The 72,089-nt window shown below is 42.4% G+C and overlaps 2 protein-coding genes across 2 annotated transcripts; both read left to right on the top strand.

Moving 5' to 3' along the window:
• The first annotated feature begins 36,779 nt into the window (after positions 1 to 36,779).
• LOC123733061 (NACHT, LRR and PYD domains-containing protein 1 homolog) lies at positions 36,780 to 42,810 on the top strand. Its single transcript, XM_045712342.1, has 5 exons — positions 36,780 to 37,042; positions 37,200 to 37,328; positions 37,432 to 37,564; positions 37,650 to 37,670; positions 40,547 to 42,810. Exons 1-5 carry the CDS (start codon positions 36,812 to 36,814, stop codon positions 40,927 to 40,929), a joined length of 897 nt encoding a protein of 298 aa, XP_045568298.1. The 5' UTR covers positions 36,780 to 36,811; the 3' UTR covers positions 40,930 to 42,810.
• A 6,010-nt stretch (positions 42,811 to 48,820) lies between these two features.
• On the top strand, positions 48,821 to 71,757 carry LOC123733060 (uncharacterized). The gene is made up of 18 exons (XM_045712340.1): positions 48,821 to 48,881; positions 56,609 to 56,839; positions 57,098 to 57,264; positions 57,366 to 59,292; positions 60,278 to 60,451; positions 60,531 to 60,704; positions 61,158 to 61,331; positions 61,971 to 62,017; positions 62,152 to 62,707; positions 63,719 to 63,762; positions 64,385 to 64,422; positions 64,982 to 65,046; positions 65,179 to 65,393; positions 65,582 to 65,841; positions 65,999 to 66,127; positions 70,681 to 70,807; positions 70,888 to 70,917; positions 71,297 to 71,757. Exons 2-18 carry the CDS (start codon positions 56,679 to 56,681, stop codon positions 71,629 to 71,631), a joined length of 4,623 nt encoding a protein of 1,540 aa, XP_045568296.1. The 5' UTR covers positions 48,821 to 48,881; positions 56,609 to 56,678; the 3' UTR covers positions 71,632 to 71,757.
• The last annotated feature ends 332 nt before the right edge of the window (positions 71,758 to 72,089 follow it).

Raw genomic sequence — 72,089 nt, 5'->3', positions numbered from 1 at the left:
TTCCGACCGGGAATCTGCAAATAGGTAAACAGACGAAAAATAATAAAGCATGGGGTCGACTCGGGCACGCGCCTAAGCCCATTGTCCTCTGATCGGCCACTTGTCAAAGGCGATAATGTGTTTCAGCCTGGGGCTGCCTCGACATCGTTCAGCTTTTTCCCGGGCTCTGAGAGCCTACGGGAGCCGTAGGAAGTGTCACGTTACAGCAAAGATCCTCAGTCTTCAATAAACAGAGGCAAGAAGAACAACAACTTGTCAGACAGGCCACTTCCTGCATGGAATCTTCTCAGGTTTTTGCCTGCCATATGAGTTCTGTTATACTCACAGACACCATTCAAACAGTTTTAGAAACTTTAGGGTGTTTTCTATCCAAAGCCAATAATTATATGCATATTCTAGTTACTGGGCAGGAGTAGTAACCAGATTAAATCGGGTACGTTTTTTTATCCGGCCGTGTAAATACTGCCCCCTAGCCCTAACAGGTTAATAATATGCATAACCTAGCTTCTGAGTTGGTGTCGGAGGCAGTTAAAAAGGGGCACAGATTTTTTTCAAAATTCGCAATACTGCCCCCTAGCCCCAAAATGTGGAAAAAGTAAAGTGGTATGAATACTTTCCAAATGCACTGTATGTATGTTAGGGCAGTCACAGTGGCCTGTGCCTGCTAATCTGAAGCAGCTACAGTGTTTCCTGGGGTTTGCCCATTTTTACAGACGTTTCATCCGTGACTACTGTCATTTGGCAGCTCCTCTCACCACTCTCACCACCACCTCCACTCCTTTCCACTGGTCCCATGAGGCAGTGTTCCGGAAAGTCAAGCACCGCTTCACTTCCTCTCCAATCTTTACCCAGCCAGAACCAGAACTCAAGTTCATCCTCGAAATGGACGCTGCCGACACCGGGGTAGGTGCTTTTCTGTCTCAACGTTCACCCTCTGCTCAGAAGCTCCATCATGTGCCTTCTTTTCCTGCAAGCTCTCACCTGCAGAGAGACATTTTGACATTGGTAACCTGGGAACTTCTGGCTGTGAAGCTGGTTCTTGAGGAGTGGCGTCACTGGTTAGAGGGTTCGGTTCTCCCTTCATTGTGTAGACGGATCACAAAATCCTATCCTACATCCAGACCGCCAAACGTCTGAACCCTTGGCAGGCCAGCTGGGAATTGTTTTTCGGAAGATTCAACATCACACTCATCGCCCCGGATCTAAGAATACCAATCCTGACACCCTATTCCGTCAGTTCACAACTGACGGGATACCCTACCTCCTGGAGTGCTCAGCTACCCTGGGTGGAATATGCCCACAACATGCTCATCAACACCTCGTCCGGTATGTCACCCTTTGAGTGTGCTTTGGGTTACCAACCCCCTTTGTTCCCTGCCCAAGAGATCGAGGTAGCAGTGCCCTCAGTCCAGGACCACAGGCAAAGTTGTCATCGCACCTGGAGGAGGGCCCGGGCTGCTCTTCACCGTGCCTCCACCAGGACCCAATCCCAAGCTAACCATTGCTGTGCTTCAACTCCAGTCTACACTCCAGGCCAAAAGGTATGGTTCTCGTCTAAGGACTTGCCCTTGAAAGTGGCTTCCAAAAAACTAGCCCCCCGATTCATTGGTCCATTTGAGATTGATAGTGTCATTAACCCATCTGCTGTGCATCTGAAACTTCCAGACTCTCTCAAAATCCACCCCACCTTCCATGTGTCTTTGATTAAACCAGTCTGCTCCAGACCTCTGTCCCCCCCTGCAGCTGCTTTTCCACCCCTCGGCTCATCGATGACCATCCTGCCTATACCGTCCGGCGGCTTTTTGATGTGTGCCGTCAGGGTCCCAGTTGGCAGTATCTGGTGGACTGGGAGGGATACAGGCCTGAGAAGCGTTGCTGGGTGCCCCATCACATTCTGAACCCTCATACAGGATTTTCATACCTCACACCCTGACTAGCCGGGTCGTATGCCTGCTCCTGCCACACCCCCCTAGTGGACATCCGGTGTCTCCTTGACCTGCAGCCATTCCCCAGTACACTCTCACTCTCCCCCTCCTTCTCCCTCTGTGTGTGTGTGTGTGTGTGTGTGGTTGGAGACAGGTGTGCTGGAGTCAGAGCAGATCCCCACCAGCTGCAACCCATTCCATAATCAAGACCTCTACAAATACTCAGTCCTGCCACTTCCAATCTGACAGATTGTAATCTCTGTTCAGTCAGTCATGCTTCTAGCTATTTGTTGTTATTTAAGATCCTGTATCCTGCTGTGCCCGTTTCCCTGCCTGACGCTGTTTATCCTCTCACTGCAGTTTTGCCGCTCTGACTCTGGTTCCTGTCTCCTGTTCCACATCTCACCACCCTGCTACCCTGTTCTGGATTCAACACACCACCACTCCCTTGGATTCCCCTCTGGACCTGTTTACCCTGTCCCAACCAAGCTTACTCCAACCTCAGCCTACACATCTGGTTTCCTACAACTCATCCGAGCTTCCCCAGATCTGCACTCCATCTCTCCCCTGTTGTAATAAATACCTTGGTTCATTCATCCCAGTTTCCTTGTCTAAGTCTCATCTTGGGTTCCCCTGTGCTGCTCCGCCTAACAATATGATTGAATTGTTTACAACACAGTGCCCCAACACTGTTTTCCAGCATCCCAAAACATAATATAAACTGCACTTCGTCATATATTATCTCAAAATGTAGTCTGAACATGTTGGAAACATGGTGGAAGGACCTGGATTAATTGAAATGTAAGAAAACCAACACCATCTGAAAATGTATTCATTTCATACACACATGTGCAATTAACATAATTTATACACATTTGACATCAGTCCAAATTCATTTTGAACAATACTTAACTACATTCAGAAAAAAAGGCCATTAGAAGCAGACCTAAAGTGATTTTGTAATATTGTTGAGATTTGGATAAATGCTATGCAAATTGCCATTCCATAACGGCATCGTTGGTATGACCCCCTTGACTTCTCAACTTTCTGGTAGAGTTTGGTTATTTCCAAAATAAACATCAAGTTGAAAAAAATAAACTATTGGAAATTCAATTTCAAGAAGAGACAGTTAAACGTGTAAAGAACCATGATCGTAAGGTTCTAATTGAAACCTTCATGGTGCCATAAAGAACTCTTTCCTAAGGTTCTATAAAGGTTCTGTGGACTGGTGACAGGTTGTCACTTATCAAACCAATCAACTATTTTGCATAGATGGAGCTTCAAACAGAGGGTGTGTTTCTGAAATATGTTCAGCAACAAGCAAGCTGTCATAAGATACAAAACTAACGGTGAGCGTTAGAAGCCAGCCCCTGCCATTGAAATGCAAAATGTGAAACTGAAGTTCTTTAGAGTTCCAATATTCAAGACAACAAAAGGAGATTTGGAAGGATGGCGTTGCGAAACTACAGGACACATCATGACATGTGTCATTTGGTCAGTGCATAAGAAAATAACAGTCAAGCAGTTGATAAGACGCTACATCTTTATGGTGTATGTTCTAATTGCATTTCATAGGAACATTCCATAGACTTGTAAAAATGTCCACCTGAACTGAAGTATGAAACAATGATTCAAGTTGAGGGAGACAGTTACATCATTGGGACACATAATATTTACCAGTCATCACCCTGCAGTATTCTGACCCAATATTTTTATTTATTTAAGGTGTCAAACAAGAACACACACACACACACACACACACACACACACACACACACACACACACACACACACACACACACACACACACACACACACACACACACACACACACACACACACACACACACACACACACACACACAAGCAAGCAAGCAAACGTCTGTGGCTGATGTCACTGGGACTATATTGTCTCTACTGTGGAACTCTTTAATGATGTTAGTTTGGCATTTTTAAGTTTCTGACACCAGAGGGTCCTGTTATCACCTGTATGCAAGGCTCTGGAACAATGAGGTCCAAAACTCTAAGGAATTCTACCAATTAAAGGTGTTGGAGACACACAAATGCTTTACTCCAGGGCCCTAATAACGCATAAACATTCAACGTGAACCTAAGTAAAGCTCTATTGTCATATGTGTGAGTGTAACAATGTTTCTTCTGTACCTCTCCTCGCCCCTACCTGGGCTCGAACCAGGGACCCTCTGCACACATCGACAAAAGTCAGCCTCGAAGCATCGTTACCTATCGCTCCACAAAAGCCGCGACCATTGCAGAGCAAGCAACAACTACTTTAAGGTCTCAAATAGAGTGACGTCACCGATTCCATTAGGCCTCAGCCTCAGTACAACCCTCACCCCTAAACAGGTCTCATTACGAGACCATGAGTCTGACTCACCTCTGCAACACATTTTACATTTTAGTCATTTAGCACATGGGGGGGGGGGGGGGGTGTGGCATTGGTAAAGATACTCATTAAGAGGTAGGTTTTCAGACTAAACCTCCCCCTAACCTCACTCTCAATCCTACACCCTCTCTGTAGTGTTTTTGACAAATAACAAGACATTTTCACAAGTACAGAACTGATATTTCCTTTTTTTACCTGGCCTTTCTGAGTTGGCACATCCTGATTTCATGGGCCATGATCCAGGATCAACACATATATAATATGATCCAGGGTCAATATAGACATATCTAACATGCCAAAAGACTCTGGTGTGACCCCTGACCTGGCAGCAGTGACGTACTGAGAGTAGTAGTAGTGAGAGTAGTGGTAGTGAGAGTAGTGGTAGTGACTGTAGTGGTAGTGAGAGTAGTGGTAGTGAGAATAGTAGTAGTGAGAGTAGTAGTAGTGAGAGTAGTGGTAGTGAGAGTAGGGGTAGTGAGTGTAGTGGTAGTGAGAGTAGTAGTAGTAGTGAGAGTAGTAGTAGTAGTGAGAGTAGTAGTAGTGAGAGTAGTGGTAGTGAGAGTAGTGGTAGTGAGAGTAGTGGTAGTGAGAGTAGTGGTAGTGAGAATAGTAGTAGTGAGAGTAGTAGTAGTGTTCATAACCAGTATGTTGAGGTTGAAGTGTCTGCTGTGGTCTCCTGCTCTGTTGTGTTTCCATCGTTCAGCCAGGTGATAGCAGGAAGAGGGATGTCACAGGTTAGAGACGCAGGGTTGTTCATCACCACACTCACATGTCCTGGACCTGGTTCTGACCACAGATAATGGGGGAGACTGGAGGGACAAAACACACACACACACACACACACACACACACACACACACACTGTACACCTACATTTGTAGCATTTTGGGGTTGTTGTTTACGTACCATATACCTCCAGGCTGTACTCCTTGGCTGCGTTGCTGACGGCAGTGCGAGTTTTGCAGCAATGTGTCAAATCGATTAGAGCCCGGGTGGCCGTGTGGCGCTCCATCGCTGACCTTGGGTTGTGGCTAATAGTGTGGAGTTGCCAAGAGGTTAGCAATTATGCCCTTAAAGGGAAATTACACTCAAAAACCATCTTAAGTTATTTTTTTTACTGGTCCACTGTTGATACAGTCCCAAAATGTTTTATATGTCTGATGTCAACTTTTGTGTCACCGGCCACATCATCATACAGTATGACAATGACTTTTGCATCATACGATACTTCGCATCATCTTGATGTTGTGGCCGTCGACACTTTGATTCTTGTTTTTGAGTGACGTTTCCCTTTAAAGATGGAATTCGTATCGGTGAAACTGCCATGTCTGTTTGCGATATTACACATGCGATTTTGTCACACCCTGATCTGTTTCACCTGTCATTGTGCTTGTCTCCACCCCCCTCCAGGTGTCGCCCATATTCCCGTTATCCCCTGCATATTTATACCTGTATTCTCTGTTTTTCTGTTGCCAGTTCGTCTTGTCAGGTCTTAGCAGCATTCTTTTCCACCTTCCTGTTTCTCTAGTTCTGTTTCCTAGTTTTTCCAGAAATTTCTTAGACACTAAATTGCCAAAAGTATGTGGACAGCTGCTCATTGAACATCTCATTCCAAAATCATGGGCATTAATATGGAGTTGGTCAGCCCTTTTCCACTATAATAGACCCCACTCTTCTGGGAAGGCTTTCCACTAGTGAAGTTGGTCATTGATGTTGGGTGATTAGGCCTGGCTCGCAGTCGGCGTTCCAATTCATCCCAAAAGGTGTTCAATGGGCTCGAGGTCAGGGCCCTGTGCAGGCCAGACAGGTTCTTCCACACAGATCCCAACATACCTATTTCTGAATGGACCACACTTTCTGCATGGAAGCATTTTCATGCTGGAACAGGAAAGGGCTTTCCCCAAACTGTTGTCACAAAGTCTAGAAAGTCATTGTATGCTGTAGTGTTAAGATTTCCCTTCACTGGAACTAAGGGGTCTAGCTCAAACTATGAAAAAGAGCCCCAGACCATTATTCCTCACCACCAAAATTTACAGTTGGCACTATGCATTGGGGCAGGTAGCGTTCTCATGGCATCCGCCAAATCCAGATTTGTCACTCCAGAGAAGGCGTTTTTCACTGTTTCAGAGTCCAACGGTGGTGTGCTTTACACCACTCGAGCCAACAGTTGGCATTGCACATTGTGATTGTAGGCCTGTGTGCGGCTACACGGCCATGGAAACCCGTTTCAGGAAGCTCCTGACAAACAGTTCTTGTGCTGACGTTGCTTCCAGAGGCAGTTTGGAACTTGGTAGTGAGTGTTGAAATCGAGGACAGAGGATTCTGCCTTCCTGTTGTGTGAGCTTGTGTGGCCTACCACTTCGCGGCTGAGACATTGTTGCTCCTAGATGTTTCCATTGAACAATAACAGCACTTACAATTGACCGGGGCAGCTCTAGCAGGGCAGAAATTTGACAAATTGACTTGTTTGAAAAGTGGCATCCTGTGACGGTGCCACATTAAAAGTCACTGAGCTCTTCAGTAAGCCCATTCTACTGCCAATGTTTGTCTATGGAGATTGCATGAGCATGAGTTTGGCCATCTGGGCTGTTAGCTCAGAAACAAGATGGCGTCGAGGCCTCAATGCTTTTTAAGTTAAGGCCCATTTTGTGAGATTAAATGTCAAAAACGTTCATAGAGCGCTCATTTGACCGCTTCACGTCAAAGTACATGAAGCTACGGTGTCAGGAAAAAAAGAACCAGACATTTATCTATCGTAATTTATGAGAATTAGTACAATGTACAATTGCTGATGGTTAAAGTATTTTTTTCTTCAAAAGTTAAAGATCCAGTTGTGACGTGTTCAGACGAATCCGTTAAGGTGGGTTTTGGAGCTCTATGTGATTTCTGTGATATTCTGTGATTTTCTGAAATCACACACACACAGTCAATGGGCAGTGACACAGTGTGGGGCTGAGAGACACACAGAGACTGCAATAGTTACCTGCGTTTGAACTATCAAAGAACCATCAGACCTAGAGCTCTGAAACTTTAGAAACCTGTTCTAGAGCTTAAGTCGGTCGTGCATGGTGAGTTATGTGGCTCTGGAAGGTTCTCAGGCCGAGAAACAGCCAAGTACATTTGCAATGATCTCAATTCATTTTGACCATCGCGAAAATGACAACATTTAAGTCCCAGAGTCACAAGACTAGAGGTGCATTGAAACCGCCTCGGCCCATAGAGATGGACCCCAATGTTTCTGTCCGATAGCTCATTCAAGGACCCCGTAGCAATGCCCGGAAAAGGTGGATTTTCAGCATCAATTAAGGTCGTTGCTCGGGCACCGAATGACCTATCAAGCCGAAACTTGGGATTCGGGGTCGCCTCACATAGGCCTACACATAAAGTCAGAGCTGGACCCACAGCTAAAACGTAACTACATGTTTTACGTTTTTATTTTGTTTGATCTGGTGGCGCTGGGAATAATGGGCCTGCTCTGAAATATGTGATAGTTGGCTTCTAAACGAGTTGGAAAAAGTGGGATTGGTGTCAGATGGTGTCAGAATGACATCTAATTCACTGATGGACGCTGACTTGCTGGTTGACTTTTGTACATTTGCAATATGTTTAAAATGACAGACTGAAATCAACACTAATAATGGCATCACCATAGTCTCTAGGCCATGCCGAGTTCAAAGAGATGCCCCCCTTGACTGTAGCTCACTCGGTCTGAGCGCAGCGACCGTTCAAAAAGTAGGCCCAAAATGAAGCCTGGCCCTAAAATTCAGGTGCTTTTGGGGGACAGTGGCGGAACCGTTAGGGTTAGAAGGACAATTCAACCACAGGAATGTTCCTAAGGTCCTCCCAATCTGTGCAAGCCTAACCTTGACCGTGTGGCATTAACCCTTAACAGTGAAAATAAGTTGTTTACATCAAACAGTTTGCATTGACTTCTCTCCCCATAGGAATCCATTGCCTATTTCCCTTAACACAGTGTCCAAAGAGCGGCCAGAAGTATACAGAATGGTGTCGTCTGCGTAGAGGTGGATCAGAGAATCACCAGCAGCAAGAGCGACATCATTGATGTATACAGAGAAGAGAGTCGGCCCGAGAATTGAACCCTGTGGCACCCCCATAGAGACTGCCAGAGGTCCAGACAACAGGCCCTCCGATTTGACACACTGAACTCTATCAGAGAAGTAGTTGGTAAACCAGGTGAGGCAATCATTTGAGAAACCAAGGCTGTCGAGTCTGCCAATAAGAATGTGGTGATTGACAGTCAAAAACCTTGGCCAGGTCAATGAATACGGCTGCACAGTAATGTCTCTTATTGATGACAGTTATGATATCGTGTAGGACCTTGAGCGTGGCTGAGGTGCACCCATGACTAGCGGAGAAGGTACGGTGGGATTCGAAATGGTCTGTAATCTGTTTGTTAACTTGGCTTTCGAAGACCTTAGAAAGACAGGGTAGGGTAGATATAGATCTGTAGCAGTTTGGGTCTAGAGTGTCACTCCCTTTGAAGAGGGGGATGATTGTGACAGCTTTCAATCTTTGGGAATGTCAGACGTTACGAAAGAAAGGTTGAACAGGCTAGTAATAGGGGTTGGAACAATTTCGGCAGATAATTTTAGAAAGAGAGGGTCCAGATTGTCTAGCCCGGCTGATTTGTAGGGGTCCAGCTTTTGCAGCTCTTTCAGAACATCAGCTATCTGGATTTGGGTGAAGGAGAAATGGTGGGGGATTTGGCGGGTTGCTGTGGAGGGTGCAGGGCAGTTGACCAGGGCCAGCCGTAGAGAAATGCTTCTTGAAATTCTCAAATATAGTGGATGTATCGGTGGTAACAGTGTTTCCTAGCCTCAGAGCAGTGGGCAGCTGGGAGGAGGTGCTCTTATTCTCCATGGACTTTACGGTGTCCCAGAACTTTTTTCAGTTTGTACTACAGGATGCAAATTTCTGTTTGAAAAAGCTAGCCTTAGCTTTCCTAACTGCCTGTGTATATTTGTTCCTAACTTCCCTGAAAAGTTGCATATCTCGGGGGCTATTCGATGCTAATGCAGAATGCCACAGGTTGTTTTTGTGCTGGTCAAGGGCAGACAGGTCTGGAGTGAACCAAGGACTATATCTATTCCTAGTTCCAATTTTTTTGAATGGGTCATGCTTATTTAAGATGGTGAGGAAGGCACTTTTAACCTCTTGGGGCTAGGTGGGACGCTAGCGTGCCACCCGTGGTGCACTCCATCAACAGCAGGTGCATTTCAAGAGCGGCAAATTTGAATCCAAATAAATGTCAAAATTCAAATTTTTCAAAAATACAACTATGTTACACCATTTGAAAGATAAACATCTCCTTAATCTAACCACGTTTTACGATTTCAAAAAGGTTTTACGGCGAAAGCATAAATTTAGAGTATGTTAGGACAGTACATTTACAAGAGTTGTGTGTAATGTTTTGTCAAGTCAAAGACAGGGTCACCAAAACCATAAAACCAGCTAAAATGATGCACTAACCTTTTACAATCTCCATCAGATGACACTCCTAGGACATTATGTTAGACAATGCATGCATTTTTAGTTCTATCAAGTTCATATTTATATACAAAAACAGCGTTTTACTATGGCATTGATGTTGAGGAAATCGTTTCCCTCCAATAACCGGCAGTCAAGTCAGCGTCAGAAATTAAATAATTAAAATTAGAAAACATTGGTAAAATATTATATTGTCATTTAAAGAATTATAGATTTACATCTCTTGAACGCAATCAACTTGCCAGATTTAAAAATAACCTTACTGGGAAATCACACTTTGCAATAATCTGAGCACTGCGCCCAGAAAAATACGCGTTGCGATACAGACTAGACGTCATGTTGGGGAGATCTAAAATCGAAAATACTATGTAAATAATCCATTACCTTTGATTCTCTTCATCAGATGTCACTTCCAGGTATCACAGGTCCATAACGAATGTAGTTTTGTTCAAAAAAGCTCATCATTTATGTCCAAAAATCTCCGTCTCGTTAGCACATGATGTAAGCCAGCCGGACTTCTCGTCATGAACGAGGGGAAAAATATATTTCCGTTCGTTCAAACATGTCAAACGTTGTATAGCATAAATCATTAGGGCCTTTTTAACCAGAACATGAATAATATTCAAGGTGGACGAATGCATACTCTTTTATAACGTATTGGAACGAGGGTACCCAACATGAACTAGCGCCCAGGTGTCTAATGGGACATCACCGTTCCATGGCTCTTGTTCGGTCAGATCTCCCTCCAGAAGACTCAAAACACTTTGTAAAGGCTGGTGACATCTAGTGGAAGCAATAGGAAGTGCCAAAATATTCCTAAACCCCTGTGTTTTTCAATGGGATAGGTTTAAAGTCAATACAACACATCAGGTATCCACTTCCTGTCAGAAAATGTCTCAGGGTTTTGCCTGCCAAATGAGTTCTGTTATACTCACAGACACCATTCAAACAGTTTTGGAAACTTTAGAGTGTTTTCTATCCATATATAATAAGTATATGCATATTCTAGTTACTGGGTAGGATTAGTAACCAGATTAAATCGGGTACATTTTTTTTATCCAGACGTGCAAATGCTGCCCCCTAGACCCAACAGGTTAAAGAATAACCAGGCATCATCTACTGACGGGATGAGGTCAATGTCATTCCAGGATACCCCGGCCAGGTCGATTAGAATGGCCTGCTCACAGAAGTGTTATAGGGAGCGTTTGACAGTGATGAGGGGTGGTCGTTTGGTCGCAGACCCATTACGGATGCAGGCAATGAGGCAGTGACCGCTGAGATCTTGATTGAAAACAGCAGAGGTGTATTTGGAGGGCGAGTTAGTTAGGATGATATCTATGAGGGTGCCCGTGTTTACGGATTTGGGGTTGTACCTGGTAGGTTCATTGATAATTTGTGTGAGATTGAGGGCATCAAGCTTAGATTGTAGGATGGCCGGGGTGTTGGTAGTTTAGGTCACCTAGTAGCACTAGCTCAGAAGATAGATGGGGGGCAATCAATTCACATATGGTGTCGATGGGCACAGCTGAGGGCAGAGGGTGGTCTATAGCAAGCGGCAACAGTGAGAGACTTGTTTCTGGAAAGGTTAATTTTTAGAAGTAGAAGCTCAAATTGTTTGGGTACAGACTTGGATAGTAATACAGAACTCTGCAGGCTATCTTTGTAGTAGATTGCAACACCGCCCCCTTTGGCAGTTCTATCTTGGCGGGAAATGTTATAGTTAGGGATGTAGATTTCAGGGTTTTTGGTGGTTTTCCTAAGCCAGGATTCAGACACGGCTAAGGCATCCGGGTTGGCAGAGTGTTCTAAAGCAGTGAGTAAAACAAACTTAGGGAGTAGGCTTCTAATGTTAACATGCAGGAAACCAAGGCTTTTACTATTACAGAAGTCAACAAATGAGAACATCTGGGGAGTGGGAGTGGAGCTAGGCACTGCAGGACCTGGATTAACCTCTACATCACCTGAGGAACAGAGGAGAAGTAGGATAAGGGTACGGCTAAAGGCTATACGAACTGGCCGTCTAGAACGTTCGGAACAGAGAGTAAAGGGAGCAGGTTTCTGGGCATGATAGCATAGATTCAAGGCATAGTGTACAGACAAAGGTAAGGTAGGATGTGAGTACATTGTAGGTAAACCTAGGTAAACCTAGAATGATTCTTAGCATATTGAGCATATTACATCAGCAAAAGTCGACCTGTGCTCTGTGACTGATGTCACTGGGACTATATTGTCTCTACCGGGTAAGTGGACAACTCTTTAATGATGTTAGTTTGACTTAAGTTTCTGACACCAGAGGGTCCTGTTATTACCTGTATGCAAGGCTCTGGAACAATGATGTCCAAAACTCTAAGGAATTCTACCAATTAAAGGTGTTGGAGACACAAACGCTTTACTCCAGGGCCCTAATAAGGCCCCAATACAGCATAAACATTCAAAGTGAACCTAAGTACAGCTCTATTGTCATTTGTGTGAGTACAACTTCCATTAGGCCTCATTACAACCCTCACCCCTAAACTAGTCTTCCCTGCACAGGTCAACAATCCCACTTCTGAGTCATGACTCTGTCACAGTTGGGATCTGAACCGTGGTATCCTGAGTGGAAAACCAACATCTTAACCAAAAGTCCAAGAGGAAAGACCCTCTTGGACCGAGGGTGACACTGATTTTGAAGTACCATGCAGGGCTACCTCATCACAAGAGCATGAGTCTTACTCACCTCTGCTACACATTACACTGAAAAACTATCCTTAGTTATTTTTTTTACTAGTCCAATGTTGATACAGTCCCACAATGATTTGTATGTCTGATGTCAACTTTTTAATAAATTGGACTTTCAAGAATCAAAGAGTCACCGGCCACATCATCATAGAGTATGACGATGCCATTTGCATCATGCAATATTTTGCATCATCATGATGATGTGGCTGTCGACACTTTGATTCTTGTTTTTGAGTGACATTTCCTTTTAAAGCTGTAATTCGTATCGGTGAAACTGCCATGTCCGTTTGCGATATTACACCTGTCGTTGTGCTTGTCTCCACCCCCCTCCAGGTGTCGTCCATCTTCCCATTATCCCCTGTGTATTTATACCTATATTCTCTGTTTGTCTGTTGCCAGTTCGTCTTGTCTTGTCAGGTCTTACCAGCGTTCTTTCCCGCCTTCCTGTTTCTCTAGTTCTGTTAATATGGAGTTAATCCGGCCTTAGCCGCTATCATAGCCCCCACTCTGCTGTGAAGGCTTTCCACTAGATGTTGGATAATTGCTGTTGGAACTTCCATTGCTTTACACCTCTTGAGACAACACTAGGCACTGCGCATGGTAATTTTAGGCCTGTGTGCGGCTGCTCGGCCATGGAAACCCATTTCATGAAGCTCCTGACGAACAGTTCTTGTGCTGACGTTGCTTCCAGAGGCAGTTTGGAACTCGGTTGTGAGTGTTGCAACCGAGTACAAAAGATTCACACCTTCCCGTTCTGTGAGCTTGTGTGGCCTACCACTTTGTGACTGAGACATTATTGCTCCTAGATGTTTCCATTGAACAGTAACAGCACTTACAGTAGAACGGGCAGCTCTAGCAGGGCTGCAATTTGCCGAACTGACTTGTTGAAAAGGTAGCATCCTATGACGGTGCCACGTTGAAAGTCACTAAGCTCTTCAGTAAGCCCATTCTACTGCCAGTGTTTGTCTATGGAGATTGCATGGCTGTGTGATCAAGTTCATACAACTCTTAGCAACGGGTGTGGCTGAAATAGCCAGATCCACTCATTTGAAGGGGTGTCCCCATACTTTTGTATGTCTTTGACCAACATATATATATATTTGTATTCCAAATCACGTGAAATCCATAGGCCTAATGAATTCATTTCAATTGACTGATTTCCATATGACTGTAACTCTTGCGTTTATTTTTTTGTTCAGTATAGAATAAGTCAAGTTATCCCTCTGTCACAGATTGTGATCTATACTGTTTTACTCTGGCCAATGTACGTACTGAAAGTAATCCCTGTCCTCTGTTTCACTCTGCAAGAAAACGTTTAAAAAAATCTAGCTCTTTACTCCAGGACTTTGGATATGAGATCAAATGTTTAATATCAGGCGACAATTGTCCGTAGAGATCTGATTGTGTTGAGGCACAGATCTGGGGAAAAATGTCAGCACCATTGAAGGTCCCAAGACCTCAGTGTCCTCCATCATTCTTAAATGGAAGAAGTTTTAAACCACCAAGACTCATCCTAGAGCTGGCCGCCCGGCTAAACTGAGCACTCGGGAGAGAAGGGCCTTGGTCAGGGGGGTGACCAAGAACCTGATGGTCACTCTGAGAGAGCTACAAAGTTCCTCTTTGGAGATGGGAGGACAACCATTTCTGCAGCACTCCAACAATCAGCTCTTTATTGTAGAGTGGCAAGACAGAAGCCACACCTCAATAAAAGGCACATGACAGCCTTGGAGTTTGCCAAATGGCAACTTAAGTACTCTCAGACCATGAGAAACAAGATTCTCGGGTCTGATGAAACCATGATTGAACTCTTTGGCCTGAATGCCAGGTGTCACGTTAGGAGGAAAACCTGACAGAGCTCGCGAGTATCTGCAGAGAAAAATGGGACAAGCTCCCCTAACACAGATGTGCCAAGCTTGTAGCGTCATATCCTGTGATCGCTGCCAAATGTGCTTCAACAAGCTACTGAGTAAAGGGTCTGAATACTTATGTACATTTCAGTTTGAAATGTGTTATACATTTGCCAAAAAAATAAAACCAGTTTTTTTTTCATCAGGTTAGCACTTGATGTTACTCTTCAATAACACAGACCCCAAAACAGATCAAGGGAGAATAATCGGTTTATTCAAAGAGGACATATCATAGATTTTATGCTGAGAGGTAGATGTTCATTCTCCCCTCTCCTCAGTGATTCTCTCCACAGAACAAATAGACATGATGTAGTTTTATAACCCAACCCTAGCCTGTGGTTGACCAATTAGAATTCCTTGCAAAAAAACTGGGCCAATGGCCAAATAAGTATCCTGTTTCAGGCTCAATGCCTAGACAAATTCCTTACATGTCTCTGACCCATTCATCATTACTTCCCTATTACAGAAAAACACTATTTCCATTGATCGTTAATTCCCTCTTGACCGTTAGTCCTCTGCGTTGTGTATTATCTTAAAATATTCTTATGGTGTATTGTGAGTAGATTGATTAGGGGTAAAAAAAGATATATTCAACATTTTTTAGAATAGGGCTTTAACGTAAGTATCTGTTTTACAGTTTAGAAACACCTTATGTATCTATTCCCCCCAAGTAAAGAATTTATAAGTATTTGGACAACTTCGGCAATCAAACAGGCAAAAGGTCAGTAGAGAGAAAAACTGGAGTCGCAATTCAAAGGTTTAGACACAAGATTTATGTGCCAGGGTCTATAGACCACCAGGGATTACAAAGGAAAAACCAGCCACGTCACGGATACCGACGTCTTGCTCCTGCACTTTGTTTTCCAAGATGGCGCAGCAGTAAGAGGTGTTTGTTTTCGTCCCATGTAAATATGATCTTTTTCGTTTTTTTGGTATATATTTCATTATATTTCAATATCTTTTTTCCATTTTCAAATTAAATATACCTTCTTGCAACCCGCCTCACCCAATGTGGTATGGATCTGCTATTTTTTTAACCTTATATCTGGAACTTATATCTGGCACGATATCAGCCCTGAGCATATCGGTCTGCTTTTTCCCCCCACTACATCACCGGATTCCTGTCGCAAGCTCTGGACCATTACACCGGATCTTCGCAGTTAGCTAGTTGCTATTGTGGCTAATGCCCTTGTCCAGAAGCATGCACCAGTTAGCCTCGAGCTTGCCTCGAGCTAGGCCCCTCTCCTGATAGCAAACGAAGTACACCAGCTACAATACCTCTCTTGCCAATTGGCCTGGACCCTTTGTCGACACGGAGCCCCACCGATCCATCACTACTGGTCTGACGTAATTCGACCGATGTGCTCTCAACCGGTCTCTGCGTCGTGGATGTTAGTGATGATCTTTCTGCTGCCCTGGCCTGCTAGCTTCCTGAACGCCGTGTCTCCCGCTCGCCTAGTGGAATAATCGACTACTGAACGGCTCCCAGTTTCATCTATTGCTGGTCATTGGACCCTATGATCACTCGACTACACAGCTGATGCCTGCTGGACTGTTCATTTACACGGTACTTCATTTTGTTTAGCTGTCGGCCCCAGCCTCGAACTCAGGCCCTGTGTATAGCTAACTGACCCTCTCTGCCCATTCATAGCCATTTACCCATTGTTGTTGTCCTAGCTGTTGTTGTCTCAACTGTTGTTGTCTTAACTCTCCCAATCAACACCTGTGATTACTTTATGCCTTTCTCTAATATCAATATGCCTTGTGTACTGTTGTTTAGGGCAGCTCTCATTGTTTTATTTTACTGCAGCTCTCATTGTTTTATTTTACTGCAGAGCCCCTAGTGCTGCTCAATATGCCTCAGATAGCCCCCTTGTCCAACCCCCCACAAATGCGGAGACTGCACCTAGCTTAACTGGCGCCTCCAGAGATGCAACCTCTCTCATCGTCACTCAATGCCTAGGTTTACCCCCACTGTACTCGCACCCTACCATACCCTTGTCTGTACACTATGCCTCGAATCTATCCTACCACGCCCAGAAAACTGCTCCTTTTATTCTCTGTTCCCAAAACACTAGACAATCAAATCAAATCAAATGTATTTATACAGCCCTTTTTACATCAGCTGATATCTCAAAGTGCTGTACAGAAACCCAGCCTAAAACCCCAAACAGCTAGCAATGCAGGTGTAGAAGCACGGTGGCTAGGAAAAACTCCCTAGAAAGGCCAAAACCTAGGAAGAAACCTAGAGAGGAACCAGGCTATGAGGGGTGGCCAGTCCTCTTCTGGCTGGGCCGGGTGGAGATTATAACAGCACATGGCCTAGATGTTGAAATGTTCATAAATGACCAGCATGGTCAAATAATAATAATCATAGTAGTTGTCGAGGGTGCAACAAGTCAGTAACACAAGAGTAAGTGTCAGTTGGCTTTTTCATAGCCGATCTTTGAGAGTAACTCTACCGCTCCTGCTGTCTCTAGAGAGTTGAAAACAGCAGGTCTGGGACAGGTAGCACGTCCGGTGAATAGGTCAGGGTTCCAGCAGGTCTGGGACAGCAGGTCTGGGACAGGTAGCACGTCCGGTGAACAAGTCAGGGTTCCATAGCTGCAGGCAGAACAGTTGGAACTGGAGCAGCAGCACGACCAGGTGAACTGGGGACAGCAAGGAGTCATCAAGCAAGGTAGTCCTGAGGCATGGTCCTAGGGCTCAGGTCCTCCGAGAGAGGGAAAGAGAGAAAGAGAGAATTAGAGAGAGCATATTTAAATTCACACAGGACACCGGAAAAGACAAGAGAAATACTCCAGATGTGACAGACTGACCCTAGCCCCCCGACATAAACTACTGGAGCATAAATACTGGAGGCTGAGACAGGAGGGGTCAGGAGACAACCAGTTCTTATAGCCTTTGGCCGTACCCTCATCCTACTCCTCCTCTGTTCCTCTGGTGATGTCGAGGTTAACCCAGGCCCTGTGTGTCCCCAGGCACTCTCATGACTTCTGCAACTGTAAAAGTCTTGGTTCATCAGAAGCCTCCTCACTAAGTTTGCTTTATTCACTGCTTTAGCACACTCCGCCAACCCTGATGTCCTAAACATGTCTGAATCCTGGCTTAGGAAGTCCACCAAAATGTCTTACATTTCCATCCCCAATTGCAACATTTTCTGTCAAGACAGAACTGCTAAAGGGGGCGGAATTGCAATCTATCTTCTACTTTTAAAGATCCATCTCTCCAGAAATAAGTCCCTCACTGTTGCCGCTTGTTATAGACCCTCCTCAGCTCACAGCTGTGCCCTGGACACCATATGTGAAATGATTGCCCCCCATCTATCGTCAGAGTTTGTACTGCTAGGTGACCTACAATCTAAACTAGATGCCCTTAATCTCACACAAATTATCAAGGAAGCTACCAGGTACAACCCCAAATCCGTAAACATGGGCACCCTCATAGATATCATCCTGACCAACTTGCCCTCTAAATACACCTCTGCTGTTTTCAACCAGGATCTCAGCAATCACTGCCTCATTGCATGAGTCCGTTATGGGTCCGCTGTCAAACGACCACCCCTCATCACTGTCAAACTATCCCTAAAACAATTCTGCAAGCAGGCCTTTCTAATCGACCTGGCCCCGGTATCCTGGAAGGATATTGACCTCATCCCGTCGGTAGAGGATGCCTGGTTGTTCTTTAAAAGTGCTTTCTTCACAATCTTAAATAAGCATGCCCCTTTCAAAAACTGTAGAGCTAATAACAGATATAGTTCTTGGTTCACTCCAGACTTTGACTGCCCTTGACCAGCACAAAAAACATCCTGTGGCGTACTGCACTAGCTCCGAATAGTCCCCGTGTTATGCAACTTTTCAGGGAAGTCAGGAACCAATACACATAGTCAGTTAGGAAAGCAAAGGCTAGCTTTTTCAAACAGAAATTTGCATCCTGCAGCAGTAATTCCAAAAAGTTTTGGGACACAGTAAAGTCCATGGAGAATAAGAGCACCTCCTCCCAGCTGCCCACTGCACTGAGACTAGGAAACACTGTCACCACTGATAAATCCATGATAATCAAGATTTTCAATGAGCATTGCTCTACAGCTGGCCATTCTTTCCACCTGGCTACCTCTACTCCGGTCAACAGCTCTGCACCCCCGCCAGCAACTGCACCCCCCCGCTTCTTCTTCACCAAAATCCAGACAGCTGATGTCCTGAAAGAGCTGCAAACTCAGGATCCCAAAAAATAAGCTGGGATAGACAATCTGGACCCCCTCTTCCTAAAATTAGCCGCCGCCATTGTTGCAACCCCTATTACTAGTCTGTTCAACCTCTCTTTCGTATCGTCTGAGATTCCTAAAGATTGAAAAGCGGCCACGGTCATCCCCCTCTTCAAAGGGGGAGACACTTTTGACCAAAACTTTTACAGACTTAAATCCATCCTGCCCTGACTTTCTAAAGTCTTCGAAAGCCAAGTGAACAAACAGATCACCGACCATTTCGAATCCCACTTTACCTTCTCCGCTATTAAGTTGTATTAATATACAACTGAGCAAGAGGACAAGTACATTAGAGTGTCTAGTTTGAGAAACAGACGCCTCACAAGTCATCAATTGTCAGCTTCATTAAATAGTACCCGCAAAACACAAGTCTCAACGTCAACAGTGAAGAGGCAACTCCGAGATGCTGGGCTTCTAGGCAGAGTTGCAAAGAAAAAGTCATATCTCAGACTGGCCAATTAAAATAAAAGATTAAGATGGGCAAAGAACACAGAAACTGGACAGAGGAACTTTCCAGCTACAATAGTCATTTACAACATTAACAATGTCTACAATGTATTTCTGATCAATATTATGTTATTTTAATGGACAAGAAATATGTTTTTCTTTCAAAAACAAGTACATTTCTAAGTATCCCCAAACTTTTGAACGGTAGTATATATATATATATATATATAGGACAAAACACACATCACGGCAAGACAGACAACACAACACCAAATAAAGAGAGACCTAAGATGACAACACAGCATGGTAGCAACACAAAATGACAACAACATGGTAGAAACACAACATGGCAGCAGCACAACACTGTAGCAGCGCAAAACATGGTACAAACATTATTGGGCACAGACAACAGCACAAAGGGCAAGAAGGTAGAGACAACAATATATCACGCAAAGCAGCCACAACTGTCAGTAAGAGTGTCCATGATTGAGTCTTTGAATGAAGAGATTAAGATAAAACTGTTCAGTTTGAATGTTTCTTGCAGCTCGACCCAGGGATGTGTGTGCTTTGGGGACAACTGGAGGCATCCTGTCCGGCTGTGTCACCACCTGGTACAGCAACTGCACCGCCCACAACCACAGGGCTCTCCAGAGGGTGGTACGGTCTGCCCAATGCATCACCGGGGGCAGACTGCCTGCACTCCAGGACACCTACAGTACCCGATGTCACAGGAAGGCCAAAAAGATCGTCAAGGATATCAACCACCCGAGCTACGGCCTTTTCACCCCGCTATCATCCAGAAGGGAAGGTCAGTACAGGTGCATCAATGCAGACATTGCTTTTCCTATTATTTATATATTTCTTTATTCCCTTCATTTACTTTTGATTTGTGTGTATTGTTGTGAATTGCTAGATACTACTGCGCTGTTGGAGCTAGGAACAAAGAATTTCACTAAACCCGCAAAAACATCTGCTAAATATGTGTATGTGACCAATAACATTTGATTTTGATTTGATTTTGTAGTGTATAATTCAGATCAGATGGACATTTTTAAAGTCTATGTTCCTATGGAATGAGACAATTTTGATTGCATTTGCTATAAGCGTACACCATGAACTTATGCTATCTCATCAACTTCCCTACTGTCAACTTTCCTAAACAGTTGCCAGCTGACATGTGTCGTGCCATCATGTGTCCTGAGGTTGTGGATTATGTTCCAAACTAAGCACTGACATCACCCAAACCAGTTAGTCTGCACAGTTATCCTATTTCCCATGTAAAATAGCCTTTGATGGACCAAAACATCACCCATGCTATATTTTCCCCATTAAAATGCTTAGTTGATTAAATGTACCATATCTGTCATCTCTAACTATCAGTAAGGCTGAAGGACAGGCTAGGTGGGCACAGCACCATCCAATCCTGTCATTCATTATATCATCCTTTCACCAATGATTTGTTTAACCAACCGTTTGTTCATTTCTGTGCTCACTTGTGTATGTTTTGTTGGTGGTGTGTGTGTGTGTGTGTGCGTGTGTGTGTGTGTGCAGAGAGACGCTGGGGAGGAGAGTATCTGTTTGCCACTTAGGGATAAATAGAGAGGCAGAGCTCAGAGTTTGTCAGAAGGCGGACCTGACAGGGTCACACACAGGACCAAGCAGGAGAAGGACCTCAGCATTTTTACCTTTTATTACAAATGGAGGAAAACAAAGATGTTCAATACTGTTTTCAAGACAGAAACTCTTCTTGCAGAAAGGCTTTGCTATCGACATCTATCTACATTACACTGTACATCTTCTTGTCATTGATTTCAGCAGTTACAGTATTTTTGAACATACTGGTGATCATCTCCATCTCTCACTTCAAGCAGCTCCACACTCCAACCAACCTGCTCATCCTCTCTCTGGCTGTGTCAGATCTGCTGGTGGGACTGATTGTGATACCAGTAACGACTGTAGCAAAAATGGAACGTTGCTGGGGGTTTGGGAAATATTTCTGTGTGTTTCAATTCTACATCTCTTTTTATGTACTTCTTTATCTCTGGGTAATTTGGTCTTGATATCTATTGACCGCTATGTTGCTGTGTCTGATCCCTTATTGTACCACTCTAAAATAACAACAACAAGAATGATGTGTTGCATATCCATTACCTGGTGTTGTTGTATCATATACCGTGCTGCTATTATAAAACACTTTCTATATTTACAGGTACCTGGTAGGTGTTTGAAAGAATGTTTCATTGTTGAAGGAATAACCTGGGGTAATATCATTGACCTTGTAATTACAATGGCTGTCCCATGCTCTATTATTATAACACTTTATATGAAAATCTTTGTGGTGGCCAGATCACAGGCCAGAAAGGTATTTTCAAAAGAGGCTGCCAGTGTGTCTGGTGTTAAAACTCTACAGGCTAAAAAGTCTGAAAAAAAAGCTGCAAAAACTCTTTCAATTGTTGTTATCAACTATTTCATTTGTTGGATTCCATTTCTATTTATTTTCTTCACGTTTTCTATTTTAGTTGACAATTTCGTATCATTTTTCATCAGTTTTCTGCCACTTGTTAATTCCTTAATAAATCCAATAATTTATGCTTTCTTTTATCCATGGTTCAAAGTGACAGCTAAACTTATTTTAACTTTGAAGATAAGACGTTTATAGATCCTATAATTTTATTCCCTAGGTTGGCAAACATAGGTTTGATATCATTTTGTTCTACAATTCTTATAATTATTTATTTCATGTAACAATACACTGACATTGCTTATCTCAGTGTTGTCATCATAGATACATGTGGTGTTGATTCAGAATGATTTTGTCTGGGTTGGATTGGAATAACTTAGAGAAGGCATAAGATTGTTTTATAAAGGACATTGTAGTCATTGTGGATTGTGTACTCCAAATACCTAAGGCTGTGGTTGTTCTGTGTTACTTAATGATAAATTGTAAGTATTATAATAGTACATTCTGAGGACGTCATGAGTCGTTCTATATGTGGTTTAACATCTCCCTCTAGTGGCAAAATGTTTACCCAACGTCTTCATCAAGTGTAGTAAAGCTGAAATGTACAATACTGCATGATATCAGATAACATCCAAGTCTATCTCAATGGTGTATTGTGTAAGTAGATGAAGGTAAATGTAAGAATATGCAATTATGGGTAACACTTTATAATAACATTCAGTAATAAACCATTTGTAAGGCATTTACAGTTTGCTCACCATTTCATATTAAGGCCACATTTGTGAAATGTTATTCAGCTAGGTATTCTGACATTTATAAATAACTGCTACAGTATATACATTAATTATTCAACACAACAGAGCAGGAGACCACAGTAGACACTTCAACCTCAACATACTGGGTATGAACACTACCACTACTCTCACTACATCAATGCTGCCAGGTCAGGGGTCACGCCAGAGCAGCCCTCTCAGACGCTGTTTAGTGTGAATTAATATAGAGATTGGGTAACACACTAAATAGTTTATCATGGATTAGTAAATAGTTCATCCATAATTTGTCATTACTCCCATATTTATTTTAGTAAGCTAGTTATTCATACATTTACAAACAACTGGTATAGTCTGCAATAATGATTCAGAAGATTACTCATGAGATGTTTAATAAATATTCTTATAAACCATTTACTGATCATTAGTAAAGTAGTTTTGCAGTCCCTAATATAAAGTGAGGACTATTCATACTTTCTTAATACTTCATAAATGTTTCGAACAGTGACCAGTGTAATTTATCACAAAAAGATGGACATTCTATTGGTAGATATTCCAGCAGTACCTGATGCTCCTTAAGGTCTCAAAATGACCTAGAACATATCAATGGTTAAACAATAAGCACACAACACAGAGGATGTTAAAGGAAATATATTGAACATTTTATTCCAAAACAGTCACACTTGTAGTAGTGTGCTGAAGGAAGTAACGTGTTTTGTCTGTAAATGATAACATTCTTGTTTCCAGGCACTGACTGATTGCAGTCACTCGTTAGAAATCAAATCAAATTGTATTTATCAAAAACGTGTTTAGCAGATGTTATTGCGAGTATAGCGAAATATTTATGCATCTAGTTCCGACAGTGCAGCAATATCTAACAAGTAATATCTAACAATTCCACAACAAATACCTAATACACACAAATCTAAGTAAAGGAATGAACATAATAATATATGGATGAGCAATGTCAAAGCGGCATAGACTAAGAGCAGTTCATTGACTGCTTACTGGGTAAGGGAACCAATATCTAAATACATAACTTAATTGAGCATTACATTTAAAGGGTTGCTACCTTTAATACACTACAAAATCAAATCAAAATCACATTTTATATGTCACATACACATGTTTAGCAGATGTTATTGCAGGTGTAGTGAAATGCTTTTCTTCCTAGCTCCAACAGTGCAGTAGTATCTAACAATTCACAATAATACACACAAATCTAAAAGTAAAAGAATGGAATTAAAAATATATACATATTTTAGGACAAGCAATGTCTGAGTGGTATTGACAGAAAATACAGCAGAATACAGTATATACATATGACATGGGTAAAATAGCATATAAACAGTATTAAAGTGACTAGTGTTCCATTTAAAGTGACAGACCAGGGATTTGGGCGGCAGCTAGCCTAGTGGTTAGAGCGTTGGACTAGTAACCGAAAGGTTGCAAGATCAAGTCCCCAAGCTGACAAGGTAAAAACCTTTCGTTCTCTCCCTGAACAAGGCAGTTAACCCACTGTTCCTTGGCTGTCATTGAAAATAAGAATTTGTTGTTAACTGACTTGCCTAGTTAAATAAAGGTAGAAAAAAGTTTAATGTCTATGTACATAGGGCAGCATCCTCTAAGGTGCAGGGTAGAGTAACCGGGTGGTAGTCGGCCAGTGATGGCTATTTCACAGTCTGATGGATTTGAGATGTATTTCAGTCTCTCGCTCCCAGCATTGATGCACCTGTACTGACCTCGCCTTCTGGATCATAGCGGGGTGAACAGTCCGTGGACCCTGGTGGTTGATGGTCTTGATGATCTTTTTGGCCTTCCTGTGACATCGGGTACAGTAGATGTCCTGGAGGGCAGGCAGTGTGCCCCCAGTGATACGTTGGGAAGACTACGCCACCCTCTGGAGAGCCCTAAGTATTCAGACCCTTGACTCAGTAACTTGCTGAAGCACCTTTGCCAGTGATTACAGGGTATGACGATACAAGCTCAGCACACCTGTATTTGGGGAGTTTCTCCCTCAGATCCATTTGCTTGGCTAGTTATAGACTAATGCTAGCTGACTAACATTGAACCTGGTTAATTAGCTACCTGCAGATTCATGCAGGATAGTAATGTCATGATTTTGGATTATGGTTCATTGTTAGCTGTTTTAATAAAAGACTCCACTATGCAAGTAACCATTTCAGGTGAGTTTGTAAATTCAGTCTGGCCATCTACTCCGATTTCAGAGCACTCTTGTCTGAGTGTGCCAGTGCGCAGAATAACTAATGAATTCAACAACCGTTGAATATGGCCGGTGTCAGTAAACGTCCGCAAAAAAAGCATAATTGAATTGTTGCCAGCAGCACAGTTACAGTCACCAACGCTCTGGATAACATGTAAACAGCTGTCAGAGTTTGGGTGGGGGCTAAAGATTAGAGGGTGTGAACAATGCTGAATGGGAGTCGACAAAGAACAGCTCTCCAGTAGGTCCCAAATATTCTTCTCAAAAGTGAGATTACAAGTATATCAAATTTCAAAGCAGAATTTCTTTCTCATTGTTCCTCAAATGCAATGCATGATATACCATTTTGTAGCTTTGTGTCTCTGCTTTTATCCAATGTAAAAAACTAAATTTCAAATTTTGCTACGTAAGACCGAATCAAGGCGGTTCGTCACATATGTCGGTCCAGAATCAACACTGATATATGATGACCCTGGATCGACACAGATATATGAAGATCCAGGATCAAAACAGATATGATATGATCCAGTGTCAATACAACTAAATAATGATCAAGGATCGACACAGATATAATATGATCCAGGATCCATATAGACACATCTTACATGCTAAATGCTTGTTTCACAAACGCAGCACTAATTTCACGACTTGAATCAGACAGATTTGACTGTTATCGCCAAGTTCTCTGCAGAGAAGGCTTATCTGGATCTCGTTATTACTGGGAGATGGACTGGGATGGTGGTTGGCCTGCCATTGGTGTGGTGTACAAAGGAATGATGGGAAAGGCATGTATTGGACTCACCAGCAATTCCTGGTGTATGTATGGCTCTGAGAGCGTTTATGACTTTTACAATGCTGGAGTCCATAGTAGGTCCATCCTTGGCCCTGTATCTAACAGAGTTGGAGTGTATCTGGACTGGCCAGCTGGTACTTTGTCCTTCTATAGTGTGTCCTCCTCTGGTACGCTGACATACCTTTACACATTCTACACCACATTCACTGAACCCCTCCATCCTGGATTTGGGTTTCTTTTGTTGAAAACCTCATCAGTGACCCTGTATCAGATCAATGACCAATACATTCAAAGGTGAGTCATAGTTGACAAAGGGTAAATCCTTGAAGTCGGAAGTTAACCTTAGCCAAATACATTTCAACTCAGTTTTTCACAATTCCTGACATTTAATCCTAGTAAAAATTCCCTGTCATATGTCAGCTAGGATCATCACTTTATTTTAAGAATGTGAAATGTCAGAATAATAGTAGAGAGAATGATTTATTTCAGCTTTTAATTCTTTCATCACATTCCCAGTGGGTCTGAAGTTTACATACACTCAATTAGTATTTGGTAGCATTGCCTTTGAATTATTTAACTTGGGTCAAATGTTTTGGGTAGCCTTCCACAAGCTTCCCACAATAAGTTGGGTGAATTTTGGTCCATTCCTTCTGACAGAACTGGTGTAACTGAGTCAAGTTTGTAGGCCTCCTTGCTCGCACACACTTTTTCAGTTCTGCCCACAAATTTTCTATGGGATTGAGGTCAGGGCTTTGTGACGGCCACTCCAATACCATGACTTTGTTGTCCTTAAGCCATTTTGCCACAACTTTGGAAGTATGCTTGGGGTCATTTTCCATTTAGAAGACTCATTTGGAACCAAGCTTTAACTTCCTGACTGATGTCTTGAGATGTTGTTTCAATATATCCACATAATTTTCCATCCTCATGACGCCATCTATTTTGTGAAGTGCACCAGTCCCTCCTGCAGCAAAGGTCCCCCACAACATGATCCTGCCACCCCTGTGCTTCATGGTTGGGATGGTGTTCTTCGGCTTGCAAGCCTCCCCCTTTTTCCTCCAAACATAACGATGGTCATTATGGCCAAACAGTTCTATTTTTATTTCATCAGACCAGAGGACATTTCTCCAAAAAGTACGATCTTTGTCCCCATGTGAAGTTGCAAACCATAGTCTGGCTTTTTTATGGCTGAGCAGCCTTTCAGGTTATGTCAATATAGGACTGTGGATATAGATGCTTTTGTACCTGTTTCCTAAAACATCTTCACAAGGTCCTTTGCTGTTGTTCTGGGATGATTTGCATTTTTCTCACCAAAGTACATTGATCTCTAGGAGACAGAACGCGTCTCCTTCCTGAGCGGTATTATGGCTGCGTGGTCCCATGGTTTTTAGACTTGCGTACTATTGTTTGTACAGCTGAACGTGGTACCTTCAGGAGTTTGGAAATTGCTCCCAAGGATGAACTAGACTTGTGGAGGTCTACAATTTTTCTGAGGTCTTGGCTGATTTTCTTTTGATTTTCCCATGATGTCAAGCAAAGAGGCACAGTTTGAAGGTAGACCTTGAAATACATCCACAGGTACACCTCCAATTGACTCAAATGATGTCAATTCGCCTATCAGAAGCTTCTAAAGCCATGACATCATTTCTTGGAATTTTCCTTAGCTGTTTATAGGCAGTCAATTTTGTGTATGTAAACTTCTGGCCCACTGGAATTGTGATACAGTGAAATAATCTATCTGTTAACTGTTGTTGGAAAAATTACTTGTGTCATGCACAAAGTAGATGTCCTAACTGACTTGCCAAAACTATAGTTTGTTAACAAGAAACTTGTGGAGTGGTTGAAAAATGAGTTTTAATGACTCCAACCTAACTGTATGTAAACTTCCGACTTCAACTGTAAGTGTGTGTGTGAAGCAACAATCTATCTTCAATATTAAAGCTGATCCACCCCTGATTATTATCAATGACTTATCAACAGCTGTAACAAGTTGTCCACTGCAGGAAACCCTCACTGGTACCCTAATTTATAGAAAGATCCATGTATGCTATACAGTATAAAGTTGTAGTTGTTTAATCACGGTCAATCTGTCTGCTATCCCAACACCAGAGACCATGGTGGAGAGAGTTGGATCAAGCCTGGACCTGAGAAAAGTGAGTGTTAAATGATTTACTTGTTTTCCAATCAAAATATGATTACAGCTTATACTTGAGTCCCAGGCAAGGAACACAATAATTATGTATTTGTGACCCGTTTCAGGAAACTAGGCATATGTCGCAAGTCACGACTTCACAGGAGAGCCTTCTATCAAAATGCATTTTTGGGGCAGAAATGCCATATGGAACATGTGAACTTTCATGTGCCTTAATAACTTGTATGCCATCTGTAAATATGAATAAGACTGTTAAATTACGAGCCTTGTTGGTTAAGCTACAGAAAAAGTCAGAAACCTTCCCACTAGCCATAATTGGCTGAGATAATGAGTGGGCTGGACATGCAAAGAGAGGAGTTCGGATTGGTTTGCCATAGAAGGCTTCTGTCTATTTGACCTGGTCAGTCTGTTGGTAATCCTGTTGAATGCTGCTTTTTTAAAAATGTATTGTTTAGTAGAGTTGCTCTCCACTTTCTGGAGGATCGAGTTTTGAAATCTGTGGAATTAGAGTATGATAGCTAAAGAGATGGAAGAAACACCTGTCTCCGGATTACATCTTCAAACTAAGGGCAACCGTGGCATGGCATCTGTGAAAGGGAGACGCGTCCATCATGCATGATGATGTATACGGGTAGGATAGTCTAGCTAACTACATTTTCAGATATTTCTAATTTTGACAAAGGGGTTTCATTTCAAGCTAAAGTGTACTGTTAGCTAGCTAGTTAACGTTAGCTGGCTGGCTCCCTAGCTAAAGTTACGTGTATGACGTTATTATTCGTATCCCAGAACCGTTTGCTTTGCTAGTTAGAGCCTAATGTTAGCTAGCTAACATTGAACCTGGTTGCTTAGCTCCCAGCAGATTCATGCAGGGTAGTAACGACATGATTTGGCACTATGTTCATTGTTGTTAAAAATATATATATTTCATGGAACAGCAGTTTTTACTGCTATTAGCCAATAGTCAGTTTTACGAGGGTATGTTTGGCGGCCTGAGTGAAGGAGGCTTTGTTGCGAAATAGGAAGCCGATTCTAGATTTCATTTTGGATTGGAGATGTTTAATATGAGTCTAGAAGGAGAGTTTACAGTCTAGCCAGACACCTAGGTATTTGTAGTTGTCCACATATTCTAAGTTAGAACGGTCCAGAGTAGTGATGCTGGACGGGCGGGCAGGTGTGGGCAGCGAACGTTTGAAAAGCATGCATTTAGTTTTACTTGCGTTTAAGAGTAGTTGGAGACCACGGACGGAGTGTTGTATGGCATTGAAGCTCGTTTGGAGGTTAGTTAACAGTGTCCAAGGAAGGGCTAGATGTATACAGAATGGTGTCGTCTGCGTAGAGGTGGATCAGGGAATCCAGAGCGACATTGTTGATATATGCAGAGAAAAGAGTCGGTCCGAGAATTGAACCCGGTGGTACCCCCATAGACTGCCAGAGGTCCGGACAACAGGCCCTCCGATTTGACACACTGAACTATGTCTGAGAAGTAGTTGGTGAACCAGGCGAGGCAGTCATTTGAGAAACCAAGGCTATTGAGTCTGCCGATAAGAATACAGTGATTGACAGAGTCGAAAGCCTTGGCCAGGTCGATGAAGACGGCTGCACAGTACTGTCTTTTATTGATGGCGGTTATGATATCGTTTAGTACCTTGAGCGTGGCCGAGGTGCACCCTTGACCATTTCGGAAACCGGATTGCACAGCGGAGAAGGTACGGGTATGGTGGGATTCGAAATGATCAGTGATCTGTTTATTGACTTGGCTTTCGAAGACTTTAGAAAGGCAGAGCAGGATGGATATCGATCTATAACAGTTTGGGTCTAGAGTGTCACCCCCTTTGAAGAGGGGGATGACCGCGGCAGCTTTCCCAATCTTTAGGGATCTCGGACGATACGAGAGGTTGAACAGACTGGTAATAGGGGTTGCAACAATGGCGGCGGATAATTTTAGAAAGAGGGTCCAGATTGTGTAGCCTAGCTGATTTGTACCGGTCCAGGTTTTGCAGGTCTTTCATAACATCTGCTATCTGGATTTGGGTGAAGGAGAAGCTGTGGAGGCTTGGGCAAGTAGCTGTGGGGGGTGCGGAGCTGTTGGCCGGGGTTAGGGTAGCCAGGAGGAAAGCATGGCCAGCCGTAGAGAAATGCTTATTGAAATTCTCGATTATCGTGGATTTATCGGTGGTGACAGTGTTACCTAGCCTCAGTGCAATGGGCAGCTGGGAGGAGGTGCTCTTATTCTCCATGGACTTTACAGTGTCCCAGAACTTTTTGGAGTTAGAGCTACAGGATGCAAATTTCTGTTTGAAAAAGGTAGTCTTTGCTTTCCTGACTGTGTATTGGTTCCTGACTTCCCTGAAAAGTTGCATATCGCGGGGACTATTCGATGCTAGTGCAGTCCGCCACAGGATGTTTTTGTGCTGGTCGAGGGCAGTCAGGTCTGGAGTGAACCAATGGCTATATCTGTTCTTAGTTCTACATTTTTTGAAAGGGGCATGCTTATTTAAGATGGTGAGGAAATTACTTTTAAAGAACAACCAGGCATCCTCGACTGACAGGATGAGGTCAATATCCTTCCAGGATACCCGGGCCAGGTTGATTAGAAAGGCCTGCTCGCTGAAGTGTTTTAGGGAGCGTTTGACAGTGATGAGGGGTGGTCGTTTGACCGCGGACCCATAGCGGATGCAGGCAATGAGGCAGTGATCGTTGAGATCCTGGTTGAAAACAGCAGAGGTGTATTTGGAGGGCAAGTTGGTCAGGATAATATCTATGAGGGTGCCCATGTTTACGGATTTAGGGTTGTACCTGGTGGGTAACTAGTTAACGAGCCAGCCAGATAATGTTAGCTAACGTTAACTAACGTTATGTGACGTGGTTGATCTTACACGTTGTTTACCTAGCTATCTAGCTACATGTCTTAAGCTAAAGTGTACAACACCCATTGAATATGGCCAGTGTCAGTAAATGTCGACAAAAAGTCAGCAGAGCTGGTAAGGCTGTTTTCATGAGATAAACAACAGAGGTAAACAAATCGGCCAGAGTGTCAGGTGTGCTCTGAACACTCCAAGAGCGAAACGAGATGGGTGGGGCTAAAGCTTAAGTGGGTGTGAACGATGCTATTCACTAAATACCAAAACATTCAAAGGCAATTTTCTCAAAAGTGAGTTTACAAGTTGATCAACTTTCAAAGCAGAATTATGTTCCCATTGTTCCTCAAAATGCAGTGTATGATATACCATTTTGTAGCTCTGAGTCTCTACTTTTATCCAGTGTAAAAACACAATTTAAAATTGAGAATGAATAACACCAAATCTAGGTGGTGAGTCACATTTGGTCAAAACAAGCTTAAGCTTTCATTTTAGAAACTAGGGAACCAGAAATCAGGCCCCTAACGTCTACAAAACATGGACCAGAGCGATGTTGTTTCCTGCTTCCACAAACATGAATTAATAGAACAATGTAATTGTATCCTTAATACTTTTCACGTCAGATTATGGTAATGAGTGTATAAATCATGTATGACTTCAATATCCACACAACATTCTAAGCCTGTTGCTCACTTATATTCCTTTTTATTACAAGTCTAAGTCAAACGATTAAAACAATTCATCGAGTTAATGGCATTAGTTCAATTTTAGAATTTGTTCAAATTTGTCCCTAAATAAAACATTGTCCATTTTTAAAAAGCAGTGCATTGAGTTATAAGCATGCAATGCTTTGATTGTAAGGGAAAAAACACAAAATAATCTGTATCAGAATGTTTTTTCACCATAAACAACACCAAGTCTCTGTAACATACAGTTCTTTAAGTAGCCCTGCTTATCAATGTTCTTGAAGTTTGACACTTGCGCGTACACACACACACACTTCAGGAGTTTTATGAGTGTTCTCCCAATTTCTGATTGGAGGGTTGAAAATGGAACGGAGTCAAACGTGGTTTCCATATGCTTGAAGTGTTTAATATCGTTCCATTTATTTCATTCCAGCCATTACAATGAGCCCGTCCTCCTATATCTCCTCCCACCAGCCTCCACTGATATCTAAAAAAAAACCAGCATGACATTACATTTCACAACACATTAACTGTGTGCCATCAGGCTACTACTCCACTACCACATATCTACAACACAAAATCCATGTATGTGAGTGTATGGTCTGTATGTTATCATGTTTGTGTGTACAGTGCATTCGGAAAGTATTCAGACCTCTTTACTACTTCCACATTTTGTTACATTACAGCCTTATTCTAAAATGGATTAAATTACTTTTTTCAATCTACACACAATACTCTATAACGACAAACTGAAAACAGGTTTTTAGAAATGTTAGCAAAATTAGAAAATGAATACCTTATTTACGTAAGTATTCAGACCTTTTGCTATGAGACTCGTAATTGAGCTCATGTACATCCTGTTTTCGTTGATCATCTTTGAGATGTTTCTACAACTTAATTGGAGTCCACCTGTGATAAACTCAATTGATTGGACATGATTTTGAAAAGGCACACACCTGTCTATATAAGGTCCCACAGTTGACAGTACATGTCAGAGCAAAAACCAAGCTATGAGGTTCGAAGTAATTGTCCATAGAGCTCCGAAACAGGATTGTGACTCTTCCTAGAGCTGGCCGCCCGGCCAAACTGAGCAATCGGGGGAGAAGTGCCTCGGTCAGGAAGTTGACCAAGAACCCAATGGTCACTATGACAGAGCTTGAGAGGCCCTCTGTGGGCATGGAATAACCTTCAAGAAGGACAACCTTCTCTGCAGCACTCCACTAATCAGCCACTCCTCAGTAAAAGGCACCTGACAGCCCGCTTGGAGTTTGCCAAAAGGCACCTAAAGGACTCTCAGACCATGAGAAACAAGATTCTCTGGTCTGATGAAACCAAGCTTGAACTCTTTGGTCTGGAGGAAACCAGGCACAGCTCATTACCTGGTCAATACCATCCCTACGGTGAAGCATGGTGGTGGCATGCTGCGGGGATGTTTTTCAGCAGCAGAGACTGGGAGACTAGTCAGGATCGAGGGGAAAGATGAACGGAGCAAAGTACAGAGATCCTTGATGAAAACCTGCTCCAGAGTGCTCAGGACCTCAGACTGGGGTGAAGGATCACCTTCCAATAGAACAACGACCCTAAACTATGAATCAACACATATGGAATCATGTAGGAAGCAAAAAAAGTGTTAAACAAATCAAAATATATTTCATATTTGAGATTCTTCAAATAGCCACCCTTTGCCATGATTACAGCTTTGCACACTCTTGGCATTCTCTCAACCAGCCCAACCAATGCCAAGAGTGTTCAAAGCTGTCATCAAGGCAAAGGGTGGCTATTTGAAGAATCTCAAACATAAAATACATTTGGATTTGTTTAACACTTTTTGGTTACTACATGATTCCATGTGTTATGTCATGGTTTTGATGTCTTCACTACTTTTCTACAATGTAGAAAATAGTAAAAAATAAAGAAAAAAGCCTTGAATGAGTAGGTGTTCAAACACTTTTGACCGGTAGTGTGTGTGTGTAACGGTCGTCGTGAGGAATGGACCAAGGTGCAGCGGAGATGTGTATACTCATCTTCTTTATTGAGTAAAAGGTGAAAACAAAAAGAACACGTATACAAACGTAAACGACCGACAAACAGTCTTGCAGGCTAAACATAGCAGTACAAAGAACAACCTCCGACAATTGCCCTAACCAACACATACCTATTTATAGGACCATCAATCAGAGGCAACGAGAACACCTGCCTCCAATTGAAGGTCCAACCCCCAATTAACTAAACATAGAAATAGACTAAACTAGGCAGAACATAGAAATACACTAACAATGTCAGTTCCCAAAAAAACCCCGGAATACATAAATCAAACACCCCTCTACATAGACACACACCCCGAACCACATAAAACAAACACCCCCCTGCCACGTCCTGACCAAACTACAATAACAAATAACCCCCTACTGGTCAGAACGTGACAGTGTGTGTGTATATATATATATATATATATTACTGCTCAAAAAAAATAAAGGGAACACTTAAACAACACATCCTAGATCTGAATGAAATAAATAATCTTATTAAATACTTTTTTCTTTACATAGTTGAATGTGCTGACAACAAAATCACACAAAAATAATCAATGGAAATCCAATTTATCAACCCATGAAGGTCTGGATTTGGAGTCACACAAAATTAAAGTGGAAAACCACACTACAGGCTGATCCAACTTTGATGTAATGTCCTTAAAACAAGTCAAAATGAGGCTCAGTAGTGTGTGTGTGGCCTCCACGTGCCTGTATGACCTCCCTACAATGCCTGGGCATGCTCCTGATGAGGTGGCGGATGGTCTCCTGAGGGATCTCCTCCCAGACCTGGACTAAAGCATCCGCCAACTCCTGGACAGTCTGTGATGTCCCAGATGTGCTCAATTGGATTCAGGTCTGGGGAACGGGCGGGCCAGTCCATAGCATCAATGCCTTCCTCTTGCAGGAACTGCTGACACACTCCAGCCACATGAGGTCTAGCATTGTCTTGCATTAGGAGAAACCCAGGGCCAACCGCACCAGCATATGGTCTCACAAGGGGTCTGAGGATCTCATCTCGGTACCTAATGGCAGTCAGGCTATCTAGGGCGAGCACATGGAGGGCTGTGCGGCCCCCCAAAGAAATGCCACCCCACACCATGACTGACCCACCGCCAAACCGGTCATGCTGGAGGATGTTGCAGGCAGCAGAACGTTCTCCACGGCGTCTACAGACTCTGTCACGTCTGTCACGTGCTCAGTGTGAACCTGCTTTCATCTGTGAAGAGCACAGGACGCCAGTGGCGAATTTGCCAATCTTGGTGTTCTCTGGCAAATGCCAAACGTCCTGCACGGTGTTGGGCTGTAAGCACAACCCCCACCTGTGGATGTTGGGCCCTCATAGCACCCTCATGGAGTCTGTTTCTGACCGTTTGAGCAGACACATGCACATTTGTGGCCTGCTGGAGGTCATTTTGCAGGGCTCTGGCAGTGCTTCTCCTGCTCCTCCTTGCACAAAGGTGGAGGTAGCTGTCCTGCTGCTGGGTTGTTGCCCTCCTACGGCCTCCTCCACGTCTCCTGATGTACTGGCCTGTCTCCTGGTAGCGCCTCCATGCTCTGGACACTACGCTGACAGACACAGCAAACCGTTCTTGCCACAGCTCGCATTGATGTGCCATCCTGGATGAGCTGCACTACCTGAGCCACTTGTGTGGGTTGTAGACTCCGTCTCATGCTACCACTAGAGTGAAAGCACCGCCAGCATTCAAAAGTGACCAAAACATCAGCCAGGAAGCATAGGAACTGAGAAGTTGTCTGTGGTCCCCACGTGCAGAACCACTCCTTTATTGGGGGTGTCTTGCTAATTGCCTATAATTTCCACCTGTTGTCTATTCCATTTGCACAACAGCATGTGAAATTTATTGTCAATCAGTGTTGCTTCCTAAGTGGACAGTTTGATTTCATATAAGTGTGATTGACTTGGAGTTACATTGTGTTGTTTAAGTGTTCCCTTTATTTTTTTGAGCAGTGTGTATGTGTATATATGTATGTGTAAATATGTATGTGTGTATATATATATATGTATATATATATATGTGTGTGTATATATATGTATATATATATATATATGTGTGTCTATATATTTATTTATTTATTTATTTTTATTCTGATTTTTCAGGGGTAGCAGCAGCCCCCACTGCCCTCAGTAGTCTGTCATTCCTTTTCCCTCTCAACCATACAATTTAATTCCTCATCAATCCATGGTAATTTAACAGCGTTTACAGTCAGTTATTAATGGGTGCATGGTTATTAGTAACTGAAATAAGCAATTTCATAAATGCGTCTGGTTGCTTGACAGTCTAATTACCTGTATTTAAATATCTGTTTTATAGAACAGCTACTTTTGACTTCAGGGATTCCTCAGAGCTGTAAGACTTGTGACCATGTTGAGGTAAGTCATAATGTCAATTCTTACTTTTACATACCTGCAGGAGTCAGGTACAGTCTCAAAGCCAGGTGTGTACTGACCAACCATTCATACTGGGATATAGACAGTCCTGTGTTCTGCTTTAGTAATATAAACACAGTCTCAAAGCCAGGTGTGTACTGACCAACCATTCATACTGGGTTATAGACAGTCCTGTGTTCTGCTTTAGTAATATAAACACTGTCTCAAAGCCAGTGTGTACTGACCAACCATTCATACTGGGATATAGACAGTCCTGTGTTCTGCTTTAGTAATATAAACACAGTCTCAAAGCCAGGTGTGTACTGACCAACCATTCATACTGGGATATAGACAGTCCTGTGTTCTGCTTGTAGGCATGCAGGATTTTAGCTGTTGTCACCTTTGTTCATTAGACAGTTTAATCAATATATCACCAGCATTCTATGTAACATTGAATAAATACATTAGATACATGATTGTTTTTAATGGGCCAGTTTCCCAGACACAGATTAAGTCTAGTCCTGGACTTTAAAGAACTTTCCATTGAAACTTCCATTGAGCATGCTTTTTAGTCCTGCACTAGACTCAATCTTTGTCCAGGAAACAGGCCCCATATGTATTACTGACATGCTTGTCCTTGTTCAGGACTCCACACACTGGCTTCAGATTGAACCCTTGACTTCCACTGTCCAGGGAGTGACAATGTTCAGGTAAAATAACTACTTTTAACATTTCATTCCACTTGCTAGAGTATTTCCCCATTACCTTTGGGAATAGTCTTCTAATCCAACCTCTCCATTTGACCATTGACCCTCTCTACCATATCTTGTTGTTGCACTCAGGCACAGGACACCCAAAGGGAGTTATGAGTGCACAGTGTCTGGGCTCCGCTGGCTATGTGAGAGAGATGTCATTCTGAAGTATCACTTCAGGAACTGGGAACCCTACAGTCAACTTCTGAAAGACATGCAGTACACACAAGGTGGTCCATTGCTGGACATCACTATGGAGTTAGGTGAACTGGAGGAAGTTCATCTGCCACACTTTGTCTGTTTAGGTAAAACCATATAGAAATAGTATTCAGAAAGACATTTCCATGTAACTGACTTTCACTTCCTGAATTAATGAATGAATGAACTATTCTGGGAGTTTGAGTTTACTGTGATCTGGTACTGCATATTCTTTGTGTTTTAGTTGGATGAATAATACAATATTTGTCTTTCTGTCTCCTTTTTATTGTGTTGTTCAGTGACCAACCCTTCCTTGAGGAATGAGATGAAGATTCTTCATGTAGAGGAACATGGAGTGTCTTTAGAGGAAGTGCATGAGGTCACCAGATTCCATGCTAAGATTCTCCATCCCAAGTTCTCTGCTTTCTCTGTTATACTGAGATTACTGTCTTGGAAAGTAGATGTCCACTGTGAGCTGATGCTCTATCTGACAGTGATGAAGGAATCACTAATTCCACGCCTATACCTGTTCCCCAGTAACCCCGGCCAAATACAGGTGAGGGACCATTATTATAGAGATGACCTTAACTAACCAGTGGTGCAGTTTATGTTGACACTCATTAAATGAAGATAAGTGTGTTGCTACTTTTATGAATAATGTTTGAATTAGACTATACATTGACTGGCTATGTATTCCATGCCTCGTTTCACAGGCTGTGGAACAACAGGAATCAAAGTTTCAAGGGACTAAAAGGATTCCCATCACAAGACCAGAGCAGTCCTTCAAACTGAATAGTTCCTTCAGACTGAACATTCCCTGTTCTACCGCCATCAATCCACCGGTACAGTTTCAGTAGACTAAGAACATGATTCTGACATTTAAGTCACATTTCTATGCATTGATCTCTCTCTCTCTCTCTAAATCTCTCTCTCTCCCTCTTCCAGAGGATTCATCTCATACATAGAGACACCACACCAAGCTTTTTCAGGGCGGTTGTGAAAATGACAGGGATTGACATTGAGATGGAGTTATTCAGTGATGATGAGAGGACAGTATGGAAAGAAATTGTATTACGAGGTAGGAGCACATGTCAATCATCACTTTGTACTTTTGTACCAGATGCTATTTATAGTGATATAACCTCATGTTGTTTATCTTTCAGATGAATACTATCAGAACCAAGGTAAGACCCAGATGCAGACTGTCCAAGTAACAGTGTTTATTGTAACAGGGGCAGGCAAAGACAGGTCAAGGCAGGCAGAGGTCAGTAATCCAGAGAGGGTGCAAAAGGTACCGATCGGCATTCAGGGTCAGAGACAGGCAGAGTGCTCAGGCAGGCGGGCTCAGAGGCAGGACAGGTAGAGTGGTCAGGCAGGCTGGCTCAGAGGCAGGACAGGCAAGGGTCAAAACCGGGAGGACAGGAAAAGAGAGACTGGGGAAAAAACAGGAGCTGAGACACAACGCTGGTTGACTTGAACAAACAAGACGAACTGGCAACAGACAAACAGAGAACACAGGAATAAGTACACAGGGGTTAATGGGGAGATGGGCGACACCTGGAGGGGGGTGGAGACAATCACAAAGACAGCTGAAACAGAACAGGGTGTGACAGAATACGTCACAGACACCCATTCAACAAGTATGTAAACATGAGAGTTACAGTGCATTCGGAAAGTATTCAGACCCCTTGACTTTTCCTAATTTTCTTAAATTAAATATTACATTTACATAAGTATTCAGACCCTTTACTCAGTACTTTGATGAAGCACCTTTGGCAGAAATTACAGCCTAGAATATTCTAGGGTATGACGCTACAAGCTTGGCACACCTGTATTTGGGGAGTTTCTCCAATTCTTCTCTGCAGATCCTCTCAAGCTCTGTCAGGTTGGATGGGGAGCGTCACTGCACAGCTATTTTCAGGTCTCTCCAGAGATGTTAGATCGGGTTCAAGTCCGGGCTCTGGCTGGGCCTCTCATAGACATTCAGAGACTTGTCTCGAAGCCACTCCTGCGTTGTCTTGACTGTGTGCTTAGGGTAGTTGTGCTGTTGGAAGGTGAACCTTCACCCCAGTCTGAGGTCCTGAGCACTCTGGAGCAGGTTTTCATCAAGGATCTCTTTGTACGTTCATCTTTCCCTTGAACCTGACTAGTCTCCCAGTCCCTGCCGCTGAAAAACATCCCCACAGCATGACGCTGCCACCACCATGCTTCACCGTAGGGATGGTGCCAGGTTTCTTCCAGACGATTGGCATTCAGGCCAAAGAGTTCAATCTTGGTTTCATCAGACCAGAGAATTTTGTTTCTAATGATCTGAAAGTCTCTTTGTGGCTTTTGGCAAACTCCAAGCAGGCTGTCATGTGCCGTTTACTGAGGAGTGGCTTCCGTGTGGCCACTCTACCATAAAGGCCTTGTTGGTGGAGTGCTGCAGAGATGGTTGTCCTTCTGGAAGGTTCTCCCATCTCCACAGAGGAACTCTGTAGCTCTGTCAGAGTGACCATCAGGTTCTTGGTCACCTCCCTGACCAAGGCTCTTCTCCCCCGATTGCTCAGTTTGGCCGGGTGGCCAGCTCTAGGAAGAGTCTTGGTGGTTCCAAACTTATTCCATTTAAGAATGATGGAGGCCACTGTGTTCTTGGGGACCGTTAATGCTGCAGACATTTTTTGGTACCCTTCCCCAGATCTGTGCCTCGACACAATCCAAACTCAGAGCTCTACGGACAATTCCTGAGACCTCATGGCTTGGTTTTTGCTCTGACATGCACAGTCAACTGAGGGACTTTTTATAGACCTTTCCAAATCATGTCCAATCAATTGAATTTACCACAGGTGGACTTCAATCAAGTTGTAGAAACATCTCAAGGATGCACCTAAGCTCAATTTCAAGTCTCATAGCAAAGCGTCTGAATACTTATGTAAATAAGATATTTCTGTTTTTTTTATCTTTAATAAATGTGTAAACATTTGCAAAAACCTGTTTTCACTTTGTGGAGGAATTTTAGAATAAGGCTGTAACGTAACAAAATGTGGAAAAAGTCAAGGGGTCTGAATACTTTCGAACAACCCTACAAACCTACCTACTGAATTCATCACTGAAACCCATTCAACTAGTAAGTAAACATGAGAGATACAAACCAATGACTTGAGGGCCAGTCAACATGGTTTACTGTAGGACCTGGACTAGTCCTGATTATAAAAGACTGTCTTCAAGAACAATGACATCTCCTCCAGGACTTGATGTAGATTATCCTGGTTCTGAATGCCCCAATGACATCTCCTCCAGGACTTGATGTAGATTAGCCTGGTTCTGAATGACCCAATGTCATCTCCTCCAGGACTTGATGTAGATTAACCTGGTTCTGAATGTCCCAATGACATCTCCTCCAGGACTTGATGTAGATTAGCCTGGTTCTGAATGACCCAATGACATCTCCTCCAGGACTTGATGTAGATTAGCCTGGTTCTGAATGACCCAATGACATCTCCTCCAGGACTTGATGTAGATTAGCCTGGTTCTGAATGGCCCAATGACATCTCTTCCAGGACTTGATGTAGATTAGCCTGGTTCTGAATGTCCCAATGACATCTCCTCCAGGACTTGATGTAGATTAGCCTGGTTCTGAATGACCCAATGACATCTCCTCCAGGACTTGATGTAGATTAGCCTGGTTCTGAATGACCCAATGACATCTCCTCCAGGACTTGATGTAGATTAGCCTGGTTCTGAATGGCCCAATGACATCTCCTCCAGGACTTGAAGTAGATTAACCTGGTTCTGAATGGCCCAATGACATCTCCTCCAGGACTTGATGTAGATTAGCCTGGTTCTGAATGCTCCAGACTCCTTTTCTGTGAAACTGAATATGAATGAAACCTTAGTGGTGTGATGTGTTCATTGATGCAGGTCGTTATTGTTACAGAATGTGTTCTCAGTGCTAAGATTCAATAATACAATTCAGACTTTTATCACTTGGAAATAAGTCTGTTTCTAAATGTCTGAAATGTAAATGTACAAATGTAGTTATTTTGTAACCGGACTCTCTCAGGTGTTGTGTTGGGAGCAGGGTGTCCGGCTGAGAGCAGTTTGACTGGTTCTCCAGAGCAGCAGCTGCGTTCTGTACGGACAGAGTTTGTGAAACGAGTGTCAAGACCTGTCCTGAATGAACTGCTGGACGGACTCCTGCAACAAACAGTCATCAACCAGGAGGAAATGGAGTCAGTGAAGGTGATAGCTGAGAGGGCAGAGAAGGCACGTGACATCATCGACATGGTGTTGAGAAAAGGAAATGAGTCATGTTCCAGGATGATCAACCTTCTTGGGGAGCTGGACCCCTGTCTTTGTTCACTGCTTCAGACCAACAGTTGTAGTCAACCCCTGGGTGTGGGGAGACCAGGCAGAATAGACAGGCAGGATGGTTCAACATGTTCTTGCTGTCTGTTGCTTTAATTCAGAGTCACAAAAATGTACAGAAAATGTCAATCAAACATGACCACTATAATAGCAATAAACTTACTGAAGGACCAACCACACAGCATCTCTCCTTCTGCGGCCTCCTGGAAGTGTGGATCTTCTAGCAGGAGTGTCAGTCAGTCCTACACTTGGTACCTAGCTGGACCCCTATCTAGCAGGAGGGTCAGTCAGTCCTACACACATTCTACAGAAATGTATTTTAAATTATATATTGTACAGTGTGTGCCTGTTAGAGGTTCATGAGAGAGACTGAATATCAACACAACCATCTCAGTGTATCAGCAGCTTTCTCAGTGAGAGCCTCACGTCTGGAACACATTGACCATTGAAAGACATAAGGAGCTGTTGTCACGTCCTGACCAGAAAAGGGGTTATTTGTTATTGTAGTTTGGTCAGGACGTGGCAGGGGGTGTTTGTTTTATGTGGTTTGGGGTTTGTTGGGATATGTTCTTATGTAAGAGTGGTGTTTGTTTTATGTGTTCCGGGGTTTTTGGGTATTGTTCAGGTTTTGTATTTCTATGATTTTCTAGGTTGTGTATTTCTTTGTTGGCCTGGTATGGCTCTCAATCAGGAACAGCTGTACATCGTTGTTGCTGATTGGGAGTCATACTTAGGTAGCCTTTTTTTCACCTGTGGTTTGTGGGAAGTTGTTTTTGCATTGCTGTGTGTTTAGCCTGCAAGACTGTTTGTCGCTCGTTCGTTTTCTTGTTTTGTTACGTGTCTCAATAAAAGTAAATATGAGCCTTGGTCTACTCCATATGATGACCGTTACAGCTGTGTAACCTGTCACTCCTTTACCAATGACTGGAGAGTGTCTGAAGGACATATAAGGAGCTGTGTAACCTGTCACTCCTTTACCAATGACTGGAGAGTGTCTGAAGGACATATAAGGAGCTGTGTAACCTGTCACTCCTTTACCAATGACTGGAGAGTGTCTGAAGGACATATAAGGAGCTGTGTAACCTGTCACTCCTTTACCAATGACTGGAGAGTGTCTGAAGGACATATAAGGAGCTGTGTAACCTGTCACTCCTTTACCAATGACTGGAGAGTGTCTGAAGGACATATAAGGAGCTGTGTAACCTGTCACTCCTTTACCAATGACTTGAGAGTGTCTGAAGGACATATAAGGAGCTGTGTAACCTGTCACTCCTTTACCAATGACTGGAGAGTGTCTGAAGGACATATAAGGAGCTGTGTAACCTGTCACTCCTTTACCAATGACTTGAGAGTGGCTGAAGGACAATCAGCCCCCATTTATACACATGTTTTACTCAATGTTTTGTTTGTTGTAATGTTGAATTTTTTTTTTATTATGTTTATCTACCTGCCCAGGGACTACAGTTGAAAACTAGCTAGCTGGTTAAATCTGGCACATTTACAGAAATGTTGATTGATGTGCAGAATCCCTGTCAAATACATGTAATACATTCTGTGTGTGTATATCTGTGTCTGTGTGTGTATTTCTATGTATGTCAGTAGGTCTCTGATTACTGTGATTAGTTCAATGTAACATCATATACTATACATTATAATCAGTCTGTTTTAGGTTCTGCAGAATCATTGTATATCATTGGTTACCCATCCTATCATGTTACCACACAGATGTGACTGTCTAGCTCAGCAGTTCCCAACATTTCCCATTCTGGAGACCATCAAATCACCGTCAAAAGCTCTTGAGGACCACCATTCACAGAGTCGCTGATATTTTTCCACATCAAATATATTGCCGGTCAAATTCTGTCAATACATGTGAATGTAACAAGGCCTGTAAAGGTCTATTATTATCATAAACTATTTGCATTGTGAATGCATTTGCATTCTACAATAAAATTCTGGTTCAAACCTCCAAATATACTAATGTGTTTGTTAACCTTTATTTTCTAGTTTATTTTATGCACTTTGAGATTATTCTTCTAATCAAAAGAGTGATTATTATTACTGTTATTATTATAATTATTCATTACCAGGGGCCTCATTTATCAATCATACGTAGGAGATAATCTGTATGTAAACCATGCAAGGGATCATTACCACGCAAAGTGTGAGATTTATCAATATAAATGTTAGCTTGACAGTGTGCAGCCCCATTACCATGCATACGAACAGAACAGTGCCAAGTGGTGGAATAAGGGAACTGCTTGTCAAGTGCAGAATGGGGAAAATATACTGAATGTTGAAAATGTCTGAAATTGTGAGTAATAATTACATTATTTTTAAATTGTATTGTATTTACATTGTGAATTCATGCAACACGTCTTGACAGGCTATATATCATTTGACCACATCAGTGCATTTGTTACGATAATAATCCATATAAAGTACAGAAACGTATTCAATTAGAGGTACATGTGAAAGGTAAACTATTGTGTAAATCCTATAACAGACTGAGATAATAGAAATCCAATGAGAGATGTCTGATCTGCTCTGTTGGAAGATTTGTCACCTCTGTAATGGAAATCCAAAGTTTCCATCCTTGGGTTTTTGGCAACGGGCACATTTCAATCAGAGGCATCTCACACGCGCAACAGGTTAAGAGGGGTTTCTTTGCCATCAAAGGGTTGCCAAATACGAATGGAGAAATAGACGATACCCACATCACCATGAAATCAACAAAACAAGTTCAACTAGGCTTCTACTCTTAATGTGAAGGTGATAGACTATGTGAACAGAGAAGACTTCTACTCTTAATGTGAAGGTGATAGACTATGTGAACAGAGAAGACTTCTACTCTTAATGTGAAGGTGATAGACTATGTGAACAGAGAAGACTTCTACTCTTAATGTGAAGGTGATAGACTATGTGAACAGAGAAGACTTCTACTCTTAATGTGAAGGTGATAGACTATGTGAACAGAGAAGACTTCTACTCTTAATGTGAAGGTGATAGACTATGTGAACAGAGAAGACTTCTACTCTTAATGTGAAGGTGATAGACTATGTGAACAGAGAAGACTTCTACTCTTAATGTGAAGGTGATAGACTATGTGAACAGAGAAGACTTCTACTCTTAATGTGACGGTGATAGACTATGTGAACAGAGAAGACTTCTACTCTTAATGTGACGGTGATAGACTATGTGAACAGAGAAGACTTCTACTCTTAATGTGAAGGTGATAGACTATGTGAACAGAGAAGACTTCTACTCTTAATGTGATGGTGATAGACTATGTGAACAGAGAAGACTTCTACTCTTAATGTGAAGGTGATAGACTATGTGAACAGAGAAGACTTCTACTCTTAATGTGATGGTGATAGACTATGTGAACAGAGAAGACTTCTACTCTTAATGTGAAGGTGATAGACTATGTGAACAGAGAAGACTTCTACTCTTAATGTGAAGGTGATAGACTATGTGAACAGAGAAGACTTCTACTCTTAATGTGAAGGTGATAGACTATGTGAACAGAGAAGACTTCTACTCTTAATGTGAAGGTGATAGACTATGTGAACAGAGAAGACTTCTGCACTCTTAATGTGAAGGTGATAGACTATGTGAACAGAGAAGACTTCTACTCTTAATGTGAAGGTGATAGACTATGTGAACAGAGAAGGTTTCTATTCTTAATGTGATTCTAGGTAATGTTATGTGTAAAAGACGCTACTGAATGTGGTGGCCAGGTAGACTTGTTCATTCTGAAGAACAGCTGTCTGTTCACCTGTTACATTCTGCTGTATGTTATAAACCAGATCAGCTGTCTGTTCACCTGTTACATTCTGCTGTATGTTATAAACCAGATCAGCTGTCTGTTCACCTGTTACATTCTGCTGTATGTTATAAACCAGATCAGCTGTCTATTCACCTGTTACATTCTGCTGTATGTTATAAACCGCGCACCATGTCATCTGCATAAACTTTAAATAATAGCCTATCTAATAGGCCCAATTCAATGAGAAATGCGCATGGTAATTAGTTGTATGGCTACATCGGGAATATGAACTCATCATGGCCACAAAAGGTGAGGAATTTATTACGCAATGATTATGACAATGTTTTATGTTTATAAATTAAATTGTCTACGCAAGAAATGTCACATTACAATATTCAGACGTACCTACAAAAGTCAATGCAAAAGGTGAGTCGTCTGTTCCAACGTTAAAATGCACTTCGGATCGGATCGCACAGAGCAGTGGTCACCAACCTTTTCTGAGTCAAGATCACTTTCTGAGTCAAAATGCAAGCAGAGATCTACCGCTCTGATATTTTATTACCATGACTTATAAAACGTAAGCCCATGCAACATTAACCAATTAAAAACAGTTATGTAGCAATGAGGTTTGTGCAGTAAGCTATAGGCCCAATACATTATCACCGCATACTGGCTTTGCTTGAATTTACCTGCCAATGCATTGTTGTTCGGGACATCTAAAAATATATATATTTGAGGTAGTCTATATGATCACACCGGTAATAGATCCATTGTTGTATTACTTGTGAGGCACAGCTGAGTGAGCATACGTTTAAATAATTAGCTTTTTATTTTACTGGGCTGATGGTGCCTGCATCTGATGGTCAGTCTCATCAGAGGGAGAGAGCAGCAGACTGAGGGTCAGTCTCAGCAGAGGGAGAGAGCAGCAGACTGAGGGTCCGTCTCAGCAGAGGGAGAGAGCAGCAGACTGAGGGTCAGTCTCAGCAGAGGGAGAGAGCAGCAGACTGAGGGTCAGTCTCAGCAGAGGGAGAGAGCAGCAGACTGAGGGTCAGTCTCAGCAGAGGGAGAGAGCAGCAGACTTAGGGTCAGTCTCAGCAGAGGGAGAGAGCAGCAGACTTAGGGTCAGTCTCAGCAGAGGGAGAGAGCAGCAGACTGAGGGTCTGTCTCAGCAGAGGGTGAGAGCAGCAGACTGAGGGTCAGTCTCTCAACATCCCTCCGCTCTCCCTTTCCTCCACTGACACTGACCAAAAAGGGACACCGTCTTCCAGCTGATGGCGAAACTCGAGTCGCACCTCATTATTTCTGCTTCATGCACAAATTCATGTTGTTACTCCTATGAACAGAGAAAGTGAAATATTTATTGATATTAAAAAAGACCCAAGCCGCTAATAATAACAAGGCCTATAGATCCACTTTCCTCCTCATTCATTACTTCTGCACTGCTTGTTGTAGCGCTGAGTGGAAATAGGAACAACGCGCATTTTATGGCTTATAAAAGTGTTGAATACAAAGTGTTGACAGCGCTGAGTAAAAACTTAACATGAACTCACTCATAAAAACAGCAGCTCTTTGCTGCATTCGTTGACAGTCTCTCTCTAGTCATGGTTTTAAACGTTTTGAAATCTCACAATATCAATTTTGCCGTAGCTTTCTTTTATGTCTGCTACGTCACTGTAGACTCGGTCATCTGAGCAATCTGATTGGCCAGCGGACACATGGTGCACTTGATTTCCTCCCCAGGCCCACCGGGAAGCAGAGTTTGTACCTTCAGACACATGAAATGGAAACAGTTTGTACCTTCAGACACATGAAATGGAAACAGTTTGTACATTCAGACACATGAAATGGAAACAGTTTGTACCTTCAGACACATGAAATGGAAACAGTTGGTACCTTTAGACACATGAAATGGAAACAGTTTGTACCTTCAGACACATGAAATGGAAACAGATTGTACATTCAGACACATGACATGGAAACAGTTTGTACATTCAGACACATGAAATGGAAACAGTTTGTACCTTCAGACACATGAAATGGAAACAGTTTGTACATTCAGACACATGAAATGGAAACAGTTTGTACCTTCAGACACATGAAATGGAAACAGTTTGTACCTTCAGACACATGAAATGGAAACAGTTTGTACATTCAGACACATGAAATGGAAACAGTTTGTACATTCAGACACATGAAATGGAAACAGTTTGTACCTTCAGACACATGAAATGGAAACAGTTGGTACATTTAGACACATGAAATGGAAACAGTTTGTACCTTCAGACACATGAAATGGAAACAGATTGTACATTCAGACACATGAAATGGAAACAGTTTGTACCTTCAGACACATGAAATGGAAACAGTTTGTACCTTCAGACACATGAAATGGAAACAGTTTGTACCTTCAGACACATGAAATGGAAACAGTTTGTACCTTCAGACACATGAAATGGAAACAGATTGTACATTCAGACACATGAAATGGAAACAGTTTGTTCATTCAGACACATGAAATGGAAACAGTTTGTACCTTCAGACACATGAAATGGAAACAGGTTGTACATTCAGACACATGAAATGGAAACAGTTTGTACATTCAGACACATGAAATGGAAACAGTTTGTACATTCAGACACATGAAATGGAAACAGTTTGTACCTTCAGACACATGAAATGGAAACAGTTTGTACATTCAGACACATGAAATGGAAACAGTTTGTACATTCAGACACATGAAATGGAAACAGTTTGTACCTTCAGACACATGAAATGGAAACAGTTGGTACCTTTAGACACATGAAATGGAAACAGTTTGTACCTTCAGACACATGAAATGGAAACAGATTGTACATTCAGACACATGACATGGAAACAGTTTGTACCTTCAGACACATGAAAAGGAAACAGTTTCTACATTCAGACACACGAAATGGCAACAGTTTGCCAACCCGGCGCGCAGGACAGCAGCTGAATTGTCTGAACCTACCACCAACAGCCCGAGACTAATAACAAAGAATAGAAACACAAGGATTTATCGTTGGGTTTTTACAGAAACGTTTGGCGATCAACTAGAAATGCCTTGGAGATCGACAAGTCGATCGCGATAAACCGGTTGGTGGCCACTGGCACAGAGCAAAATAGTCTGCTTGAAATACCGTAGTTTATCTAGTTACTACTGTGAAGTGGATCCAATTAAATGAGAGATGGGAGGAATGGTAGCCAATCCTAACTTGTTATAGGCCTATAGGATATTTGGCGAGTATAGGAATTATTCTGCAATGATCATGGAAATGAAATAAATAACAGGAAATATATGCCTACTTCTAATTATTATAGAATGTAAAGACACATCGATTAACGCTCTTCTCACTAACGGCAAATGATTGCATCTTGTTATTATATTTAGCCAGGTCTACCTGTTCTTTAGTTCTGAATAAGAGTCTCGTCATATATTCCCCATCTGCACCAGGCTACTACTAGTCTACTTTTGTCTTCTTGCAATGCAAGACTTCAACCACTAGAAACTGGAAGGACGCCTGGTCTAAAGTTAGCGGGAGGATTAGCAAATTCTCATGTCAAGTTCACTTTTTATAAATGACAACATTTGCGTGAAAACTGGCACATGCATGTTTTGTGGCATATTTTGTGTGTAGACAACGTTTACAAATGTGGTCCCTGGTATTTTACATAGAGCAAAATACTTGAAATAGCTTATCTATTTACTGTTGTGAAGTGGGTCCAATTAAACGAGAGATGGGACGAATGGTAACCTTGTTGTAGGCCTATATTCTACCTCGTGAGTATGAAAACATCACAGAAAAGGTGAGAAATTTATTATGCAACGATCATGGAAACGAAATAAATAGAAGCCTAGGAAATAGATGGCTATTTCTAATTATTTTAAAATGCAAAGATAAACGGAATGGATGTCTCAGTAACGGCAAATTGTTGCATCTTGTTATTAAACTTTTTATTGTTATGAATAAGCGTGTCCATCATATCCCACATTTACACTAAATACTAATCTACTGGCCTTCTTGAAATGCAATACTTCAACCACTAGAAACTGTGCATACACATGGTCTAAAGTTAGCGGGAAGGAGTGTGTGTGTGTGTGTGCATCTATGTGTCTGTCTGCGCGTGTGTTTTGTGTTTGTGTGTCTTCACATAAACCTATACCTGTTGAACCCGCCCACTGTGTTGAAACAAGGAAGTACATTTATAAAGAAGTAGAGGCAGAACTGGACACTGTCGGTCGAAGAAAAATGTTTCTGAGGTTTGTAGCGTTCTTTTACCATTTTATGACAAAAAGTGTTTTGGAGAAGTTAGGCCATCGCAGAGAGAGGTGATTTAGGGGTAAGACATCCACAGAATTGTTAAGTTATTACAATACTGATTTCAACTTTCAATAATGATCATTTTAGGCTTCCTTACATTGATGCTGATTCATATTGATCAGCCTAGTCAATATGTATCAATGTTATATTATAGGCTACAGGGCTATGAGGTAGGGTATGGGGTTATATTATAGGCTACAGGGCTGTGAGGTAAGGTATGGGGTTATATTATAGTCTACAGGGCTATGAGGTAGGGTATGGGGTTATATTATAGTCTACAGGGCTGTGAGGTAGGGTATGGGGTTATATTATAGTCTACAGGGTTATGAGGTAGGGTATGGGTTTATATTATAGTCTACAGGGCTATGAGGTAGGGTATGGGGTTATATTATAGTCTACAGGGCTATGAGGTAGGGTATGGGGTTATATTATAGTCTACAGGGCTATGAGGTAGGGTATGGGGTTATATTATAGTCTACAGGGTTATGAGGTAGGGTATGGGGTTATATTATAGGCTACAGGGTTATGAGGTAGGTTATGGGGTTATATTATAGTCTACAGGGCTATGAGGTAGGGTATGGGGTTATATTATAGTCTACAGGGCTGTGAGGTAGGGTATGGGGTTATATTATAGTCTACAGGGTTATGAGGTAGGGTATGGGGTTATATTATAGTCTACAGGGCTGTGAGGTAGGGTATGGGGTTATATTATAGTCTACAGGGTTATGAGGTAGGGTATGGGGTTATATTATATTCTACAGGGTTATGAGGTAGGGTATGGGGTTATATTATAGTCTACAGGGCTGTGAGGTAGGGTATGGGGTTATATTATAGTCTACAGGGTTATGAGGTAGGGTATGGGGTTATATTATAGGCTACAGGGCTATGAGGTAGGGTATGGGGTTATATTATAGTCTACAGGGCTGTGAGGTAGGGTATGGGGTTATAATATAGTCTACAGGGTTATGAGGTAGGGTATGGGGTTATATTATAGTCTACAGGGCTGTGAGGTAGGGTATGGGGTTATATTATAGGCTACAGGGTTATGAGGTAGGGTATGGGGTTATATTATAGTCTACAGGGCTGTGAGGTAGGGTATGGGGTTATGTTATAGTCTACAGGGTTATGAGGTAGGGTATGGGGTTATATTATAGTCTACAGGGTTATGAGGTAGGGTATGGGGTTATGTTATAGTCTACAGGGCTGTGAGGTAGGGTATGGGGTTATGTTATAGTCTACAGGGCTGTGAGGTAGGGTATGGGGTTATAATATAGTCTACAGGGTTATGAGGTAGGGTATGGGGTTATATTATAGGCTACAGGGTTATGAGGTAGGGTATGGGGTTATAATATAGGCTACAGGGCTGTGAGGTAGGGTATGGGGTTATATTATAGTCTACAGGGTTATGAGGTAGGGTATGGGCGATTGATTTATTTGCGCTCTTTCACATCCCGGAGGAAGACGTGTGTCACGTCATCTAGTTTCTTTGTAGAAAAATAATTGTCCCTCTTGTCAATTCGGTAAAAAGTGACATGCGGTAATGGGCATTGAAACTAAATGTGACCGACAGACTTGATTCGGTCTTACGTAGCAACATTTCAAATTGTGTTTTTTACATTGAAAAAAAAGCAGAGTCAGAGGCACAAAAAGGTATATCATACACTGCATTTGAGGAACAATGGGAAAGTAATTCTGCTTTGAAAGTTGATAAACCTGAAACCCCACCTTTGTGAAAATGGCCCCTGAATGTTTTTGGTGCGCCTACTGGAGAGCTCTCCTTTGTCTCCACCCATTCAGCATTGTTCACACCCTCTTAAGCCTTAGCCCCACCCATCTGTTGAAGGATTCACATGTGAGGTCATGTGATAAACAGTGAGTAGTGTAGTAAAGATTCAGACTAAAAGTAGTAGCCTACAATAAGGAACAATCCCAGGTAAGCAGAAAGTGTCCAGATAAAAATATTGTATAAATGTTAGATGACGCTAATCCAGACACTAAACTGATGGGTCATGTGAAAGAAATGCTATATCCCCCAGCCACGTCTAGCTAAGTGGATGGGTCTCTACAGAAGGTGGAAACTGTACAGACAAATGGTTACTTACGTAGTAGCAATATCAGAAATAGATAGTGTCAATATAAATAATATAAATACAAAAATAACAAGTGTCAATATAGAGAAAGAACTACATAATATACAGTATGTAGAAGAACAATATCAATAACCATATCAGTGATACTGGTGATAGATGAGGTAGTTATACAGTATGTCGGGCAGTCTCTATGGGGGTGCCACAGGGTTCAATTCTCGGGCCGACTCTTTTCTCTGTATACATCAATGATGTCGCTATTGCTGCTGGTGATTCTCTGATCCACCTCTACGCCGGACGACACCATTCTGTATACTTCTGGCCCTTCTTTGGACACTGTGTTAACTAACCTCCAGACGAGCCTCAATGCCATACAACTCTCCTTCTGTGGCCTCCAACTGCTCTTAAATGCAAGTAAAACTAAATACATGCTCTTCAACCAATCGCTACCCGCACCTGCCCACCCGTCCAGCACTCTGGACGGTTCTGACTTAGAATATTTGGACATCTACAAATACCAATATACAATCCAAAATTAAATCTAGAATCGGCTTCCTATTTCCCAACCAAGCATCCTTCACTCATGCTGCCAAACATACCCTTGTAAAACTGACTATCTGAGATCCTCAGAAGGTTCTACAGTTGCAACATCGAGAGCATCCTGACCGGTTGCGTCACCTCCTGGTACGGCAATTGCTCTGCCTCCGACCGCAAGGCACTTCTGAGGGTAGTGTGTACGGCCCAGTACATCACTGAGGCAAAAGCTGCCTGCCATCCAGGACCTCTACACCAGGTGGTGTCAGAGGAAGGCCCTAAAAATTGTCAAAGACCCCAGTCATAGACTGTTCTCTCTACTACCGCATTGTAAGCTGTACCGGAGTGCCAAGTCTTGGACAAAAAGGCTTCTGAACAGTTTTTACCCCCAAGCCATAAGACTCCTGAACAGGTAACCAAATGGTTACCCGGACTATTTGCCCCCCCCCAACCCCTCTTTTACGCTGCTGCTACTCTCTGTTTATCTAATATGCATAATCACTTTAACTATACATTCATGTACATACTACCTCAATTGGCCCGACCAACCAGTGCTCCCGCACATTGGCTAACCGGGCTGTCTGCATTGTGTCCCACCCACCACCCGCCAACCCCTCTTTTTACGCTACTGCTACTCTCTGTTCATCATATATGCATAGTCACTTTAACCAAACCTACATGTACATACTACCTCAATAAACCTGACTAACCGGTGTCTGTATATAGCCTTGCTACTCTTATTTTCAAATGTCTTTTTACTGTTGTTTTATTTCTTTACTTACCTACACACACACACACATACCTTTTTTTCGCACTATTGGTTAGAGCCTGTAAGTAAGCATTTCACTGTAATGTCTACACCTGTTGTATTCGGCACACGTGACAAATAAACTTTGATTTGATATCTTACCGATCCTTAACTTCGGCGATTGGATGCAGCAAATTGGATGCAGTCTATCACAGTGCCATCCGTTTTGTCACCAAAGCCCCATATACTACCCACCACTGCGACCTGTATGCTCTCGTTGGCTGGCCCTCGCTTCATATTCGTCGCCAAACCCACTGGCTCCAGGACATCTATAAGTCTTTGCTAGGTAAAGCCCCGCCTTATCTCAGCTCACTGGTCACCATAGCAGCACCCACCCATAGAACGCGCTCCAGCCGGTATATTTCACTGGTTACCCCCAAAGCCAATTCCTCATTTGGCCGCCTTTCCTTCCAGTTCTCTGCTGCCAATGACTGGAACGAATTGCAAAAATCACTGAAGCTGGAGACTCATATCTCCCTCATTAACTTTAAGCAACAGCTGTCAGAGCAGCTCACATATCACTGCACCTGAACATAGCCCATCTGTAAATAGCCCATCCAACTACCTCATCCCCATACTGTATTTTTTTTATTTATCTTGCTCCTTTGCACCCCAGTATCTCTACTTGCACATTCATCTTTTGCACATCTATCAACTCCAGTGTTTTAATTGCTAATTTGTAATTATTTCGCCACTATGGCCTATTTATTGCCTTACCTCCCTAATCTTACTTCATTTGCACACACTGTATATATACTTTTCTATTGTGTTATTGCCTTTGTTTGTTTATTCCATGTGTAACTCTGTGTTGTTGTTTGTGTTGCACTGCTTTGTTTTATCTTGGCCAGGTCGCAGTTGTAAATGAGAACTTGTTCTCAACTGGCCTACCTGGTTAAAGGGATCAGAAACCGGGCCGGCAAGTAGGGAGATATTATCAGTAGATATTTTAAACAGGCTGAGAGCTGAAGGAGCTCACTTGCACTCATTGTGCAGTGACCTGTTTTACTTCTCTGTATTATATTACAGGAGCCTGATATGAGCGTTGTTATCCCACAATCACACCCTGTGCAGTCCTGCTGCCCAAGTTAGAGTAGAATTATCATACTACGCTACCAACGTTATTGATTGACAAATTGTGCCTTTTTATGGTGTTTCATCAGCTGCAATTGGTTGTTGTAATTCCAAGAGCTGCCTTGTAGATATTACCGGAAATTTCTATCCTTGACACTTCCCTCTCACCCATACGGCAAATTATTATTTTTTACTTATTAAAAATAAGTAAAAAAGCTGTCGACTGTTCAGTTTAATCATTTTCATACAGTGGGGAGTCTACCTTATTGCCCCATTTTCTCCATATCAGGGCTGGGCTGTTGTTGAAGACAAGGGCTCTCTTTACTTTCAATGCAATGAGGAATGAAGGAGAAATGTGAAGGGCCTTGTCTGATATGGATGACTAATGGAGTGCTCTGGTCTTGGGCGACTCTGGGACCTGATGTGGGTGGTAGGAGCACATAGCAGCACCATTTTAGCCCACTCTGTCCCCGTCATTCCCAGGCCTACAGAGCCGGAAAGGCAATGGCAGCCTTTTGCGCCAAGCCCTTTGGTGTCCAACCCACCACCATCCGATGGCAGTAGTTCTGAGCGATTAACCAACACTTGTTATTTTTTTAATTGTTTTAACTATTTGAATTCTATTTAGTGTTTCTGTGAGCTCAATGCACAGTTTCTCTCTTGAAATCGGAACTAGTCCGAACTGGGTGATATAGTAGGGAGTTGTAGTTTCCTACAGGCCAATATTATACATGGTAATGACCATAATCCATTGCGAGACTACTTGTTCAGTCTATAGCACAGACCGTCTGTGTGGGGCAGACCGAGAGAAGAGACAAGAACACTGATCGAGAGGGTTAGAGAGCAGTTGCTTCTCTACTTGAAAATACATGATCTATGTGATAGTTGGTATTCAGGAGTCACAAAAGTAGGCTTTACTTACTTTGACAATATCCATTTTTTTGTAGTTTTACAGCAACTCTATCGATAAGGACTTGGAATGAAATTACAGTCATCAAATGTTATATAGAGAACTGAAATATTTTATTAAAGTAATGTAAATAAATTATTTTATACGTAATAAACAGTTGGGCTGGGCGGTATACTGGTATTGATGCACAGACCGATTTGTGTTTTTACTTCACCTTCTATAACAGTATTTTAATGTTTGGTTGGCCGAATGTGACGCGCAACACCAGCGTGTCCGTAATGTCCATTTTTAGAGTTCACTCCGTTTGCTACTTGCAAGTCGTCTCTCCTGTTCCTGCATTCCACTTCCCACACCAAGCCCTGCCCCCTGTCACTCAAGGAGAGCAGGTGTTGCTTGGCGGTGTAGTCACAGGCACTTCACTTGCTGTTCACTCTGGAGCTAATGCTAACTGCTAGTTAGCTGGCTAGCTAAATGTAATCGGAGTTGGCGCAAACCTAATGTCTAATTACAGCCTGAAACCAGTGCTGGTGTAGGCCTAGATCTGCATGTTTGTGTAATGGTATCTACTAAATCAGAGGAATAGGCGAAGCATGAATATGTTAGCTAGCTAGCCACATAAAGAGGAACGGAACATCGTATAGGGACCCCTGGGAAACACTGACCAACACTTTGGTTCCATTCCTTACACACATCTTCCCTGGCTTATTCATTTGTTATGTCAAACAACAATGCATTCAATGTGCTGCCCACTATATTCCAACTATTTAATTACAATCATTATATTTCCATGATTCCAACAGTACACCAATAACCTATGCCAAGATATCTCATAACAAAATGTATACATACATGCATGCATGCATGCATGCATGCATGCATGCATACATACAGTTGAAGTCGGAAGTTTACATACTCCTTAGCCAAATACATTTAAACTCAGTTTTTCCCAATTCCTGACATTTAGTCCTAGTAAAAATTCTCTGTCTTAGGTCAGTTAGGATCACCACTTTATTAACAAAAATTTGAAATGTCAGAATAATAGTAGGGAGAATGGTTTATTTCAGCTTTTATTTCTTTCATCACATTCCCAGTGGGTCAGAATTTTACATACACTCAATTAGTATTTGGTAGCATTGCCTTTAAATTGTTTAACCTGGGTCAAACGTGTTGGGTAGCCTTCCACAAGCTTCCCACAATAAGTTGGGTGAATTTTGCCCATTCCTCCTGACAGCGCTGGTGTAACTGAGTCAGGTTTGTAGGCCTCCTTGCTCGCACATGCTTTTTCAGTTCTGCCCACAAATTTTCTATGGGATTGAGGTCAGGGCTTTGTGACGGCAACTCCAATACCTTGACCTTGTTGTCCTTAAATGAAGGTGAAATAAAATAAATAAATAAAATAAATGTACAATATCAATAACCATATCAGTGATACTGGTGATAGATGAGGTAGTTATATGTAGACAATCAGGGGTGAAGTGGCTGAGCAGCAGGATACATTTTTTTTATAGTAGCAGCAACGTATGGTGTGTGTTAGGAGAGAGTCATGTGACAAGAGGCACTGTAGATAGTGGTGATGACTGGGAACTCTCCCCCAGTGATGAACTGGTCTGTCCGAACCACGCATGAACAAGGGAATCTATATTTGGAGAGGCTGTTTCTGTCCTGCCCTTGACTTTGGTGCAGGGCATGTGATGTCCATAGCTTGTTCGTAGCAAAACTCCCTGATCTTCTCAAAAAGAGCCCATGTAGACAGCTGTTGTTATGGAGTCAGGGGATCCAACCAGGTAGACTAGCTGTTGTTATGGAGTCAGGGGATCCAACCAGGTAGACTAGCTGTTGTTATGGAGTCAGGGGATCCAACCAGGTAGACTAGCTGTTGTTATGGAGTCAGGGGATCCAACCAGGTAGACTAGCTGTTGTTATGGAGTCAGGGGATCCAACCAGGTAGACTAGCTGTTGTTATGTAGTCAGAGGATCCAACCAGGTAGACTAGCTGTTGTTATGGAGTCAGGGGATCCAACCAGGTAGACTAGCTGTTGTTAGGGAGTCAGGGGATCAAACCAGGTAGACTAGCTGTTGTTATGGAGTCAGCTAGTGGGGATCCAAATCAAATTAATAATATTGGACTGTGTATGTTTAAATGCAACAAGAAGTATCTGAACTCTGACCTCAGACAGTAAAAGTGTTGTCATTGTTAATGGTTCTTCAATGTTTAGAAATATTGACTGTTCTGTTATTTCTTATTGGTTATTGTAGCTGAGTGAGCTGTGACATATCTAATACGAGTCTCTCTGGGGAGAGAGATGAGGAGACCACTGCCTCTAAAATGAGTCTCTCTGGGGAGAGAGAGGAGGAGACCACTGCCTCTAAAACGAGTCTCTCTGGGGAGAGAGAGGAGGAGACCACTGCCTCTAAAATGAGTCTCTCTGGGGAGAGAGAGGAAGAGACCACTGCCTCTAAAATGACTCAAGACACCAGTTCTAAGAGGTAAGAGATGATTTGCAAAATGTACATTGCTCTTAAAAATATCAAACTAATGAAAAGTGTTCCCAAATTACAAATTACATAAAATGTAGGTCTATATCATTCACTTAAAAGGCCAGAAATGGATTTACCAATTGCAGACTGTATCTTTATAAAGAAACATCAGGATTTATAGATGTTCCATTATACAGTTGTTAAAAGGAAGTAGATGAGCTATTGATGAGATATTCATGAGGTGATCTGTCTCCCTGTTTTGTTCAGTGTCCAGAAGCCCAGAGCAGAGTCCCCTACAACCAGCCTGCTATCAATGACGAGTGATCAGCCACCTGCTTTCAGCCAGGAACCATTACCAGATGACAATAAGGAAGTGGAGAGTTTGGACAGTGAGGATGCATTAAAGATCACACACAACCTTCTGGACAGAAGAAGTAAGACTGTGTTTCATACAATATTACAAAGAACGGTACAAAGACCCTTATAAAACACACACACAAACTTATGAGTCCCAACTCTCATTGTTTTCCTACAGGTCAAACTCTGCTGACAGTCCAACAAGACATTAAGGCTAAACTGAAACACAAGTATCAACACATATCTGAAGGAATTGGACACCATGGAAACCAAAGTCTGTTCAAGGACATCTACACAGAGCTCTACATCACAGAGGGTGGAAGTGGAGGACTCAATAATGAACATGAGGTTAGACAGATAGAGATGGCATCCAAGAAACAAACCACACAAGAGACGCCAATCAAATGCAACGACATCTTCAAGCCTTTACCTGAACAAGACAAACCTATCAGAACTGTGCTGACAAAAGGAATCGCTGGCATTGGAAAAACAGTCTCTGTGCAGAAGGTCATCCTTGACTGGGCAGAGGGAAAAGCAAATCAGGACGTTCATTTCATGTTTCCTCTTCCTTTCCGTGTTTTGAACCTGAAAAAGGACCAATACAGTCTGATGCAACTTCTTTCCCACTACTTCCCAGAGCTGAAAGAGATTGACAGCATTGAAGATGGTGAAACCAAAACTGTTTTCATTTTTGATGGTCTGGATGAGTGTCGACTTCCTATAGACTTTAAAAACAATGAGAAGTGCTGTGATGTCACACAGCCAACCTCAGTGGACGTGCTGCTGACAAACCTCATCGAGGGGAATCTGCTTCCCTCTGCTCTCGTCTGGATAACCTCACGGCCTGCAGCAGCCAATCAGATCCCTCCTGAGTGTGTTGACCAGGGGACAGAGGTACGAGGGTTCAATGATCCACAGAAGGACGAGTACTTCAGGAAGAAAATCACAGATCAGAATCTGGCCAATGAAATCATCAAACACATGAAGACATCAAGGAGCCTCCACATCATGTGCCACATGCCAGTCTTCTGTTGGATATCAGCCACTGTCCTTGAGATGATACTGAAAGAGGCAGAGAAGGATGAAGTCCCCAAAACTCTGACCCAGATGTACTCACACTTCATACTCATCCAAATCATTGTGAAGAACAGGAAGTACAACAAAGCCACAGAGACAAACCCAAAGGAACTGTCTCAGTCAGACAAAGAGATGATCCTGAAACTGGCAAAGCTGGCTTTCCAACAGCTACAGAAGGGCAACCTGATCTTCTATGACGATGACCTGAGAGAGTGTGGCCTTGATGTCACAGAGGCATCAGTGTACTCAGCATTGTGTACAGAGATCTTTAAAGAAGAATCTGGGCTGTACCAAGAGAAGGTCTACAGCTTTGTGCATCTGAGCATTCAGGAGTTTCTAGCAGCAGTGCATGCTTTAGAATCATGTCTGGACAAGAAGGAAAATGTTTTCTCCCCCAAAGCAGTCACTAGTGATGATGAGCAGGACGAGGAGGAGGAGAACAAGGATGATGATGAGGAGGAGGAGGAGATTGATGATAAGCAGGACGAGGAGGAGGAGAACAATGACGAAGATGAGGATGATGATGACGGCAATGATGAAGAGGAGTCATTCCAGTTGTCTGACTTACACAAGAGAGCAGTGGACCAGGCCTTGAAAAGTAAGAATGGACACCTGGACCTGTTCCTCCGCTTCCTTCTGGGTCTCTCACTGGAGTCCAATCAGAAACTGTTACGAGGCCTTCTGACACAGACAGGAAGTACAACACAGAGCAATGAGGAAACAGTTGAGAGAACAGTCAGGTACCTTTCATACAAGATCAACCATGAATCCTCACCAGAAAGGATCATCAACTTGTTCCACTGTCTGAATGAACTTGGTGCCAACTCTCTAGTTGAAGACATGCAGACCTCCCTGCGATCAGGAACTCTTTCAAAAACAAGACTAGAACCTGACCAATGTTCAGCCCTGGCCTACCTGTTACTGATGTCAGAGGAGGTGCTGGAGGAGTTTGACCTGAAGACATACAACACATCAGAGGAAGGTTATCAGAGGTTGCTGCCGGTAGTGAAAACCTGCAAGAGAGCACTGTAAGTTCTGTTATTGAGTTGATGTTTACAGTATCATTATAATGAAGGATATGTATATCTAACAGATTATCTCCTCTCTCCAGACTGGATGGCTGTGAACTCGAAGATGAATCCTGTGAGACTCTGGCCTCAGCTCTGCAGACACCAAACTCCCCCTGAGAGAACTGGACCTCAGCTACAATGACCTGGGAGACAGAGGAGTGGAGCTGCTCTGTGTTGGACTAACCAGTCCACTCTGCAACATACAGACACTAGTGTGAGTTAAATATCTTCAGTATCCACTGTCTTTATAGTGTTTATATATTTGTAGTTATGTTTTTAACATTATTTGAACATCTTGGTAAATATGCAGAAACATTAATCAAATGTGATAAATATATCAAACTAAGGTTAAATATATTGAGTGAGTTAGTGTGTTTTTAGTAAAAAATGTAAACTATAGGAACCAAGACTTAAAAAGAACTGATATTGGTCACAAGATGGAGGGAATGTTGGAACATAACTAACAAAATTAAATTTAGAAAAAATATATGATTAATCCAGTATAAACTAATGTATAGAGTTTATTACACGAGACAAAATTAACAAATTGTACAGCACAACAACAGAGTCATGTCTTAAGTGTAAAACTAACAATGAGTCAATAATTCATGCTTTCTGGGAATGCTATAATTCCAAAAGTTATTGGCGGAGTTAGAAGTTGTCTGTCAGAAGTATTACAATGTAAACACGCTTTTAATCCGTCTGTCTGCATATTTCATGACATGGTATATGGAAGTGTAGAGAGAGACCCAATGAGCTGGACGATTCTCTTCTCATCACTCATCTTGTAAAAACATATACTACAAATATATGAAAATATGAAAATGGTTGTAAAAAGTTAACATTGGTTAATAATGTGTCCTTCTGTTATTGTCTTAATGCATCTCATTATTCTTAATGTTTTGCATATTTAACAGTGTATTGACATATCTCCCCTCTCCAGACTGGCTGGCTGTAAACTCACATATGAATCCTGTGAGACTCTGGCCTCAGCTCTGCAGACACCAAACTCCCCCCTGAGAGAACTGGACCTCAGCTACAATGACCTGGGAGACAGAGGAGTGAAGCTGCTCTGTGTTGGACTAACCAGTCCACTCTGCAACATACAGACACTAGTGTGAGTTAAATATCTTCAGTATGAGTTATTATGTGGATGTTTTAAACATGTGTTAATCATGTGCTCTTCTGCCCTCTAGTCTAGGTCAGTGTGGTCTGACAGAGGGTTGCTGTTCACATCTGGCCTCAGTCCTGAGTTCACCCAACTCACAACTGAAACAACTGGAGCTGAGAGACAATGACCTGCAGGACTCAGGAGTTACACTGCTGTCGGCTGGACTGGAGGATCCAGACTGTAAACTACACACACTGGGGTAAGTACAGCTGTTTCAGTCAGGTCTGTACTGAGCTGAGTTACACTGCTGTCTGCTGGACTGGAGGATCCAGACTGTAAACTACACACACTGGGGTAAGTACAGCTGTTTCAGTCAGGTCCGTACTGAGCTGAGTTACACAGCTGTCTGCTGGACTGGAGGATCCAGACTGTAAACTACACACACTGGGGTAAGTACAGCTGTTTCAGTCAGGTCGGTACTGAGCTGAGTTACACTGCTGTCTGCTGGACTGGAGGATCCAGACTGTAAACTACACACACTGGGGTAAGTACAGCTGTTTCAGTCAGGTCGGTACTGAGCTTAGTAAAACAAATACTCTGAAAATCTGACGTTTCTTCACAATGTTTGTGTCATGGACAAATGTATGGGTGTCCTACAAGATGATTGACACCAGTACACCAACCTAGACAGCTGTTGTGTGTCTCTCTGTAGGCTGTCTGGCTGTCTGGTCACAGAGGAGGGCTGTGCTGCTCTGTCTTCAGCTCTGAGGTCATACCCCTCCCACCTGAAAGAGCTGGACCTGAGCTACAATCACCCAGGAGACTCTGCAGGGGGACTGCTTTCAGCTGCTCTGGTGGATCCCACATATAAACTGATGAAGCTGAAGTAAGTCAGAATAGATGTCCTAATAGTGTGAGCAGTGGTTGTGTCATATGTAGTGTAGTAGGTTCAGTAACATGAGGACATGATGGTAGAATTAAGGGGAAGTTTACTCAGCAGGCTGAGCACTCCAACACAGCATACATCATCACCACATGAATACTCTTCTTCTGCATCTCTGATATCCTGTTGGAATTGTACTCTGTTCTGTATGCAGTAGGTAGGATAGAATACCTGCATGTCTCTAGTAATGAATTGTACTCCGTTCTGTATGCAGTAGGTAGGATAGAATACCTGCATGTCTCTAGTAATGAATTGTACTCCGTTCTGTATGCAGTAGGTAGGATAGAATACCTGTATGTCTCTAGTAATGAATTGTACTCCGTTCTGTATGCAGTAGGTAGGATAGAATACCTGTATGTCTCTAGTAATGAATTGTACTCTGTTCTGTATGCAGTAGGTAGGATAGAATACCTGTATGTCTCTAGTAATGAATTGTACTCCGCTCTGTATGCAGTAGGTAGGATAGAATACCTGTATGTCTCTAGTGATGAACTTGGATAGTGCACCAGAACACAACAATATGGTTTAAATGTTGACTGCTTTATTAGGTCTTTGTCAGTCAATAACCTGTTTGTCCTACAGTGTGGATCATGGTGGAGAGTGCAGGCTGAAATCAGGGCTGAGGAAATGTAAGTCTTTAATCCTAATTAACTGAATATTCAGAACTATAGTAACATAGTAACTAATCAATTCTTGTTCTGTACCTACAAAACAACATTTTATATGAAGATGTGGTTTGATTCAACTCTCCTTTTGCCTACAGATGCCTGTCATCTCACCCTGGACCCAAATACAGTAAACCCACTCCTGGTACTGTCTGAGGGGAACAGGAAGGTGACATGTGTGGAAGAGATGCAGCATTATGAAGACCATCCAGACAGATTTGACTGTAGTCCCCAAGTTCTCTGCAGAGAAGGCTTAACTGGATGTCGTTATTACTGGGAGGTGGAGAGGGATGGTGAATGGGCTTACATTGGTGTGGTGTACAAAGGAATGAACAGGAAGGGAGGGGTGCTTGACAGTGGTATTGGAACCAATAGGAAGTCCTGGTGTTTAATCTGCTTTGATGGCTTCTACTCATTTAACCATGCTGGAGTCAGTAGGAGATCCATCTCTGATCCTCATTCTAACAGAGTTGGAGTGTATCTGGACTGGCCAGCTGGTACTTTGTCCTTCTATAGTATGTCCTCCTCTGGTACACTGACACACCTTTACACATTCTACTCCACATTCACTGAACCCCTCTATCCTGGGTTTGGGGTTTGCTCCTCCTCCTCCTCAGTGACCCTGTGTCAGATAGATGACCAACACATTCAGAGGTGAGTCATAGCAATGTTTTATCATTTGTTTCATCATTTCTATAATTACATTAGTAGTGGTGTGTTTTAATGTGTTCTGTTGGACCTACAGACAGTTAGATTAGTAGTAGTGGTGTGTTTTAATGTGTTCTGTTGGACCTACAGACAGTTAGATTAGTAGTAGTGGTGTGTTTTAATGTGTTCTGTTGGACCTACAGACAGTTAGATTAGTAGTAGTGGTGTGTTTTAATGTGTTAGTAGATTCCTGTCCTCTATTTAATTTCAGTCTGTTAAATAGAACAGCCTCTCAGTAATGTCATTCTCTCTCTAACCACTAGAGGGAATCAAAACCTGTTAAATAGAACAGCCTCTCTGTAATGTCATTCTCTCTGTAACCACTAGAGGGCATCAGAACCTGTTAAATAGAACAGCCTCTCTGTAATGTCATTCTCTCTGTAACCACTAGAGGGCATCAGAACCTGTTAAATAGAACAGCCTCTCTGTAATGTCATTCTCTCTCTAACCACTAGAGGGCATCAGAACCTGTTAAATAGAACAGCCTCTCAGTAATGTCATTCTCTCTCTAACCACTAGAGGGCATCAGAACCTGTTAAATAGAACAGCCTCTCTGTTATGTCATTCTCTCTCTAACCACTAGAGGGCATCAGAACCTGTTAAATAGAACAGCCTCTCTGTTATGTCATTCTCTCTCTAACCACTAGAGGGCATCAGAACCTGTTAAATAGAACAGCCTCTCTGTAATGTCATTCTCTCTCTAACCACTACCTGGTGACTTCACACCTCTAAGGGCTTTCCTCAAGATATGCAATGTCACCTGTCAGTATTGCCTATATGAAAGTTGACATAGTGGGTTATGTCACATTTAGGCAATGTGCCCTACATAGGGAGTTGTTCTCTCACCCCATATAAACTTGTTGTATGTCTTATGAAGACTGTATGTATGCTATATGAAGCCTTTATAAGTTGTATTTAGTTTAATCTCAGTCTATCCTTCTGCTTTACCAACACCAGAGACCATGGTGGAGAGAGTTGGATCAAGCCTGGACCTGGGAAATGTGAGTGTTAACTGATAATTGTTTTTAAATCAAAATTGTTTTAAGCGTTCATTGTAGTTGAGTCCCAGGCAAGGAACACAATCATGATCTATTTGGTCAAAACAAACTTAAAGGTAGAGTCAGCAATATGACGTAGATGCACAAAGTAAACAGCATAGTGGGTCAATTTCTACAACAACTAAGAGCATTGTAGCGCAAGGCTAAACTTCTCTGCTGTTTTGGTCCCGTGGCTAACACTCTGTTAGAGAGTGAAGAGAACCCTTCCACATAGGCAGATACTGTGTGTGACTGTGTGAGAGAGAAGTCAGGCATCTTGCTCATCACAATATCTGTGGTGCTGCTCGTACAAAATAATTTAGCTGACTCTACCTTTAAGCTCTCATCCTACGATCTACCAGAAATCAGACCCCAACAGCTACAAAACATGGACCAGAACGATGTTGTTTCCTGCTTCCACAAACATTAATTAATATAACACTAATGTCAGATTATGGTATGCTAATGAGTGTACATTCTGAGACTGTTGATCACTTATATTCATTTTTATTACAAGTCTATTTAATAATTATTCATTCAATATTCCATGAGATTGTCCATTTTAAATAACTACTTTTGACTTCAGGGATTCCTCAGAGCTGTAAGACTTGTGACCATGTTGAGGTAAGTCATAATGTCAATTCTTACTATTACATACCTGCAGGAGTCAGGCACAGTCTCAAAGCCAGGTGTGTACTGACCAACCATTCATACTGGGATATAGACAGTCCTGTGTTCTGCTTTAGTAATATAAACACAGTCTCAAAGCCAGGTGTGTACTGACCAACCATTCATACTGGGATATAGACAGTCCTGTGTTCTGCTTTAGTAATATAAACACAGTCTCAAAGCCAGGTGTGTACTGACCAACCATTCATACTGGGAAATAGACAGTCCTGTGTTCTGCTTGTAGTCATGCAGGATTTTACCTGTTGTCATATTTTGTCATTAGACAGTTTAATTGATAAATCACCAGCATTCCATGTAACATTGAATAAATACATTAGATTAGTTACTTTGGTTAATTGGCCAGTTTCTGGACACAGATTAAGTCTAGTCCTCGACCGTAAAGAACTTTCTATTGGAACTTCCATTGAGCATGCTTTTTAGTCCAGCACTAGACTCAATCTGTGTCCAGGAAACAGGCCCCATATGTATTACTGACATGCTTGTCCTTGTTCAGGACTCCACACACTGGCTTCAGATTGAACCCTTGACTTCCACTGTCCAGGGAGTTACAATGTTCAGGTAAAATAACTACTTTTAACATTTCATTCCACCTGCTAGTGTATTTCCCCATTACCTTTGGGAATAGTCTTCTAATCCAACCTCTCCATTTGACCATTGACCCTCTCTACCATATCTTGTTGTTGCCCTCAGACACAGGACACCCAAAGGGAGTTATGAGTGCACAGTGTCTGGGCTCCGCTGGCTGTGTGAGAGAGATGTCATTCTGAAGTATCACTTCAGGAACTGGGAACCCTACAGTCACCTTCTGAAAGACATGCAGTACACACAAGGTGGTCCATTGCTGGACATCACTATGGAGTTAGGTGAACTGGAGGAAGTTCATGTGCCACACTGTGTCTGTTTAGGTAAAACCATATAGAAATATTATTCAGGAAGACATTTCCATGTAACTGAATTTCACTTCCTGAATTAATTAAATTACTATTCTGGGAGTTTGAGTTTACTGTGATCTGGTACTGCATATTCTTTGTGTTGTAGTTGGATGAATAATACAATATTTGTCTTTCTGTCTCCTTTTTATTGTGTTGTTCAGGGACCAACCCTTCCCTGAGGAATGAGATGAAGATTCTTCATGTAGAGGAACATGGAGTGTCTTTAGAGGAAGTGCATGAGGTCACCAGATTCCATGCTAAGATTCTCCATCCCAAGTTCTCAGCTATCTCTGTTATACTGAGATATATATTTTCTTGGAACGTAGATGTCCACTGTGAGCTGATGCTCTATCTGACAGTGAAAAAGGAAACACTAATTCCACGCCTATACCTGTTCCCCAGTAACCCCGGCCAAATGCAGGTGAGGTATCATTATTATAGAGATGACCTTAACTAACCAGTGGTGCAGTTTATGTTGACACTCATTAAATGAAGATAAGTGTGTTGCTAGTTTTCTGAATAATGTTTGAATTAGACTATACATTGACTGGCTGTGTATTCCATGCCTCGTTTCACAGGCTGTGGAAGAACAGGAATCAAAGTTTCAAGGGTCTAAAAGGATTCCCATCACAAGACCAGAGCAGTCCTTAGAACTGAATAGTTCCTTCAGACTGAACATTCCCTGTTCTACCTCCATCTTTCCACCGGTACAGTTTTTGCAGACTAAGAACATGAATCTGACATTTAAGTCACATCTCTCTCTCTCTCTCTCTCTCTCTCTCTCTCTCTCTCTCTCTCTCTCTCTCTCTCTCTCTCTTTATGCTGGCAGTGTTTGGTGCATGCTGGGTATTGTATGAGTGAGGGTGAGTGTTGTCTGGAGTTAGATCGCCTGTGGTTTCTTTCTTGTTTACTTTTCTTGGTGGTTTTCCTTTTTCTGCTGATTCAGGTTTTTTTCAGTGTTAGAATTAGATATATTGTATTTCTTGTTGAATTGTCCTGGTGTTGGTGGGGATGGCGACCCACATGTGGTCGGCGTCCCTGCCACTTGGGCACGGCTTGAGGTGTGTTACTGAAGCTACTGTCACTGTGGAGGAGTATCTGGTCTCAGTAGGAGAGAAGGTAGACTATGAAAAAGTTACGCCGCTTTTTCTCCGTCAACAAGGGTTACGATTTTGAATGTAACGCCTTTTATTGCAAATGAGCGATTGGAACCCGAGTTATTGCGGTTTGGGAAGTTGGAGCAGACTTTGGAGTTATCGTTTAAAGTCAAGTATGACAACAGACTGTATATGGCTTATGCTGGTACGGGTAGTCAACAGTGATTTGAGTGTGGGGATGTTGGCCATAAGTGACATGCTTGCAGGTGGTCCTCGTAACGCCTGGACTCACTGATGTAGGGAGAGGTGGGCTGACAGTGGTAGAGCAGCCACAAGCACCTGTTGCTGAGGAACAAGTTGTTTGTGTTGAGGGTACTGAGTTGCAGTTTGTACCAGAGGGGAACATAGCGTCTCATGTGCAGCAGAAAAATATTGTTGTAGGAGCTCAGGATGGATCTGGGGAGCCATTTCCCCAGACTGGTGAGGAGATGCCCAGTACGCATGATGGGGTACAGGAAGGGGTTCAGGTGGAGCTAGTCTCCCAGGTAGTGGAGGAGATGTCCACTACTAGTAATGGGGTACAGGAGGGGGTTCAGGTGGGGCTAGTCTCCTAGGCAGTGGAGGAGATGCCCGGTACGAGTAATGTGGTACAAGTGAGGAGTGTTGAGAGGGATGTGGCAGAGGGGAGTCAGGGGTCTGTGGCCTCAGTTGAGGAGGATCAGGAGAAGGATATGGATATTTCTGATATGATAGCAGCTGGCGATGACTCAATCAATCAAGGTTAGACAGATTGTATGTATCTGATCTCTACTGTAGTAGTTAATGAAGGTGGTGTCGGTGCAGCAAGGTTAGACAGGCTGTATGTATCTGATCACTACTGTAGTAGTTAATGAAGGTGGTGTCGGTGCAGCAAGGTTAGACAGGTTGTATGTATCTGAGCTCTACTGTAGTAGTTAATGAAGTTGGTGTCGGTGCAGCAAGGTTAGACAGGTTATATGTATCTGAGCTCTACTGTAGTAGTTAATGAAGGTGGTGTCGGTGCAGCAAGGTTAGACAGGCTGTATGTATCTGATCACTACTGTAGTAGGGTTGACATTACTCCTGAGGGTTTTTCTGATCACCATATTGTTACTGTTGATATTCACTTGTCCTGTCCATGAAGGTCATCACCTTATTGGTATTTTAACCTGTTAGGGCTAGGGGGCAGCATTTGCACGTCTGGATAAAAAAAATGTACCCGATTTAATCTGGTTACTAATCCTACCCAGTAACTAGAATATGCATATACTTATTATATATGGATAGAAAACACTCTAAAGTTTCTAAAACTGTTTGAATGGTGTCTGTGAGTATAACAGAACTCATTTGGCAGGCAAAACCCTGAGACATTTTCTGACAGGAAGTGGATACCTGATGTGTTGTATTGACTTTAAACCTATCCCATTGAAAAACACAGGGGCTGAGGAATATTTTGGCACTTCCTATTGCTTCCACTAGATGTCACCAGCCTTTACAAAGTGTTTTGAGTCTTCTGGAGGGAGATCTGACCGAACAAGAGCCATGGAACGATGATGTCCCATTAGACACCTGGCGCGCGAGTTCATGTTGGGTACCCTCGTTCCAATACGTTATAAAAGAGTATGCATTCGTCCACCTTGAATATTATTCATGTTCTGGTTAAAAAAGGCCCTAATGATTTATGCTATACAACGTTTGACATGTTTGAACGAACGGAAATATATTTTTTCCCCTCGTTCATGACGAGAAGTCCGGCTGGCTTAGATCATGTGCTAACAAGACGGAGATTTTTGGACATAAATGATGAGCTTTTTTGAACAAAACTACATTCGTTATGGACCTGTGATACCTGGAAGTGACATCTGATGAAGAGAATCAAAGGTAATGGATTATTTACATAGTATTTTCGATTTTAGATCTCCCCAACATGACGTCTAGTCTGTATCGCAACGCGTATTTTTCTGGGCGCAGTGCTCAGATTATTGCAAAGTGTGATTTCCCAGTAAGGTTATTTTGTAAATCTGGCAAGACGATTGCGTTCAAGAGATGTAAATCTATAATTCTTTAAATGACAATATAATATTTTACCAATGTTTTCTAATTTTAATTATTTAATTTGTGACGCTGACTTGACTGCCGGTTATTGGAGGTAAACGATTTCCTCAACATCAATGCCATAGTAAAACGCTGTTTTCGGATATAAATATGAACTTGATAGAACTAAAAATGCATGCATTGTCTAACATAATGTCCTAGGAGTGTCATCTGATGGAGATTGTAAAAGGTTAGTGCATCATTTTAGCTGGTTTTATGGTTTTGGTGACCCTGTCTTTGACTTGACAAAACATTACACACAACTCTTGTAAATGTACTGTCCTAACATACTCTAAATTTATGCTTTCGCCGTAAAACCTTTTTGAAATCGTAAAACGTGGTTAGATTAAGGAGATGTTTATCTTTCAAATGGTGTAAAATAGTTGTATTTTTGAAAAATTTGAATTTTGACATTTATTTGGATTCAAATTTGCCACTCTTGAAATGCACCTGCTGTTGATGGAGTGCACCACGGGTGGCACGCTAGCGTCCCACCTAGCCCATAGAGGTTAATGTGAAGATATTACATGACGCCATGTTTTGGGAAAAGTTTTTGTTGTTCTGGAAAACATTGAGGGTTATTAATTAGAATTTTTTAATCCTTGAGACAATGGTGGGAGTTTGGGAAGGCCCAAATATGTGTGTCTTGTCAACAGTATACTGCTCTGTCTTGTATTGAAGTTAAAGAGACTATCAGGGCCCTTGAACAGGACATCAAATCTATTGAATTGAAGTTGCTCACTCAGAGGGACCCCGGAGCCCCTGGCATCGATGTTTTACCATCTGAGTTCTATAAGCACTGGGGTGCTACCCCCGCTGTCTATTGGGGGGGATTTTTATGAAGTGGTGTGTGAATCTTTTCATGAGGATTCTCTTCCTGTATCCTGTCAACGTGCTGTGCTTTCATTGTTGCCAAAAGGGAGGATTTGGCCCTTTAAAAAAACTGGTGACCTGTTGCATTGCTGTGTGCAGAATATAAAATGATATCTAAGTGTCTCTCAAACAGGTTGAAAGAATATCTGGGGCTGTTGGTCCACAAGGACCAGTCTGACTGTGTACCTGACCGCTCTATCGTTGAGAACTTGTTTCTGATAAGAGATGTTTTAGACATTTGTAAACTGTCTGATGTGAATGTGGGTTTACTTTCTTTGGATCAGGAGAAGGCTTTTGACCGTGTGGACCACCAGTACTTCATCAAGACAATAAAAGCCTTTCTGTTTGGGGATGTTATTTTGTCTTGGATGAGTTTACTGTATGCTGGGGCCTCATGTATGATGAAGGTGGGGGGTGGGTTGAGCTGCCCCATCCCTGTCCAAAGGGGCATTGGGCAGGGATGCCCAACTTCAGGACAGTTATATTGTCTGGCAATTGAACCAATGCTTTGTTTTTTAAGAGCGAGGCTTACTGGTTTCTCTGTGCCAGGGGTTATGAAGGGTCCCACGATAGCACTGTCTGCGTATGCAGATGACGTGACAGTTTTTATTACAGGGGTGAGGATGTTAAGGTTCTCTCAAACGCTCTAAAGGTGTGTGAGGGGGTCTCCTCAGGTAGAGTTAATTGGGGAAAGAGTGAATCGCTATGGGCAGGTCAGCTTCAGATAGGGTCCACTCCACGGTTGGGATGAACACTGTTCTTACAGTGTCCCAGGTTGGTGGGGATGATTGACCTGATCACTAGCTGATTCTCAGGTCTGGGAGAGGTTTTCTATTCCCAAATGTTTATATTTGGGACAAAGTACAGGTTTAGTAGAAGGGGTGTAGTTCTCTTAACTTTGTGTCAGGGGCAGCTAAATTAGCAATTTGGAAAACATGAAAGAACAGTATTCGAGGACAGGGGTCTGTGGATGTGATGGGAATGCTGGAGGGGATGTTGGCAGCCAGACTGAGGGTTGAGTTTGCCTGTTACAAAATGGTTAACATTGATCTGTTTGAGTATATGGGGTATTCAGAGGCTGTTGTGTTGAGTTACTGTGGAGGAAGATTTGGTGTTGTGTTTTTAATTGATGTTTAACCATGTTTTTGTTTAACCTCTCTCTCTCTCTCTCTCTCCAGAGGATTCATCTCATACATAGAGACACCACACCAAGCTTTTTCAAGGTGGTTATGAAAATTTCAGGGATTGAGATGGAGTTAATCGGTGATGATGAGAGGACAGTATGGAAAGAAATTGTACCAACAGGTAGGAGAATATGTCAATCATAACTGTTATTTCTGACAGATGCTATTTAGAGTGATATAACCTATTTCTGTTTCTTTCAGATGAATACATCTCTGACACCCATTCAACTAGTAAGTAAACATGACAAATACAAACCAATGACTTGAGGGCCAGTCAACATGGTTTACTGTAGGACCTGGACTAGTTCTGATTATAAAAGACTGTCTTCAAGAACAATGACATCTCCTCCAGGACTTGATGTAGATTAACCTGATACTGAATGACCCAATGACATCTCCTCCAGAACTTAATTTAGATTAACCTGGTTCTGAATGCCCCAGACTGTTTTTCTATGTCTGTGAAACCGTCCCTAAATGTGAATATGTGATATGTTCAGGTCGTTATTGTAAAAGATAATGTTTTCTTAATACTTTTATTTTAGGAGTCTGCTTCTAAATGACTGAAATGTAAATGTACAAATGTAGTTATTTTGTAACCTGACTCTCTCAGGTGCTGTGTTGGGGGCAGGAGGTCCGGCTGAGAGCAGTCTGACTGGTTCTGCAGAGCAGCAGCTGCGTTCTGTACGGACAGAGTTTGTGAAACGAGTGTCAAGACCTGTCCTGAATGAACTGCTGGACGGACTCCTGCAACACACAGTCATCAACCAGGAGGAAATGGAGTCAGTGAAGGTGATAGCTGAAAGGGCAGAGAAAGCACGTGACATCATCGACATGGTGTTGAGAAAAGGAACTGAGTCAAGTTCCAGGATGATCAACCTTCTTGGGGAGCTGGACCAATGTCTTTGTTCACTGCTTCAGATCAACAGTGTTGGGCTACCAACCTAATGGTAGAATGGATAGTAACGGTGTTGGGGTACCAACCTAATGGTAGAATGGATAGTAACAGTGTTGGGTTACCAACCTAATGGTAGAATGGATAGTAACAGTGTTGGGCTACCAACCTAATGGTAGAATGGATAGTAACAGTGTTGGGCTACCAACCTAATGGTAGAATGGATAGTAACAGTGTTGGGTTACCAACCTAATGGTAGAATGGATAGTAACAGTGTTGGGCTACCAACCTAATGGTAGAATGGATAGTAACAGTGTTGGGGTACCAACCTAATGGTAGAATGGATAGTAACAGTGTTGGGGTACCAACCTAATGGTAGAATGGATAGTAACAGTGTTGTGCTACCAACCTTATGGTAGAATGGATTGTAACAGTGTTGGGGTACCAACCTAATGGTAGAATGGATAGTAAGAGTGTTGGGGTACCAACCTAATGGTAGAATGGATAGTAA

This window comes from Salmo salar, unplaced genomic scaffold (assembly GCF_905237065.1).
Source record: "Salmo salar unplaced genomic scaffold, Ssal_v3.1, whole genome shotgun sequence".
In the NCBI taxonomy this organism is placed as follows: domain Eukaryota; kingdom Metazoa; phylum Chordata; class Actinopteri; order Salmoniformes; family Salmonidae; genus Salmo; species Salmo salar.
This window is presented reverse-complemented; position numbering and strand designations above follow the sequence as displayed.

What these genes read in the sequence shown, in the direction of transcription:
- LOC123733061 (XM_045712342.1), top strand. Translation starts at nt 36,812, where the DNA reads ATGAAGATTCTTCATGTAGAGGAACATGGAGTGTCTTTAGAGGAAGTG. An exon ending in GAAAGAAATTGTATTACGAG is followed by an intron (nt 37,565 to 37,649) that starts GTAGGAGCACAT and finishes TTTATCTTTCAG; the next exon opens with ATGAATACTATCAGAACCAA. An exon ending in TGAATACTATCAGAACCAAG is followed by an intron (nt 37,671 to 40,546) that starts GTAAGACCCAGA and finishes TGTTGGGAGCAG; the next exon opens with GGTGTCCGGCTGAGAGCAGT.
- LOC123733060 (XM_045712340.1), top strand. Translation starts at nt 56,679, where the DNA reads ATGAGTCTCTCTGGGGAGAGAGAGGAGGAGACCACTGCCTCTAAAACG. An exon ending in CAGGGAGTTACAATGTTCAG is followed by an intron (nt 65,047 to 65,178) that starts GTAAAATAACTA and finishes TGTTGCCCTCAG; the next exon opens with ACACAGGACACCCAAAGGGA. An exon ending in GAAAGAAATTGTACCAACAG is followed by an intron (nt 70,808 to 70,887) that starts GTAGGAGAATAT and finishes TGTTTCTTTCAG; the next exon opens with ATGAATACATCTCTGACACC.